At 36.1% G+C, this 72,089-nt stretch overlaps 2 protein-coding genes across 2 annotated transcripts; both read left to right on the plus strand.

The window, feature by feature from the left end:
• Window positions 1–33,317: 33,317 nt before the first annotated feature.
• Window positions 33,318–46,406, plus strand: LOC141673572 (uncharacterized). Its single transcript, XM_074480324.1, has 6 exons — window positions 33,318–33,551; window positions 34,095–34,146; window positions 34,245–34,334; window positions 34,386–34,564; window positions 45,676–46,048; window positions 46,122–46,406. The coding sequence occupies exons 1-6, from the start codon at window positions 33,318–33,320 to the stop codon at window positions 46,382–46,384; spliced, it is 1,191 nt and encodes a 396-aa protein (XP_074336425.1). The 3' UTR covers window positions 46,385–46,406.
• A 2,278-nt stretch (window positions 46,407–48,684) lies between these two features.
• On the plus strand, window positions 48,685–51,924 carry LOC141670552 (terpene synthase 10-like). Its single transcript, XM_074476454.1, has 7 exons — window positions 48,685–49,095; window positions 49,200–49,461; window positions 49,612–49,984; window positions 50,151–50,369; window positions 50,752–50,890; window positions 50,991–51,239; window positions 51,355–51,924. Exons 1-7 carry the CDS (start codon window positions 48,880–48,882, stop codon window positions 51,658–51,660), a joined length of 1,764 nt encoding a protein of 587 aa, XP_074332555.1. The 5' UTR covers window positions 48,685–48,879; the 3' UTR covers window positions 51,661–51,924.
• The last annotated feature ends 20,165 nt before the right edge of the window (window positions 51,925–72,089 follow it).

Raw genomic sequence — 72,089 nt, forward strand, 5'->3', positions numbered from 1 at the left:
ATCCGTCGAGTAGTGATTGTATCCCGACGGATAAGCCTAACAGCAGTTATCCGTCGGATAGCAAAACCACTCACTCGATGGATATCTGTCATCCATCGAGTATCTCTGCAGAGCTTCAAACTTCAATTATTTCAAGTGCAGAAGATTTAGTAGTTGTACAGTCACTCTTAGGATTGAGATAGCAGAGTATTTTGAGTGAGAGTCTGGGTTGCTCCCAGGAAAAAGGAGAGGAAATGAGTGAAAATTTGCAATCCATTTTTTTCAGGATTGGCAAAAGGGAGTGAGAGGAGTCCCACCTTAGTAGGTGAAGGTGAGGGTGTGAGGGTGGGGAGCCAGGGTGAGACCCTGATGCAGCAAAAGAGACAACATGAGATAAAAGTAGGTAGAGGGGGTATAAGGGTAGATCCAGCCATTGCTCATTAGTCAATGATTGTGGATGATGCTGAAAAGGAAAGATAATTTTAGCACCATTACAAGGCTGTAATTGATAACATTTCCTTGGATGCTGACACTTTTACTCATCCTGTGTCAGCCTATCAACTGTTGGCTACTCAGGGCAATGAGGAGGCAGAAAAGACTTTAAATCTAGTACATACTTCAGAATCTCTACAAAAGGATAAAGCTGTTGTCAATTTGATGCCTCCTACAGCTGGTGAGCCATCTGAAGAATTTGGAGTAAATTCTAATGATGATGACTCTGTTTCATTTGATGGAAGCATGAACTTAGGGGGAGATGAAGGCCCAAGTTCTATTCCAGATTTACTAGAATGGGCATTGACAAAGGAGTCTATACCAGGATAATTCAATGTATCCTTAGTCAAACAAATTATGTCTATCCAAAAGGCCATTCAGAACATCTCAAATGCTGGAACCAAGGCTATTCTTCAAGCCCACCTAGATTCTCTACATCTCTTGAAGCTACAGCAATTAAGATAGAATCTGAGTGTGGATGAACTCAAAAAAGATATAGCTGACTTGAAGACCTACAATTCTGAGAAGCTGGATTCAATCATGCCCTATGGTACCATGCAGGATCTGCTACTGAGACTGAGAAGAGAATCAGATGCTGAAAAAAAGCTGGCCAAATTGGAGGACAGAGTTCAAGTTATTGAAAACTCTATGGTCACCATTCTTTAAAATCAACAGTCTCAGACCAATCTTCTAATGCAACTGGCTAAAGCACAAGGCTTGACTCCTCAACTTGATGATAACAAAAAGGGGGAGAAAGGACCAAGTGAGGGGGAGAAGCTACAGATACAAATCAGTAAAGTAATTGTGCCTTCAATTACTGTCTCAAAGCCACCAGTTGCAGATGGTATAGATCTGATTCAAGCAGCAGCAGCTAACTTGAAAGTTGTTGAGAAGGAAAAGTTGAGTTTGGTCAACTGGGAGAAGATTGATGAGGAGATATAGAAAAAGTTTGAACTTGTCAAGGAGCCAGTTAAGTCAGCCATCCATCACTCTCAAGTCAAGCAAATTAATGTGCATGAGATGAGCATGAACTATCTGGAAAGAGGACAATCTTCCTGCATCAAGTCTCGAAAGGCTGAAATGATTCTTAAACCAAGGGCAAACTACTCAAAATCATCTTTGAAGAACCCCTTGGACACTGTGTATGAGACACCCAAGCCTGATAAAAAGAAGCTTCTGTCAAGATCAATTGTCTTCTATAAAGATCCAGCTGATTCAGTATCTAAAAGAAGGATTGCTAAAATTATCAGAAATGGGAAAGAAATTTGTGTGGTGGCTGGACACCCTCAATTTGCTCAAGCAAAGAGAGAAGAAAAAGCTAATTTGAAGCAGGAAAAGAAGCAGGCTGCTCTAGATGCTAAAAAGGCTAAACAAAAGAGAGAGAGAGCAGATTGCTATCTTGGCCAAGCTACATGCTGTAAACACATCACAACAAATTCCCTCTCAACCATCTGAAGCTACTGAATCAAGGAAGCAAGTTGAAGAACAGAAGAAATCTCCAAGAAAGAAAGAATTGGCTAAAAGAACTAAAAGGAAACTGGATATTGTTGACAAGGAATTGGAAGATCAATTTCCTAAGAAATCCACACCAATTATAACTCAAGCAATAAAGCCTTCTGTGGTATTTGAAGACATAAAGGTGGTGGATCCCTACAGGAATATTCATGGTGAACCTATTGTGCCCAAGGATGAACCAATAGAATGGGAGAACATACCAATTTCAGAATTCAATCTACCAATCCTTAGCAAGCTAAAAAGGACAAAGTCAAGAGCAGTCAAGAAAGTGAAGTTGTCACCTCTCAAATCTAAGTCCGTAGTTAAAGCTCAGCCCAAAGTCAATAAGGGAGACTACTTGTACTTATGTGACATCAAAGAATTTTCTGATCTAAACCTCTATCTGGATGAACTAGATGAGGTGAGAGGAATTGATGCATATAGAAACCTACCTGAAAGGTTAGTGTTCAAGTACAAAGGAGGAAAGGAGATTCAGTGGCCACTTCATAGGATTCTTCAAGAGAGCCAAACTGTAATGATTAAAGTTTATTCATCCTTTAAGAAGAACTTTGGGTTCAATATCACTGCAAGAAGACTAGTATTGAAGAAGATTGAAGAACTAAGGAGTGTTAGAGCTAAAGATGCACTCCCAAAGACTCTAATCATCCCATACACAGGGAGAAGAGTGCATCTAAGGCCCTACTGGCTGATGGAGTTCATAGATGACAAAGGTGTAAGAAGATTCTTCAGACTAGAAGACCAATTGAGTATCTCCAGTAATGAGACTCTCTTGGAAATGCAAGGAAAGCTAAATCTCTCAGAATCTGATGAATTGGAATTTCACAGGCAGCTCCAAAATCAGATTGATGAAAACAACAGAAAGCTTGGAAGAAGATCCAGACCTTCAAGAAACTAGAAAACTCTGCTCAGGCTAGAGGAGCATCTTGAAAATGACTGTAAGCTAAAATTTGTACATTTTGTTATTTGAAGAACTTTTCAGTATTATCTACTTTTCTTTAAAGCTGTATGTTTAGGGTGTTTTGTTATCATCAAGTATCTCTTAATTTATGGCTACAATTCCAGTAGACATAAATTGGGGGAGATTGTTGTGCATATGTTGTGTATTTGATGATTACATAAACAAAACACCTAAGTAGATTTTACTTAGTGAAATAATGTAGCACTCGACGGATAAGAATTATAGTCCCGACGGATAACTCATTATAGTCCCGACGGATGATGACTTATTATCCATCGAGTGAGTAGCTTATGTAATAATGAGTCTGTAGCACATTTCTGCATACACCTTTGTATAAATTCTATAGTAGCATATAAGTCATGTTGACTTTAACTAGATATGCAGAATAGGTTGATTAATTGTACATAGATGATGTCTTGTAATTCTGCATAAATGAATTGAAGTCAAGTGCCAAAATAGCTACCGACGGATGATTAACAAAGCCATCGACGGATGATCAAATAGCTATCAACGGATGTTCAATATAGCAGTCGACGAATGATCAATGAAGCCATCAACGGATGATCATAAAGTCGACGGATGATCATGTACTCAATGGATAAAGAATTCAAATATCAGTTAACAGTGACAACTGGTCACATGCGTCGAAGTGTATGCAAATGGAATGAAGAAGCTTATTAAATGGGTAATAGAGAACAAAGTAGTAAAGTATTAGACCCGATAGTTTTTATGATGATCCTGTCTTTTAACTTTGTAATCTTGGTAATATATAAACCAAGAAGTAGCAAATAGAAACATAGATCTGAGATACAAAAAGTGAGAAACATTTGTAAGCAGAATTATTAACATTTCTCTGTATTCTAAGTAGTTCATATTTGTAAGCAGCTGTGAGCATTCTTGCACACAGAGTTCTCTCGATATAATATATATCTCTGGTGGAATTGTTTAAATCCACCAGAAAGTTTTTAAAGACTCTTGTTTTTAATTACTTGTGTTTTGGTTCACTTAAGTTTTTATTCCGCATTGTGCTAATCAATACACTTATATTTATATTCGAGTTTGAACATTTTTATTTTGAGAAAAAGGTTCAAGAATTCCATTCAACCCCCCTTCTGTAATTCTTGCTATATTGTTAAGGGACTAACAGCAGCAGCCAACATAATGTTGGATTTTAATCGCAGCGGAGGCATGGCAAAACACTTTTACACATACAAATCCAAATAAAAGCATATAAATCGTGGTAAAAACATAGGGATCGATTACTAACCTTTAATATGCGATCCAAAAGCAACGATCGGAGATCCTTAGCAGTTGCTCCTCAAACGTGAAGCACTCCACCGGTATCCACCAAGAAAACAACCTTAAGGAGGAGGAGGAGGTGGAGAGAATTAGGTTTTCTAAAACTTTTGGGTTTTTGGGTTCCAATAAAAATAGGGTCTATAATAGTATATTTATAGGCAAAATTTTTAGCTGAAATTTTCCCATAAATATTATTATTATTATCCCATTTATTATTCTCATTAATAATTAAAACACCTTTTAATTATTAATCCTTTTTCTAAACACTTTAGAAATAATTCTCTCTCTTGATTTAATTTCCAAAAATTAAATCCTTAATTAATAATATTAAGAACCTTTCTTAATTAATTTATAATCAATTAAATCTCATTTAATCAATTATTAAATTTGCCAATTAATTATTTATTTCATAAATAAATAATTATTAGCCATTATTAATTAATTCCTCCACCATTAAATCATTCTCTTTTTATGGTGTGACCCTGTAGGTTCAATATTAAGCCGGTAGTAGAAATAAATAATAATAAAACTATTTTATCATTATATATATAAATTCTCTAATTTATTGAATATGACTAATTAATTAATCACATTTATTCTACATCGTGAGGGATATCTCTCAGCATATCGCGACTATCCGGATAATATGAATTCACTTCTTAGAATACCAAGAACCTATTCAGTGAATAGTTACCATACAATAAACTCCTTCTACCCTACAATGTCCCGATTAAATACAAGGCATGGATCTCGTGTCAAGCCTATCTAATTTAATCACTTGCTTACCATTTACTATGCTTAGTTCTATGCAAATTAGAAACTCCTTTCTTATTTCATTCACTCTAGCCAGAGATTCCTGAACTAGCATAAGTGGATCAGCCTTGAACATTCGCTTCCTTCACTGGAAGGGGTAGATCCTTTATTGATCATACACTATCTTCGTGTACAAATTCCTATATCCAGTAGAGCCCTAATAATTGTCCCTGGAGACTAAGAACTAAACCAAAGCATAGTTCAGTGTACACAAGATGACTATGATGACCTCAAGTCTAAGGATACTTGTACAACTATCACTATGTGAACAACTGCTGACACGTGAGTGAACTCCATCAGTTGTTCAGCTGGGCGAGTCATGTTCAGTGAACTTATTCTATAATAAGCACCTACATACTAGCTATAGTGTCACCACACAAATGTCTATGAGAACAGACATCCTTCATAATGAAGCAAGTATAGTATGTACCGATCTTTACGGATTATTAATTACCAGTTAGTAATCCTACGACCAGGAACTATTTAAGTTTAGAGTTATCATCTTTTAGGTCTCACTATTATGATCTCATCATAATCCATAATAAGCTTTACTCTAAACTATGGTATATCTTATTTAAACACTTAAATAGATAAAGCCCGTAATAAAAACAAAACAAGTCTTTTATTAATATCAATGAAATCAAAACAGATTACATAAAAGTTATTCCTAAATCCTCATACATGATTGGACTTAGGACATATTCCTTTCAATCTCCCACTTGTACTAAAGCCAATCACTCTGGTATCTAATACCCATCTTATCTTTATGACGATCAAAGTGACTTTCATAAAGTAGCTTTGTGAGTGGGTCTGCTATGTTGTTATGTGTGTCAACTCTAATTCAATACAATATAAGAAATGTTACCGCGCTCCCACTAACCCTTTTGTAGACGCATGGTTCATCTACGTTTTTGATAAAATCAAACTCTTTGATTGTCTCATCAAAACGGATGTTCCATCTACGAGAAGCTTGCTTTAAACCACATATGGTTCGCAGTATCTTACACACTAGGTTTTCATTTCCCTTGGAAAGAAAACCATCTGGCTATATGCCAGATCTCATAGTCGTAGTAAGCAGCAATCGCAAGCAAAATCCGAACTGATTTTAACAGGGCTACAGGTAAAAGGTTTCATCAAAGTCAATCCATTGCCTTTGTTTGAATCCTTTTGCCACAAGCCTGGCCTTATAGGTCTCCACCTGGCCATCTGCTATAATCTATCTTTTGTATACCGTATACATAGATTCCATTCTGGATTTCATGGCACTATGCCATTTCTCTGAGTCAACACTACTCATAGCCTCATTATAGGTCACAGGGTCGTCATCATCAATGATCGACAACTCATTGTCATTCTCAATGACAAGGCCATATTACCTCTCAGGTTGGCGAGACACTCTCCCTGATCTATGAATGGGCTGTTCCACAAAAGGTTGTTCAGTCAGAACATGTGTTTCCACTTAATCCGTAGTAGTTTATGCTTCTTGAACTTCATCAAGTTCAATTTTGCTCCCATTGTTTCCTTCAAGGATAAACTCCTTTTCCAAGAAGGTAGCATGTCTGGAGACAAACACCCGATGATCGGTATAAAAGTAATACCCTAAAGTCTCTTTAGGATATCCCACAAAACTATATTTTACGGATCGAGATTCCAGCTTATCTGGGTCAACTTACTTGACATAAGCTGGACATCACCAAATCTTAACGTGTTTAAGACTCGGTTTCCTTTCTTTCCATATCTCATACGGAGTTTGAGGAACAGATTTTGGAAGGCACCATATTCAGTAAATATGCTGAGGTTTCCAATGCATAACCCCATAGGAATACTGGAAGATTTGCATAGCTCATCATGGACCGAACTATGTCTAACAAAGTTCGATTTCTCCTTTCAGATACCAATCTGGAGGAGTCCACTGGGAGACTATACCATTTACTTTGAGATAATCTAGAAACACTCCATTAAAGTATTCACCACCTCGATCTAATCGAAGAGTTATAATACTATGTTTGGTTGTTTCTCCACTTCATACTTATATTCTTTGAACTTTTCAAAGGCCTCAGACTTGTGTTTCATCAAACACATATCCGAATCCAGATCTATCATCTATGAAAGTAATGAAGTATGAAAATCCACCCATGGCTTGCGTAGACATTGGTCCACATACATCTGTGTGTACCATTCCTAGTAAATTTGCAGCCCTCTCTCCATGTCTACTAAATGGAGACTGCAGTGCCACAATGAAGTGAGATTTTCATCATCCCTTTTCTTTTATTAGTTTGTTCAATCTGAAGTAAATTATGTCACATTTATACAGACCATTATTTAAAGTACCACGTCCATATAGAATATTATCTCTAAGAATAGAACATTCATTATTCTCAATAATAAATGAAAATCCAGCCAAGTCTAACATGGGAATAATATTCCTCACAATCGAGGGAACAAAATAACAATTATTTAAAACAATAGTCTTGCCCATTGGCATATGTAAATGAAATGATTCTACATCTTCAGCAGCAACTCTTGCTCCATTACCCATCAGTAGAATCACCTCCTCTTCCTCAAGAGTCCTACTTCTCCTTGGTCCCTGCAACAAATTGCAGATATGAGAACCACAGGCGGTATCTAATACCCAAGTAGAAATTTGATTTAATGACATATTCACTTCTATCATGAACATACCTGAATCAGAAGTGGTAGTCTCACTACCCTTCTTCTTCTTCAATTCTGCAAGGTAAACCTTGCAGTTCCTCTTCCAGTGCCCCACCATATTACAGTGAAAGCAAACAACTTTGCTCTTGGGGTCTTCAGCTTTTGGTGGAACCGGCGTTTTCTCACCTACTTTCTTCTTCTTGGAAGAGTTCCTCTTCCTTTTCTTAGGATTGGAACCTTCACCAATTAGAAGAACAGAACTCTTCTTAGGGGGAAAATTCGATTTCGCGGTCTTCAACATGTTGTGGAGTTAAGGCAGGCTGACATCCAACTTATTCATGTGAAAGTTCACAACAAACTACGAGAACGAACTCGGAAGCGATTGTAAGACCAGGTCTTGGCTCAGCTCCCCGTTCATGGCAAAACCAAGTTTTCCAAGACGTTCAATCAAATTGATCATCTTAAGTACATGGTCATTCATAGATGATCCCTCAGACATCCTACAACCGAACAACTCCTTCGATATCTCATATCGAGCTGTCCTCCCCGCCACATCATACAACTCTTATAGATGCATGAGGATAGTGTGAGCATCCATATGCTCATGTTGCTTCTGTAGCTCAATGTTCATGGAAGCTAGCATGATGCATTGAGCAACATTTGCATCATCTATCCACTTACGATATGTGCATCACTAGCAGGTTCAGTAAGTTTCGAAGCCAGTCAGCATAATTAGGACCAGTCAATTTGTGAGCATCTAGTATGCTCCTTAGTGATAGTGCAGAAGACATAACGTACAAAGTAATTCTGTAAATGATAAACACATAACAACACTTAGCAAATATTCGATTTCATTTCAAAACACTATATGAATCGGGTCTTTATTCATAAGTGGCTCCCACTAGTTTATCTAATTTATTCAACCCCCTACGTGAAAAATTAAGCATTCATAATGCTAGTGGGAATAGGGATCCTACATTCCATTATACAACCCCGGCTGTGGCACGAAACGCCATGTAATATTTAATAGGCAGACAACTCTTGTCAATTACATCTTATGTTATTCCCTAATCAAACTTTAGCCTCTTGAATAATTGAGTCTCGGCTGTGGCACGACAAACTCAATATTCAAAGTCAAGTCTAACCCAACATTCCGTACAGTTGAATCAGTCCCCAAAGGCCCACGGCTGTGGCACGTACCGACCTTTAGATTCTTATTCAATGTACACATCTCTATGTAATAGACAAGTATTTCTTATTTCGAAATCAAAGCCCTCGGCTGTAGCACGAACCGACAATGATTCAAAAATAAGAACTACTTTCTATCATGTTGGAAGGCTATGACCGACACAAGCCCGTTGTATCATTGGCCAATTACTACTTGATATTATTTAATTTTAGAGGGATTATATTACGTTACAATCATAATCATATTATAAAGAGATTCTTCCTTTTAAATTAAATATTTCAAATCAATAATCAATAATCAGATGATTCCCAGATCGGGTGGAGCATTGTCAAGAGGCGTCACTTAATAACCCTTTCTTACAGATAGAAATCTGTTGTTGACAGAATCATCCTTTCTCTCATATCGAAAATTCATATTCAATTATGTGTTTCATAAACACAAGAATCTCATGATTGTATTCATAATATTATTCTTAAGGTTATGAAATAATTTCACTATACTAGGTTGTCTAACAAACGCCTTATGTTCATTTAAGTTCACCTAAATCTATCATCGCATGATAAACTAAGCATATATCACATATATAAACATGAATAAACATCAAGGTAGGCATGTTACATCATCTAGCATATTGGTCTAAGCATTATACATCTCTATGTATCACATGAAGCATTTAAAAGCAATTAAAAACAGTTAGAAACAGCTTTAAAACACTTTCGGAAATATAAACAATTCAAAACTTTTATATAAACTAAAATTGATCACTCCATTAGATCCGTCTCGGAAAAACCAATCCAACGGTATATTGCACGCCTAAAACGGAGTTACGAAACTCCCAGAAAATCAATTTTAATGTAAACAGTCGGGCTGTAACGCATTACAGGAACACATTACAAGCCCTGTAACGCATTCCGGTGATGCGTTACAACCCTTTTAACCAATTAAAAGGTGTAACGTATTCCGTGAATGCGCCACAGGGTGTAACGCATTCCCGGAATGCGCGACACCCTTTTTTCAGCGTTTCTACTGCAGCAGCCGACACAGCCGCCTGACTTTCATTCTCGATCTCCGTGCAGCAACAGACTTTTGTGTCTTTTCTTGTTTCAACATGCATCACAGACAGCAGACAAGCAGATATATTGCAGAAATATATATACAACTTAATATACATATATATATACTTATTTAATTACGAATTTAATTACAAGAACTTCAAAAAATTCATAATAAAAAATCTATACATCATAAAATTATGAAAAAAATACCCAGATGATCTACAACACTTGTAGAACCCAGATCAACATTCAAAATTATTCTGAGAAATGATTTCTCATCAGACAAAATTAATCCATGATATAACTTGTAAAAAACATAATTAATTCATACAAGCACATAAAATTCTGAAATTTTTACCACAGGTCTATATGCATACAACCTATGCTCTGATACCAATGTTGGATTTTAATCGTAGCGGAGGCATGGCAAAACACTTTTACACATACAAATCCAAATAAAAGCATATAAATCGTGGTAAAAACATAGGGATCGATTACTAACCTTTAATATGCGATCCAAAAGCAACAATCGGAGATCCTTAGCAGCTGCTCCTCAAACGTGAAGCACTCCACCGGTATCCACCAAGAAAACAACGTTAAGGAGGAGGAGGAGGTGGAGAGAATTAGGTTTTCTAAAACTTTTGGGTTTTTGGGTTCCAATAAAAATAGGGTCTATAATAGTATATTTATAGGCAAAATTTTCAACTGAAATTTTCCCATAAATATTATTATTATTATCCCATTTATTATTCTCATTAATAATTAAAACACCTTTTAATTATTAATCCTTTTTCTAAACACTTTAGAAATAATTCTCTCTCTTGATTTAATTTCCAAAAATTAAATCCTTAATTAATAATATTAAGAACTTTTCTTAATTAATTTATAATCAATTAAATCTCATTTAATCAATTATTAAATTTGCCAATTAATTATTTATTTCACAAATAAATAATTATTAGCCATTATTAATTAATTCCTCCACCATTAAATCATTCTCTTTTTATGGTGTGACCCTGTAGGTTCAATATTAAACCGGTAGTAGAAATAAATAATAATAAAACTATTTTATCATTATTTATATAAATTCTCTAATTTATTAAATATGATTAATTAATTAATCACATTTATTCTACATCGTGAGGGATACTTCTCAGCATATCGTGACTATCCGGATAATATGAATTCACTGCTTAGAATACCAAGAACCTATTCAGTGAATAGTTACCGTACAATAAACTCCTTCTACCCTACAATGTCCCGATTAAATACAAGGCATGGATCTCGGGTCAAGCCTATCTAATTTAATCACTTGCTTACCATTTACTATGCTTAGTTCTATGCAAATTAGAAACTCCTTTCTAATTTCATTCACTCTGGCCAGAGATTCCTGAACTAGCATAAGTGGATCAGCCTTGAACATTCACTTCCTTCACTGGAAGGGGTAGATCCTTTATTGATCATACACTATCTTCGTGTACAAATTCCTATACCTAGTAGAGCCCTAATAATTGTCCCTGGAGACTAAGAACTAAACCAAAGCATAGTTCAGTGTACACAAGATGACTATGATGACCTCAAGTCTAAGGATACTTGTACAACTATCACTATGTGAACAACTGCTGACACGTGAGTGAACTCCATCAGTTGTTCAGCTGGGCGAGTCATGTTTAGTGAACTTATTCTATAATAAGCACCTACATACTAGCTATAGTGTCACCACACAAATGTCTATGAGAACAGACATCCTTCATAATGAAGCAAACATAGTATGTACCGATCTTTGCGGATTATTAATTACCAGTTAGTAATCCTATGACCAGGAACTATTTAAGTTTAGAGTTATCATCTTTTAGGTCTCACTATTATGATCTCATCATAATCCATAAAAAGCTTTACTCTAAACTATGGTATATCTTATTTAAACACTTAAATAGATAAAGCCCGTAATAAAAACAAAACAAGTCTTTTATTAATATCAATGAAATCAAAACAGATTACATAAAAGTTATTCCTAAATCCTCATACATGATTGGACTTAGGACATATTCCTTTCACATAAGAGCAACTGATAAGGAGAAGTTGAGTTTAGTCAACTGGGAGAAGATTGATGTGGAAATACAAAAGAAGTTTGAACTTGTCAAGGAGCCAGTTAAGTCAGCCATCCATCACTCTCAAGTCAAGCAAATTAGTGTGAATGAGATGAGCATGAACTATCTAGAAAGAGGACAGCCTTCCTGCATCAAATCTCCAAAGGCTGAAATAATTCTTAAACTAAGGGTGAACTACTCAAAATCATCATTGAAGAACCCCTTGGATACTGTGTATGAGACACCCAAGCCTGATGAAAAGAAGCTTCTGTCAAGATCAATTGCTTTCTACAAAGATCCAGCTGATTCAGCTTCTAAAAGGAGAATTTCCAAGATTTTCAGGAATAGGAAAGAAATTTTTGTGGTGGCTGGACATCCTCAATTTGCTCAAGAAAAGAGAGAAGAAAAGGCAAGATTGAAGCAGGAAAAGAAGCAAACTGCTCTAGATGCTAAAAAGGCTAAACAGAATAAAGAGCAAATTGCTATCTTAGCCAAGCTACTTGTTGTAAATTCATCACAACAAATTCCTGTTCAGCAATCTGAAATTACTGAATCAAAGAAGCAAGTTGAACAACAGAAGAAATCTCCAAGAATCAAGGAATTCTCTAAAAGAACTAAAAGGAAACCGGATATTGTTGCTAAAGAATTGGAAGATCAATTTCCTAAGGAATCCACACCATCTACAACTTAAGCATCAAATCCCTCTCTGGTTTTTGAAGATATCAGGGTGGTGGATCCCTACAGGAATATTCATGGTGAACCTATTGTGCCCAAGGATGAGCTAATAGAATGGGAGAACATACCAATTCCTGACTTCAATCTATCAATCCTTAGCAAGCCAAGAAGAACAAAGTCAAGAGCAGTCAAGAAAGTGAAGCTGTCACCTCTCAAATCCAAATTTGTAGTCAAAGCTCTGTCCAAAGTCAATAGGGGAGATTACATGTACTTGTGTGACATCAAAGAATTTTCTGATCTAAACCTCTATTTAGATGAACCAGATGAAGTGAGAGGAATTGATGCATATAGAAACCTACCTGAAAGGTTAGTGTTCAAATACAAAGAAGGAAAGGAGATTCAGTGACCACTTCACAGGATCCTTCAAGAAAGCCAAGTTGTACTGATTAAAGTTTATTCATCCTTCAATAAGAACTTTGGGTTCAACATTATTGCAAGAAGATTGGTACTGAAGAAGATTGAAGAGCTAAGGAGTGTTAGAGCTAAAGATGCACTTCCAAAGACTCTAATTATCCCTTACACGGGGAGAAGAGTGCATCTAAGGCCCTACTGGCTGATGGAGTTCATGGATGACAAAGGCGTGAGAAGATTTTTCATATTAGAAGACCAATTGAGCATCTCCAGCAATGAGACTCTTTTGGAAATGCAAAGAAAGCTAAATCTCTCAGAATCTGATGAACTGGAATTCCACAAGCAACTCTAAAATCAGATTGAAGAAAACAAGAGAAAGCTTGGAAAAAGATCTAGACCTTCAAGGAACTAGATAAATCTGCTCAGGCTAGAGGAGCATCTTAAAAATGACTGTGAGCAAAACTTTGTACATTTTGTTATTTGAAGCACTTTTCAGTAATATCTACTTTCTTTTTAAAGTTGTATTTTTAGGGTGTTTTGTTATCATCAAGTATCTCTTAATTTATGGCTACAATTCCAGTAGACATAAATTGGGGGAGATTGTTATGTATATGTTGTGTACTTGATGATTATAGTCCCGACGGATGATGACTTATTATCCATCGAGTGAGTAGCTTATGTAACAATAAGTCTGTAGCACATTTCTGCATACACCATTGTATAGATTCTGTAAGTAGTATCCAAGTCATGTTGACTTTAACTAGATATGTAGAATAGGTTGATTAATTGTACATAGATGATATCTTGTGATTCTGCATAAATAAAATGAAGTCAAGTGCTAGATTGCTACCCGACGGATAAACTACAATGAAGTCGACGGATGATCAACTAGACAACCCGACGGATGATCAATAACTCGACGGATGATCATGAACCCGGCGGATAAAGAATTCAAATATCTATTGACAGTGACAACACAGTCACATGCGTCGAGTGGATGCAAATGGAATGTGGTAGCCTATTCAACTGGGTTTTTTAGAACAAAGAAGCATTGTCATTTCCATGCTATTATGAAGATATTCAAAGATGCTGGAATAGAGTAATGAAGTAGCATTGTAATAGACTAGATAGTTTTTATTTTATTATCCTGTCTCATTACTTTATAATCTTGGTGATATATAAACCAAGAAGTAGCAACTAAGGAACTATCGATCTAAGCAATAAAGCAGAGAAACATTTGTAAGCAGAATTCTTAGCATTTCTCTGTACTCTTAGTTGTTCAATTATTGTAAGCAGCTGTGAGTATTTTGCACACAGGGTTCCCTCGATATATAATATATATCTATGGTGGAATCATTCAAATCCACCAGAAAGTTTTTAAAGACTCTTATTTTTAATTACTTGTGATTTGATTCATTTAAGTAACTATTCCGCATTTTGCTAATCAATTCACAATTATATATATATTCGATTTAGAACACTTTTATTTCAAGAAAAAGTTTCAAGAATTCCATTCAACCCCCCTTCTGTAATTCTTGTCATATTGTTAAGGCACTAACATTCTAAAAGGATCCAACTGATTCAGTGCTTAAAAGGAGGATTCCTAAAATTTACAGAAATGGTAAGGAAATTTGTGTTGTGGTTGGACACCCACTGTTTGTGGAAGCTAAGAAGGAAGAGAAAGAAAGAATCAGGCTAGAAAAGAAGCAAGCTGCTTTGGATGCTAAGAAGCAAAAGCAAAAGCAAAAGAAAGAACAAGCTGCTATCTTGGCCAAACTTCAAGATGTAAAATCCATAACAGAACTTCCTGTACAGCCAACTGTAATTACTGAACCTAAGGATCTGTAAATGCAAGAAGAACCACAGCAGAAAAGAAGATTTAGATACAAACTCCATTCCAAGAGGAAAGTGAACTTTAATGATGAGGAATTGGAAGACCAATTTCCCAAAAAGCCTACAACTACAACTCAGACATCAAAACCCTCAGTGGTATTTGAAGAATTCAAAGTGGTTAATCCAACAAGGAATATTCATGGTGAACCAATTGTTCCTAAGGATGAGCCAGTAGACTGGGATAGTTTACCAATTCCTGAGCTAAATTTACCCAACTTCAAGACAAAGAAGACAAAGACTAGAGCTAGCAAGAAAGTGAAGCCTGTATCTCTCAGATCCAAAGCTCTAACCAAATTCTAACCCACAGTCAACAAGAGAGATCTCATGTATATTTGTGATATCAAGGAATTTTCAGACTTGAATCTATACTTGGATGAAGTGGAAGAAGTAAGAGGAATTGATGCTTATAAACACCTTCCTGAAGGACTGGTATTTAAATACAAGGGAGGGAAAGAGATAACATGGCCTCTTCACATGATTCTCCAAGAAAGCCAATCAGTTCTGATTAAAGTCTATTCATCCTTCAAAAAGAACTTTGGATACAATGTGACTGCAAGAAGAATAGTTCTAAAGAGGATTGAGGAACTAAGGAGTACTAGAGCCAAAAATGCACTTCCAAAAACTCTATCTATTCCCTTTACAGGAAAAAGAGTGCATCTAAGGCCCTATTGGCTGATGGAATTCATGAATGATAAAGGTGTTAGAAGATTCTTCAGATTGGAGGACCAATTGAGTATCTCTAGCAATGAGACTCTTTTGGAAATGCAAGAAATGCTAAATCTCTCAGAAGCTGATGAACTTGAATTCCACAGATAACTTCATAATCAAATTGAAGAAAATAACAGAAGGCTTGGGAAGAAATCCAGATAATCAAGGAAATAGATCTATTTGCTCAGACTAGAGGAGCATCTTGATAACAATTATGAGCAATTTCTTTGTGTACTTTGCATTGTTCAACTTTCAGCAATTTTGTAGCACTTATCAGTTTTATCTACTATTTTTCAAACTTTATCTTTAGGATGTTTTGTTATCATTAAGTTTCTCTTAATTTATGGCTACAATTCCAGTAGACATAAATTGGGGGAGATTGTTAGGAATATGTTGTGTACTTGATGATAAGCTAAACAAAACACCTTAGTAGATTTAACTTAGTGAATTTTGTAGCACCCGACGGATGATCAATTATAGTCCCGATGGATAATCAATTATAGTCCCGACGGATGACTAATTGATATCCACCGGGTGAGTAACTTATGTAACAATAAGTACTGTAGTACATTTCTGCAAACAACTTTGTATAGATTCTGTAGTAGCTTATGAATCATGTAGACTGCTAGTAGATGTGCAGAATAGGTTGATTAAATGTAAATATAAGATGTTTTGTAATTCTGCACAAATGAAATGGAGTCAAGTGATAAAATGGCTACCCGACGGATGATCAACAAAGCTACCCGACGGATGATCAACAAGGCTACCCGACGGATAACAAACATGTACCCGACGGATGATCAATTCAAATATCTGTTGATAGTGACAACACAGTCACATGCGTCGAGTGTTTATAAAAGGAACGTGGCAGCCTGTTTAGCAGGAAAATGAGAACAAAGAAGCATTACCAATTCCATGCTATTATGAAGATATTCAAAGATGCTGGAATAAAGTAGTGAAGCGTCATGAAATTAGACTTGATAGGTTTTGTTTTATTATCCTGTCTTATTATCATATGAACTTGGTGATATATAAACCAAGTGTAGCTAGTAGAACAAACTAACTAAGCAAACACATTTTAGTAGAGAAACATTTATAAGCTGTATTCTGTAGAATTTCTCTGTAGTTTGTTTGTTCACTTGTAAAGCAGCTATGAGCTATTCAAGCTTCACAGGGTTCTCTCGATATATATATATATATATATATATATATATATATATATATATGTGTGTGTGTGTGTGTGTGTGGTCGATACATTCAAATCCACCAGAAAGTTTTGAAGACCTGAGTTTTTAGTACTTTATGTTTGATTTACTTAACTCTGTAATCCGCACTTTGCAAATCAAATAGTTAGATATAAATTGAGTTAGAACCATTTTCATAAATCTCAAAAAGAAGCCAGAATTACATTCGACCCCCTTCTGTAATTCTTATTGTATTGTTAGGGAATAACACAAGACCCAAACCAAATTTCAACTACAGTCAACAAGGGAGATCTCGTATATATCTGTGACATCAAGGAGTTTTCTGAAATAAACCTCTACTTGGATGAATTGGAAGAAGTAAGAGGAATTGATGCTCATAGACATCTTCCTGAAAGGCTGGTGTTCAAGTACAAGGGAGGTAAAGAAATCACATGGTCACTTCACAGGATTCTTCAAGAAAGCCAATCTGTACTGATAAAGGCCTACTAATCCTTTCAGAAGAACTTTGGATTCAATGTGACTGCAAGGAGATTAGTCCTAAAGAAAATAGAAGATCTAAGGAGCATTAGAGCCAAAGATGCACTCCCAAAGACTCTATCAATTCCCTTCACAGGAAAAAAGTGCATTTGAGGCCTTTTTGGTTGATGGAATTCATGGATGATAAAGGAGTTAGAAGATTCTTCAGACTGGATGACCAATTGAGTATCTCTAGCAATGAGACTCTATTGGAAATGCAAGAAAAGTTGGATCTATCTGAAGCTGATGAACTTTAATTCCACAAACAACTCCAGAATCAAATAGAAGAAAACAACAGGAAGCTTAGGAAGAAATTCAGACAATCAAGAAAATAGAATCATCTTCTCAGACTAGAGGAGCACCTTGATAATGATTGTGAGAACTCTTTGTACACTTTACTTTGTTCAATTTTCAATAAATATTGTAGCACTTATCAGTTTTATCTACTACTTTTTAATCTGCATTTTTAGGATGTTTTGTTATCATCAAGTTTCTCTTAATTTATGGCTACAATTCCAGTAGACATAAATTGGGGGAGATTGTTAGGAATATGTTGTGAACTTCATGATAAGTTAAAAAAACACCTTAGTAGTAACTTAGTGAAATTTGTAGCTCTCGACGGATGATCTAATATAGTCCCGATGGATGAACTTTATAGTCCCGACGGATGACAATTTGACATCCATCGAGAGTGTAGCTTATGTAACAAATAAGTATTGTAACACATTTTTGCAAACAACATATTTTAGTCTGATAGGTTGTGTAGGGTTCTCTAAGTCATGTTGACTACTAGATTGATATGCAGAATAGGTTGACTAATTGTAAATATGAGATGTCTTGTAATTCTGTATAAATGAAATAGAGTCAAGTGGCAACTAGACTCCCGACGGATGATCTACAAGACTCCCGACGGATGATCAACAAAGCTCCCTACGGATAATCATCAAGACTCCCGACGGATGACAAACATAGTCCCGACGGATGATCAAATTCAAAATAGCTGTTGACAGTGACAATACAGTCACATGCGTTGGGTGTTTGTAAAAGGAATGTGGTAGCCTGTTAAGCAGGATTTTGAAAACAAAGAAGCATTACAATTTCCATGCAATTATGAAGATATTCAAAGATACTGAAATAGAGTAGTAAAGTAGCATGGAGGTAGACTATATATATTTTGTTTTATTATCTTATCTTACTATCATGTAAACTTGGTGATATATAAACCAAGTGTAACAAGTAAAACAAAAACTAAGCAAGATTATTTTTCAGAGAAACATATCAAGCTGTATCATGCAAGAATTTCTCTGTAGTTTATTTTTTCAACTTGTAAACAGTTGTAAGTTATTTAAAGCTTCATATATATCTCTGGTGGATACATTCAAATCCACCAGAAAGTTTTAAAGCCTTGTTTTTATTACTTAGTATTTTGATTTCAATTATCTTTCTATTCCACACTTAAGCAAATCAAACACTGTTATATGTATTAGGTTAGAATATTTTTAAAATCAAGAAAAGGAGCCAAAATTACATTCAACCCCCCTTCTGTAATTCTTGTTGTATTGTTAGGGAATAACAATCTCGGAACCTCTTTGGGAACTAGCTGGACGTTGAAAGATGTAAGGTACATTCCTTGACTGAAGAAGATGTTGTTATCTGTGGGTTAGTTAGATAAGGAAGGGTATCAAGTTACTTTCGGAGATGGACAGTGGAAGGTTATAAAGGGGAATCTAGTTATTGCTCGTGGAGAAAAAAATGGGACTTTATACATTGTTGAACAATCTAGCTATGAAGCAAATGCAGTTGCTGATGAGATTGGGTCTTCAATTTTGTGGCACCAAAGGCTTGGTCATATGAGTGAAAAAGGTATGAAGCTATTAACTTCAAAGGGGAAGATTCCAGAGTTGAAGAATGTGGAAGTTGGATTATGTGATCCATGTGTTCTTGGAAAGCAAAAATGTGTTACTTTTGCAAAATCGGGGAGGACCCCCAAGGCTAATAAGTTACGAGTTAGTTCATACAGATGTATATGTTCCAACAATAGTTGCGTCGTTGGGTGGATCTCGCTACTATGTCACTTTCATTAATGATTCCACTAGAAAGGTATGGGCTTATTTTTTGAAGAATAAATCAGATGTGTTTTGTACTTTCAAAAAGTAGAAGACTGAAATAGAAAATTAGACGGGTTTAGAGGTGTTGAGTTTGATATCAGATAATGGAGGTGAATATAGTAGTGATGAGTTTAAAAGCTATTGCGCGAAATTTGGGATTAGAATGATTACAACTATTCCAGAGATACCACAACAGAATGGTGTTGCAGATCGCATGAATAGAACCTTGAATGAGAGGGCCAAGAGTATGAGATTACATGCAGGGTTGCTAAAGATGTTTTAGGCTGATGTAGTTAGCACAGCTGCGTATCTCATAAATAGAGGACCTTCAAGTCCTTTGGGGTTCAAGATTCCTGAAGAAGAGTAGCAAGAAAAAGAGGTAAATCTTTCACACTTTCGAGATTTTGGTTGTGTTTCTTATATGCGTGTTAAAGATTCCGACAGGGACAAGCTTGATCCGAAAGCAAAGAAGTTGTTAGATATATTTGATAATGTCATGTATAATAAGATTTGTGTTTAGTTTTCAGATCTTACTTAAACGGGATAAAATAGTACTTAACTGGAAATCAGTACTCATACTGAAGTCAGAACTTAAGTGGTCAAAACTTAAGTTATCAGGAGATATTTATCAGGAGATAATATCAGGACTTAAAGGAGACTTTCAGATAAGGAAGGCGACTGATTGAAAGGAAAGAAGATCAACACAAATGCAAGAAGAGATATGCATGAAGAAGGAATTCTATGAAGAATAGAATACTTGGAAGAAAAGATACCTGATTGATATATTTTAGGAAGCAGAATTATATTCCATATCAATTAGCGATTATCTTGTAACTGTGTAGTATATAAACACATACATAGGGTTTACACTATAAGTGTTATCATTATCGAGAATAATATTGATTGTAACCCTAGAAGCTCTCGTGCTATTTATTCATCACTGAGAGAGGACAGTTCCATATTGTAACAGAGTTTATTATATTGAATAAAGTCTGTTTTCTGTTACTTGAGTTCTTTAATTCGATTTGATTGTGATAAACACTGTATTCAACCCCCTTCTATAGTGTGTGTGACCTAACAAGTGGTATCAGAGCAGATCTGTTAACACACAAACAGTTTAAGATCCAAAAACAATCATGTCTGAAGAAGAAACTCTAACCAAGCCCACCAAAACTGAAGAACCTCCAAAGACTCAAATCCATAGTCGATATGAGACTATTAGAGTTCCCATTCTGAAACCATCTGAATATTCTATATGGAAGGTGATGATGTCTATGTTTCTGGAAGCTACTGATCCAGAATATCTTGACAGAATCAATGAAGGACCACACAAGCCAACCAAACTCGCTGTTGTAGTTGCAGGTCAACCAGCAAAGTCTGTACCAAAGGAGAAGAGTGATTACACTGCTGAAGATATCTCTTCAATTGCTAAGGATGCTAAGGTACGACACTTGCTGTATAATGCTATTGATAATGTAATGTCAAAAAGGGTAATTAACTGCAAGACTGCAAAGGAGATATGGGATACTTTGGAGACAAGATGCCAGGGAACCGAATTAGTTAAGAAGAACAGGAAGACAATACTCACTCAAGAGTATGAATACTTTGACTCAAAGCTTGATGAGTCATTAACTGGTTTATATGACAGATTTGTCAAACTCTTGAATGATTTGCCACTAGTTGACAAGGAGTATGATCTTGAGGATTCAAATCTTAAATTCCTGTTAGCACTTCCTAAAAGATGGGATTTGAAGGCCACCACTATACGAGACAACTATAATCTTGAAGAAACAACTCTTAATGAAATTTATGGAATGCTCACGACTCATGAACTTGAAATGGAACAAAGAAGCAAGAGGAAAGGAGGAAAGTCAAGGATAGTTGCTCTTAAGGCTGATAAGGAATCTCCCAAAGCAGCTACCTCAAGGAAAGGGAAGGGAAAAGCTCTCATCACAAAGTCTGATACTGAGTCATCAAGTTCTGATAGTGATGATGACACAGAAACTGAAAGCTTGCCTGAGATGGATGTTGATGAAGAGATGATTAAGCTGTATGCTCTTATGGTGAAAGGAATCACAAGAATTGTATATAGAAAATTCAGGAAGGGAAAGAAATTTTCCAGGAAAGGTGCAAGTTCTGATAAGAAGAGTTTCAGAAAATCTGAAGGCAAAGGAGGGAAGTCTGACAGAGGAGATTACACAAATGTCAAATGCTATAACTATGGTGAGAAATGCCACATATCTCCTGATTGCAAGAAAGTGAAGAGTGACAAATGCAAGGCTCTTGTCACAAAGAAGAAAAGCTGGACAGACACTTCAGATTCTAAAAGTGAGGAGAACTATGCCTTGATGGCAAATGTTGATAGCAGTTCTGATGCTGCTGAGTTAAAGGTACCTCAAACTACTTATGCCTTTCATACTGATGATATTAATGAGTTGAGAAGATATCTTAAAACCATGTTCATTAGTTATAGAGATCAAACTTTAACATGTGAAAGATTAACTTCTGAAAATTTTGCTTGTAAAAAGAGGAATGATTATTTAGAAAAAGAGTTAGTCATGTTCCATCAAACTCAGAAAGATAGAGATGATGCTTTTTATGTTAGGGATGAAGTACTTAAAATGAATGAATCTCTAAAAATGAGTTAGAAAAGGAAAGAGAGATTATCAGAACTTGGACTAACTCTGGCAAACAACTCGGAATTTGTTAAGTAGTGGAAACTGGAAAGAGGGCTTAGGTTATGGAGATGATAAGAATGATAAAGGAACTGTAGAAATTGAGCCTATAGTTGTCAAATAAAAGCCAAAGTTGAAATCTGTTAAGTTTGTAGCTGTAAAGTCTGATACTGATAAATCAGAAGTTAAAGAGGAATTAACTTCTGACAAACTAAAACAGGAAAAGCCAACTGAAGTTAACGTAGGCTTAATGACAAAGAAGCAGCTTAAACATAAGCTGAAAGATGTTAAGAATGTAAACAAGTTAAAGTCACCTAGGAAAAATAGGAATGAAAAGGAGGGTGTGAATAAAAGTAATGATTACAAGCCTGTTCCTAATGCTCCTAGAAAAACATGTTATAACTGTGGAAATTCTAACCATCTGCCTTCTTTTTGCAGGAAAATTAAGAACATAAACTCCTTATCTTTAAAGTCAGGAGTTAAGAGTCAGTCTGTTAGATATAGGCCACAAAATCCTTGTTTTCATTGTGGTAGTTTATGGCATTCCATTTATACTTGTAAAGAATATCATAGTTTGTACTATGATTATTATCAAATAAAACCTTCTTTAAAGAAAGTTACCATTGTTCCTTCTAGTGTAAGTTCTGATACAAAGTCTGATAGTGTAAATGCTGATAAGAAAAATGTTAACATAAACTCTGATGCTAAATCCACTGCAAATGTTAACAAACTTAATAAGGCCAAAGGATCCAAGGAAGTCTGGGTCTTTAAAACTAATCATTAATGGTCTTTTGTGATTGCAGGGCAACAGGAAAAACATCCTAGTTCTGGACAGTGGATGTTCAGGACATATGACTGGAAATAAAGCCTTGCTATCAGACTTTGTGGAGAAAGCTGGCCCAAGTGTTTCTTATGGAGATGGAAATATTAGAAAAACCTTGGGATATGGCAATATCAATCTGGGGAATGTCATCATTGAAAAAGTAGCTCTAGTCTCAGGACTTAAACACAATCTGCTGAGTGTTAGTCAAATATGTGACAGAGGTTATCATGTGGATTTCTTTGAAGAACACTGTGAAGTTGTAAGCAAATCTACAGGCAAAGTTGTTCTGAAAGGATACATGCATGGTAACATTTATGAAGCCAAGCTTTCAACAAGTACTAATGGTTCTGCAATCTGTCTGTTAAGTAGAGCATCAATTGAAGAAAGCTGGAATTGGCACAGGAAACTCTCTCATTTAAATTTCAACAATATAAATGAACTAGTCAAGAAAGATCTTGTGAGAGGACTGCCAAAATCAGTATTTGCTCCTGATGGCCTTTGTGATTCATGTCAGAAGGCTAAACAAAGAAAATCTTCATTCAAGAACAAGACTGAATCATCAATTATTGAGCCTTATCACCTACTACATGCTGATCTATTTGGTCCAGTGAATGTCATGTTTATTGCAAAGAAGAAATATGATATGGTCATAGTGGATGAGTTCACCAGATACACATGGGCGTATTTCTTGTACACAAAAAGTGAAACTGCATCTATCTTGATTGATCATGTCAAGCAACTGGATAAATTGGTCAAAGATTCTGTGAAGATCATAAGAAGTGATAATGGCACTGAGTTCAAGAATTTGATCATGGAAGAGTTTTGCAAAGACCATGGAATTAAGCATGAATTTTCTGCTCCTAGAACTCCACAACAAAATGGAGTTGTTGAAAGAAAGAATAAAACTCTTATTGAAGTTGCATGAACTATGCTTGATGAAGCAAAGCTGCCAACTTATTTTTGGGCTGAAGCTGTGCAGACTGCTTGTTTCACTCAGAATGCAACACTCATTAACAAGCATGGAAAGACACCATATGAGATGGTGAAGAAAAAGAAGCCAAATTTAAAGTATTTTCATGTATTTGGATGCAAGTGTTTTGTTCTTAAGACTCATCCTGAACAGCTATCCAAATTTGATCTAAAAGATGATGAAGGAATATTTATTGGATATCCACTTTCCACAAAAGCCTTCAGAGTCTACAATTTAAGAACAAGGGTTGTCATGGAATCTATCAATGTCTCTTTTGATGATAAGAAGATTACTGGACTTGAAGATTTCAATGATCAAGATCAGCTGAGATTTGAAAATGAAGATTTAATTTCTAATACTGTAAATCCTGACAGTCTAAATCCTGATACTGCAAACTCTGATGGTTTAAACTCTGATGTTATTGAAACTGTTGTGACTACGCCAAAGGAAGATGCACCTGTGCAGGGGGAGCATACTGAAGATACAATCACATCTCAAAAAGCATCAGAACCTACAACTGGCTCTTCAAGTTCCGATTCATCATGTTCTGATGAGCCAAGTTCTGATAAGTCTGGAAATCAAATTCTGAAGGATCCAACTCAGAGAGCATAATTTTAGGGGGAGCATCAGAAAATGTTGATGAAGACAGCATGGATCATGGGGGAGCATCCAGTTCTAGAGAAAACCTTCCATCTGCAAGAAAGTGGACTAAATCACATACACCTGACTTAATTATTGGAAATCCTGATGCAGGTGTCAGAACTAGAACTACATCAAATGAATGTCTTTATAATTCTTTTCTTTCTCAGACTGAACCAAAGAAAGTGGAAGAAGCTCTTCAAGATGCTGATTGGGTGCAAGCAATGCAGGAAGAGTTAAATGAATTTGAAAGAAACAAAGTTTGGACCCTAGTGCCAAGACCAAAGAACAGATCTGTGGTTGGTACAAAGTGGGTGTTCAGAAACAAAACTGATAGTGATTGCATAATTACAAGGAATAAAGCAAGGCTGGTTACAAAAGGATATTCTCAACAGGAGGGAATTGATTATGATGAAACATTTGCACCAGTTGCTAGATTGGAAGCCATAAGGATATTTTTGGCTTATGCTGCTCACAAAAAGTTTACTGTCTTTCAAATGGATGTGAAAAGTGCTTTTCTCAATGGAGAATTAGAAGAGGAAGTATATGTTAAATAACCTCCAGGCTTTGTAGATTCAAAACTTCCAAATTATGTCTACAGGCTTGATAAGGCACTTTATGGCCTTAAGCAAGCTCCAAGAGCATGGTATGAGACTTTAGCTCAGTTTCTTTTGGAAAGTGGATTTAACAGAGGAACTATTGACAAAACACTGTTCTACCTCAACCATGGAAAGGACTTACTTTTGGTGCAAATATATGTTGATGATATCATTTTTGGTTCTACAAATGACAGACTTTGCAAGAAGTTTGCCAAACTGATACAGTCAAGATATCAAATTAGTATGATGGGGGAACTTAGCTATTTTCTGGGCCTTCAAGTCAAGCAGAATGAAGAAGGCACTTTTATTTGTCAATCCAAGTACACCAAAAATTTGCTGAAGAAATTTGGAATGCAAGATTGTTCAAGTGCATCCACTCCCATGGCCACTGCAACAAAATTGGATAAGGATACTGGTACATCAGTAGATATTACTGATTACAGAGGTATGATTGGCTCCTTACTCTATCTAACTGCAAGTAGACCTGATATCATCTGTGCTACCTGTCTTTGTGCAAGATTTCAAGCAGATCCAAGAGAACCTCACTTAAGAGTTGTGAAAAGAATTTTCAAGTACCTTAAGGTTACAGCTGATCTGGGATTGTGGTATCCTAGAGAATCAGATTTTAAGCTAATAGGTTACTCAGATGCAGATTTTGCAGGATGCAAAATTGACAGGAAAAGCACAAGTGGAAGCTGCCAATTTCTTGGAGGCAGATTAGTTTCTTGGTTTAGCAAGAAACAAAAGTCAATTTCCATATCAACTACAGAAGCAGAGTACATTGCTGCAGGAAGCTGTTGTGCACAGATTCTTTGGATGAAGAATCAGTTAATGGATTATGGGTTAAAATACTTTAAAATCCCTATTTATTGTGATAATCAAAGTGCTATTGCTATGACAGGTAATCCAGTTCAACACTCAATCACAAAGCACATCAGCATTAGGTACCACTTCATAAGGGAACATGTGGATGAAGGTACAGTGGAATTGTACTTTGTTCCAACAGATCAACAACTAGCAGATATCTTCACAAAACCACTGTGTGAAGCTACTTTTACAAGATTGGTAAATGAACTTGGAATGGTTTCAGGCTCTTTCTCTAAATCTGCTTCGTTTATGTTCTGATACATCAGATTTTATGATCAGTATTTACATATATTACTATCTTTGTGTATTATGTGCTTAAATTGGAATTTGTTTAAGTGCTGATTGTTGTCTAATGTGAAATTATAAACTCTGATAGTGATATGAATGTCTCTGTGACTATTCAACCCAATGAGGATAACTGTGCCAGATGCTGACCTAGTAGTCTTTAAAATACTAAAGGTCCCATATATGGAGTAAATATTTATGTGGAAATCTTTTAACACAAGCAAATTCTGATATTGAGCTTAGTTAAGTTTACTTTGTGTATCTTATTACTATGTCAAAAACTAGAATGGTGCTTCTTATCTGTTAAGTTCGAATGTTAGTAAATCTGATGGATGTACTAAGTGCTGATAAACCTCACTTATTAAAAGAAAAAGGAAAAGAAAAAGGGAATAAAAATCAGGTACTCCTTTGAGATCTAGAGTAAAAATATGGAAGGGAAGACCCAGGTGCATTGCTGGTATTAAGTAATATGCATCAGAAAAGCAAAATAAATATTTTCCTGGTAACTTTTCACACTCTATGATTACTGGAGAAATACTCTGATAATAGCACAAATTCTGATAAGCAGTCGTGACTCACTTACATTGAGAAGCCACTGTAAAATGGAATTTCAAAAGATGCATAAAATGTGCACAAAACAGTTGAGGTAGACTCATGCATGAACTCATTCTAAAGTAGACTTCAGAATCATGACAGATTTTGAGCAAAGTTCTTAGTTATGCCTTATTTCTAAGATATACCGAAGTGAATCAGACTTTAATCTTTATCTGATATTTAACTTACTGCACACACATACACTCCATATGAATGATGAAAATTACTGTGGTGATCAATATTCTTTTAGATGAACAGTTTAAGTGTCAGTTGCATAAATTATGAAGACAAGTTATGATGAAAGTTCTGATGATTAAATTCTGAAGAAACGAAATCAGAATTTGTGTGAAGAATTACAGAAATAGACATTCATCTTTCGAGTTAAGGAATCATGTTCTGATGACTGTTAAGTTCTGATATAAGTCTAAGTTCTGATATTAAATCCTGATTCTTTACTTGACTTATTTGTGGTTCAATCTGAAACAGTCATTTCTAAAATCAGAATATGTTTGGGTGAGATATAAAAAGTCAACATAATTTGGGTTAGTGGTACTCATATATGCACAGTAATTTTTAATTGTTTCGTGTGCGCATTAACTCCTATTTTAAGCTTCCAATGGTTGTCCTTATTACTCATCAATCTAGGGAGTCGAGGGGTCATCATTTATACTTGGAATTGTTGCCCAGTCCTCCCATCCCTTGGTATTCCATTGGCTATTTAAACCAACACTTCATTCTAGCCAAAACATTCTTCACCTTCTCACAAACTCACTCTCATTTTATTCATATCACCAAAAATGGTTCGTTTCAACATATTCTTGAATTATGAAACTTTCACTATTGAGTTGAGTTGTGCTTACTGGCAGCAGGAGTGGCATGTCACTGCCATTCCTGCTGAACTCTGGGATTCGGTTCTACAAGAGGTTCACACCGAACTCTTGTTTTTATCAATGGAGTATCATCTCCATCTTGATAGATTGAAAGAAGAAAGGAGAGAAGCTCTCCGTCAGCAAGAACGGATTATCCGTCTTGCAGTGCTCTTCATCAGCAACAGAAGGAGTTAGTCGTTAGGCTTCTTAGCTTAGGACTAAAGCTGTTGATGTTAGACATTTTAGACTAGGACAATCTTGTAATTTTATGCATGTAATTTAAGTTTCATGAAATGTATTTGCTTAATATATTAATGAAATTTTATCTTTTTGCAAGATTTCGTCTCTGAGTCGTTTCATATTCTGATGACATTTTAAATCCTGATACTAACCATATTTAGATGACCTTTTTGCACTGATACAAATCAAGTTCTGATTCTGACGTGGAAGTATTTATTTACTTGGTTTATTTATGGTCATTCTCTCATTAGTCATATTGTTACAGAATATTGGTAAAGCAGTAATAATAATTTATTTAGTGGGAACAGTTTTAAAATTTAAAATAAAACTGAACGTCCTTGATTAATGGGATTACTTGGTAAGTGGAACGGTTTTTCTCCTTGAAAAACTGCATGTGATAAGTAATGATTACTGAATACCCGTGCCCATTAATTATCTTTTACTACTGCATGTCTGAAAGGTGTCTCAACGGTTATTTTTTTGTGTATAAGTAAAAGAGAGAAAAGATTGTAAAATCTTTTATTTACCTTCATATTTTATCTCTCTCTTTTTACTTTTATTCTCTCTCACATCTACTGACGATTTTTCATCTAGACATTTTATCAAACACCTTACAGGCAATTTTCTCTCTCATAGCACCCAAGGACATAATTTTTGATGGAGCTACGTTTGTTCCTAATAACTTCTCCGCTATTCTTAGCAAGTCAGAAGCCCCATCTGAACTTCACTTTATTCAGGACTTTCTTGCTAGTTCTGATATTCGGTATGCTCTGACCGAACCTGAAGCAGTCTCTGGTACTCAAGTACTGGAGTTCTGGAGAAGCGGTGTATATGATGATGGTGGTGCTCAAGGGTCCCCAAGTATTATTTTTTCATCAGGGGAAGATGAGTATGTTGTGACATTGTCTACGGTTCGACAAGCACTGCAGCTACCTGAGAACTGTGTTTATTCTACTGTTGAAGAGCCAGTTCTTCAAAACATGATGGCCAGTCTGGGATATGAGAAGACATTGGCAAAGCTGGGCCAGTTGAAGAGATATTTCATAAGGAGGGAATGGAGTTTCTTCTTTGACTGCATAACCAAGGCTTTTGCAAACAAATGTTCCAATTTCGATGCAATTCCCATATTCAGCCAACAAATCGGGTATGCTCTCATAAATCAAACTGATTTTGACTATGCAAGTGCTGTCTTAGGTTTTATTGGGGATAGAATGACAGAAGATAGAACTACTGTTTATTTTGCTAGATTCTGTCAGCTTATCTATAGTTTCTGTTGTGATAATAAGCCCCAATCTGCTAGTGAATTAATTTCATCATTCAGACTAGCTAAAAGAGCTTTTAATGACTTATTATCTACTAATAATAAGAAGGCTGTGTTCAGACCCCTCCTAATTCCTTTATCTGTCAAACAAGCCTTAATAAACTACGATCCAGTTAAATACACTGAACTATATCCTGATGTTCAACCATCCGAACCTCATCCATCAGCACCTACCACCTCTACTCAACCACCTCAAACTTCTCAACCTCAACCTTCAGATCCTACAGTGCAGCCTTCATCTTCCAAACCTAAGAGGACCAAGAAAGTACCTCAGACACAACAGAAGAGAAGAAGATTCATTCTGCGAGATGAATCAGATGCTGAGGAACAGGTTCCAGTATCAGAACCTGTTGTTTTAGAAGCTGAGAAGGTCTCTTCTCAGAAGGATGTTGATATTGGGAGTTCCAGGCCCCTAAAAAGGCTTAGAAAGCGTAATTCTGATGATACAGCTCCTAAAGACTCCTCAAAAGCTAAAAGATTCAAATCATTGGCAAAAAGGCCTGAAGATTCTGGTAAAGGAATGGAAGCAGCAGCTAAGGATGGGGGTCAGGAATCTCTGATCTCACAAGACCTTGTTGAAGCTCACAATTCTCCTAGTATTGATCCAGACCTTCATGCAACTCATCAATCTCCAGTACATGCTGATAACCAGGGGCCAAGTGATGAAATTGACATCCATAACTTGGAAGTGCCTCAGGATTTACATCTAGAAGCTCCACCAGCTCCAATCACTCCACCACCAACACCACTTCTTGATGCTGATTTTAATCCAGAATTAACTACAACACCTTCTCTGCATCTAGATACTGAAGATCAGATTTTAGGTGAGCATCAGAGTATGGCTGTTGATCAGAATTTAGTTGGAGATCAGCACTTAGAGGATGATGTTGAAGCCTCCATAGCCTCTCATACTATTCTTTTATCAGAGGATGCTGTTGATGCTGATTCTACAAGTTCTGATGCTGCTAATGATGAAGTTACCGGTGAAGCTGCTGCTATAAATGTAGATGCTGATGCAGCTGCTCCATCAGGACATGCACCTCAACAAACTGTTCATAAAGCTGAGATAGTCAAGTAGTTTGTTACAGGGGAAGCACCGGTACCTTGGAGTGAAACTCCTAGAGGACAGGATTGGACTAAGGAGTGGAATACAGTTACCTTTGTTCCTTCTGAAAAGATTCTTGTTGAGCATCTTGCAAAAGCTGATGAAAAGCTGATCAATGATGATTTCAAGACACAACTGAGAGTTACTGCATTGAGTACAAGGCACCTTCAAGGTCAACACTCAATAACTCATGACAAGGTGAATAAAATTCAAGAAAACTTAATCCAGCAAGATATGAATCTGAAACTTGAAAAGAAAAGGTTTTTCCAACCTACCTTTGACAGAATTGCCTACATTAAGAAAACCCAAGAGAAGCAACAGTCTCAGATTGATGAAATTTTGAAGAATCAAGCTTCTCATCAAAATCAACTCAATGAGATCCAATCCTCAGTGGAATTGCTTGTCTCTCTTTTATTACCTGCTGATGCCAAAAAGGGGGAGAAAGTAATTAAGTCCAAATGCAAACCTATTAAGACACTGAAGGGAAAGGATGATGGAAAAGATGATCCGGGAAACTCTGGAATGGGTGAAGGTCATGGTCAAGGTAAAGGTCTTTCATCAAGTAGAACTGGAACTATAAGTCAAAGAACACATTCTGATACTGGGAGAAGAATAACTTCTGATACTGGTAAAAGGATAAGTTTTGATGAACATCTGGAACTTGATGAGGAGATTTCAAGACAGTTATTTCTGAAAGAAAATCCGGGAATGGACTTTGAAAGTCTAAAGGAAGAAGAAGCTAGACTTAAGTTAGAAAAAGTCAACTCCAAATCTGAAGCTTCTGTTGTTGAAAAGAAAATTCCTAAGGCTAAAGGCATTGTGATAAAAGAAAGGGTAAATCCTGAGGCAACCAAGGCCAAATCACAAATGCAGATAGATCCAAGGTCCAAGGGCAAAAAAAAAAGTTGGTGAACCTGTAAAGGTTTATGTGCCTCCTATGGATGAAGAAATATCTGTTGAAGATGCTAATCTTACTCTAGTTTCAAAGAAGATTTCTCAAACAACCTCTGATATGGCTCAAGTTGTTCAGAGTCAAGATATAGTAAGTTCTGATATAACACTGAAGCAAGCAACCTCTGACATAGCTCAAGTTAGCTTGATATCAGAAGATAAGTTAAAGGAAACCTCTGACATTGCTCATGTTAAATCCTCAAAGCTACTCCTACCAGGATTCACTAAAGCTAAACAAACTCAACCTTTGAAGACTGCAGCAAGTGGTTTTGAAACAAGAGTTGTTACAGGAAAGGAAGCAAGAGATAAATCTGGATTGGGTAGTTGATGAAAGAAGAGTGCAGAACACAACCAATGATCCAACTTCCTTAAGTGAACCAGGTGTTGGAGCAACTTCTGAAAGATTGAATCAGCTTGAATCTGTACATATGGTTTACCATACCTTCTTGAAAGAACACATCTTGTTATATTTAATGACAGATGGAAGGGTTTACCACATAAGGGAAAATGTTATACCACTGATGTATTTTGAGGAATTAGAACATGTTTTATTTTTACTTCAAGTGAAGAACAGATTAACAGAAAGTGCTGCAAATTATTTGAAGACTCAAATTCAGAGACAGAAGAAGCTTTATTCTGTAAAGTCTGACAGCACATACTGTCCCAAGTACAAATATCACAATGGTGATATTGTCGAGATGAAGCCTAACTCTGCTAAGATTATAACTACCTTTCTGGGTTATAAGGCTGTAGAATTCAATCTTGAGTCTGACAAGGCATATTTGATCATACTAGATCAGGATATAAGGAAAGCTAAAATAAATGATCTCAGGGCTGCTATCTTTCAAATTGGTGAAGATACAGTTGAATTGAAGAATGCTAAAAGGAGGATGATTGATGAACTTAAATATGCTGAGAGATGTTTGTTAAAGAACTATCTTAGAACAACTCCTGACATCAAAGAGATCAGTAATTGAAGCCAAGTCAAGATCTACAACTGCTCAAATTCTGATGTGTATATAGACTGAAGCTGTTATCGCAAGTTAAAGTTGGTAAAACTTTAAGGACTGTAAGTTGTAGTTATATAGTCAAATTCTCATGCATTTGTACTTAATGTTTTTGACATCATCAAATATCTGTTAAACTTGTATATTATACTAATTTACAAGTTGGGGGAGATTGTTAGATATATTTGATAATGTCATGTCTAATAAGATTTGTGTTTAATTTTCAGATCTTACTTAAACAGGACAAATCAGTACTTAACTGGAAATCAGTACTTATACTGAAGTCAGAACTTAAGTGATCAGAACTTAAGTTATCAGGAGATATTTATCAGGAGATAATATTAGGACTTAAAGGAGACTTTCAGATAAGGAAGGCGACTGATTGAAAGGAAAGAAGATCAAGACAAACGCAAGAAGAGATATGCATGAAGAAGGAATACTATGAAGAATAGAATACTTGGAAGAAAAGATATCTGATTGATATATTTTAGGAAGCAGAATTATATTCCATATCAATTAGCGATTATCTTATAACTGTGTAGTATATAAACACAGACATACGGTTTACACTATAAGTGTTATCATTATCGAGAATAATATTGATTGTAACCCTAGCAGCTCTCGTGATATTTGTTCATCACTGAGAGAGGACAGTTCCATATTGTAACAGAGTTTATTATATTGAATAAAGTCTGTTTTCTGTTTCTTGAGCTCTTTAATTCGATTTGATTGTGATAAACACTGTATTCAACCCCTTTCTACAGTGTGTGTGACCTAACAGAAGTGTATCTTCATTGGTTATGGCTCAGATGATATGGTTTACCGTTTCTGGGATGAACTGACTAAGAGGGTCATTAGAAGTAGAGATGTTACTTTTATTGAGAATGCAGGATATAAGAATAAGCTTGTAGTCAATTATGAGTTTATAAAGGAACAACCTGAGAAAGAGAGAGCAGTGCTTGAAGATATTACAGAAACAGATCTTGCAGATAATAGAGAGAGTTCGGAGAATGTTGATGACGGAGTTCCAGTAACTCCACAAAATGAGGTAAGAAAATCTAGCCGAAGTGTGAGGCCACCACAAAAATATTCTCCTTCATCATATCATATTTTATTGACCGAGGACGGGGAGCCTCAGTGTTATTCAAAGGCAGTACAAGTGGATGATTCAGTTTAGTGGAAATCATCCATGGATGAGGAGATGAGTTCTCTTGAGTAGAATGAGACTTGGTCTTTAACAGAGTTACCAACATGAAAGAAGGCTTTACAGAATAAGTGGGTGTTCAGGATCAAAGAAGAACATGATGGCAGCAAGATATACAAGGAAAGATTAGTAGTCAAGGGTTATCAACAGAAAAAGGGTATTGACTATACCGATATATTTTCTCCCATTATTAAGATGACTACAGTTAGAATTGTGCTAAGTATTGTGGCTGCAGAGGAGTTACATTTAGAGCAACTAGATGTTAAGACCGGGTTTCTACATGATGATCTTGAGGAAAACATCTACATGGTTCAGTCAGAGGGATTTTAGGTAGCTGGGAAAGAAAGCCTTGTTTGCAAGCTTATTAAAAGCTTGTATGGTTTAAAGCAAGCACCGAGACAATGGTACTTGAAGTTTGACAGCTTTATGATGAGAATGGGTATACGAGGAGTGTTATGGATCATTGTTGTTACTTTAAACAAGTTGATTCATCTTATATCATATTGTTGTTGTATGTTGATGACATGTTAATAGCAGGATCAAACGTGAGGGAAATCAACAGGTTAAAGAGACAGATGTCTGAGGAGTTTGAGATGAAGGATATGGGTGCAGCAAAACAAATACTTGGTATGAGCATCATAAGGGATAGAGCTGAAGATACTCTAAAATTATCTTAAGAGAAGTATGTTAAGAAATTGTTGCAGAAATTCAGTGTCCCGGATGCGAAGACCAGAAGTACACCGGTGGCGAGTCACTTTAATGTCACAAAGAAACGATCACCTAAAACAGATGAAGGCAAGAAAGATATGGTTAAAGTTCCTTATGCATCTGCAGTTGGTAATTTAATGTATGATATGGTGTGTACAAGGCCAGACATTGCTCATGCAGTGGGAGTTGTTAGCAGATTTATGTCTAATCCAGGAAGAGAGCATTGGGAAGCAGTCAAGTAGTTGTTACGCTACTTGAAAGGTGAAAGTGTTTGTCCTAAATCCAATCATGTATGATGAGTTAGGAAGAACTTTCTTGTATTCCTATTTGATTTCATTGAAATTAATAAAAGACTTGTTTTGGTTTTATTATGGGCTTTATCTATTTTAAGTGTTTTAAATAAGATGCTCCATAGTTTAGAGTAAAGCTTCTAGAATTATAATGAGATTATAATAGTGAGATCTAGAAGATGATAATTCTAGACTTAAACAGTTCCTGATCATAGGATAACTAGTCGGATATTAGTGGATCCGCAGAGATTGGTACATACTATGCTTGCTCCCTTCAGGAGGATGTCTGTTCTCAAAGGCATTTGTGTGGTGACACTATAGCTAGTATGTAGGTGCTTATTAGGGAATAAGTTCACTGAACATGACTCGATAAATTGAACAACTAATGGAGATTACCCATGTGTCAATAGTTATTCACTGAGTGATAGTTGTACAAGTGTCCTTAGACTTGAGATCATTAAAGTTATCTTGTATATAATGAATTGTGCTTTGGTTTAGTCTTTAGTCTCAAGGACATCCATTAGGTCTATTCTGGGCATAGGGATTTGTGTATAGAGATAGTTAACGTCAATACAGGATCTACCCCTTCCAGTATAGGAAGAGAATATCCTATGTTATTATTTGTATGCGAGTTCTGGAATCTTTGGCCAGAGTGTATGAAATTAGAAAGGAGTTTCTAATTTGCATTAATATGAACTTTGCATTATGAATAAGAAATCATATGATTAAATTTGATAGGCCTAACACGAGATTCATGCCTTGTATTTAATCGGGATATTGTAAGGGTAGAAGGAATTCATTGTACGGTAACTAGTCACTTACAGGTTCTTGGTATTCTAAGCAGTGAATTCATATTATCCGGATAGTCGCGATATGTTGAGAAGCATCACTCACGATATAGAATAAATATATTTAATCAGTTAATTATATTTAGTAAATTTTAGTATTCATGTAAATAATTAATAAAAGTTTATTATTATTATTTCTACTACCGGCATAATATTGAACCTACAGGGTCACACCATAAAAGAATATTTTCTTTGATGAAATAATGAGAGATAGAATTATTTTCTAAATAGTTTAGAAAAAGAAATAATGATTAAAATAGTTTTAATTATTATTAAAGCATTTTATAAAGATAAAATATGGGGCTAATATATATATATAGATATATTATAAAAACCCTAAGAGAGCCTTATAAATAGAATGAGATGGCTCATTCTAAAGGTACACTTGTTTTTGTGAAAAACCAAAGAAGAAGCTAGCCTCCATCTTCTTCCTCTCTCTCTCTCTCCCCCAAAACTCCATTTTTATAAAAGCTTGGTTTTATAAAAGCTTCATCGAAGAGGATTATTCTTGGTGGATACCGGTAGAGTGCTTCACACACTGAGAAGCAACTGCGAGCAACCATTTTATAAAACTTCGATTTTTAAGGTATGGTTACGATTCCTCCGCTCCTTTTGATATATACGTTTTTCTATATGTGTGATACATGGTTTTTACGGAATAATTGTTATATCATGCTTCCGCTCATCCGTAAATTCCTTCATTGGCATCAGAGCTAGGTTCTGCATATAGAGATTCATATAAAAAAATCAGATTTTTTTTATGCATGTATGGATTTGTTATGATTTTTGCAAGTTTATTTAGATTTAATTATGAATTAATTCGAAATAATTTTTGCATTAGATCTTGACTACTGATCTGGGTTCTACAAGTGTTGTAAATCATCTAGGTATTTTCTTCATAATTTTGTGATGTGTAGATTATTTGTTATGAATTTTTAAAATTTGTTTTAAATAAAATTCATGAAATAATTATGCATGTGAATAAATATGATTAAAATTTGCACAAGGACCCCTGGCTGATCTGATAATTTTCTGCTACTGCCTGATTTAAGAAATTATATTATTTTGATTTTTATTAATTTATTAATTAAATGTTAATTAATTTATTAATAGTAAAATTAAAATGATGACAATATTAATAAGAGTTATTAATTAAGGGAGTAAAGGAAAGGGGGTCAGCCTGTTTTTAACGGCAGGAAAGAAGAAAAAAAATTACAACGGTCGGCTGCTGTGCTGGGCGCGTGAAGCGCAAAAGCCGGGGGGGGGTGTCGCACATTTCGAAAATGCGTTACACTCTTGTTGCGCATTTACCGAATGCGTTACACCCGTTAATGGCTTAACAATGTTGTAACGCATTACCGGAATGCGTTACAGCCCTTGTAACGCATTCCTGTAATGCGTTACAGCCCGTCTGTCCACATTAAATTTAATTTTTTGGGAGTTTCGTAACTCCTTTTTGGGCGTGCAATATATCGTTGGATTCGTTTTTCCGAGACGGATCTAATGGAGTGGTCAAATATTTTTTATATAAAATATAAGAACAGTTTATATTCCCGAAAGTGTTTTAAAGCATGTTTTAATTGTTTTAATTGCGTTTAAATGCTATAATAAATCCATACATCATTATATCAATATGTGACATGATATCACTTGCATGCTTACTTGTTTATTTATTTTTATATATGAGATATATGCCTATGTTTACCATGCGATGATAGATTTAGGTGAACTTAAATCAAAATAAGGCGTGCTCTAGAAAATCTAGAATAGGAATCGTTTCTTGCCTTAACAATAATATTATGAATACAATCATGAGATTCTTGTGTTTATGGAACACATAGTTAAATATGAATTTTCAATATTGAGAGAAATGATGATTCTGTCAAAAGTGGATGTCGATCTGTAAGAAAGGGGTATTAAGTGACGCGTCTTGACAATGCTCCCCCCGATCTGGGAATCATCTGATTATCGATTATTGATTTGAAATATTTAATTTAAAGGGAAGAATCTCTTTATAATATGATTATGATTGTAACATAATATAATCCCTCAAAAATTAAATAATATCAAGTAGTAATTGGCCAATGACACAACGAGCTTGTGTCGGTCATAGCCTTCCAACATGGTAGAAAGTAGTTCTTATTTTTAAATCATTATCGTTTCGTGCTACAGCCGAGGGCTTTGATTTCGAAATAAGAAATACTTGTCTATTACATAGAGATCTGTATATTGAATTAGAATCTAAAGGTGGTTATGTGCTGCAACCGTGGGTCGTTGGAGACTGATTCGATCGTACGAAATGTTGGGTTAGACTTGACTTATAATATTGGGTCTGTCGTGCTAAAGTCGTGACTCAATTATTCAAGAGGCCAAAGTTTTATTAGGGAATAACATAAGATGTAATTGACAAGAGTTGTCTGCCTATTGAACATCATATGACGTTTCGTGCTACAGCCGAGGTTGTGTGATGGAATGTAGGATCCCTATTCCCACTAGCATTATGAATGCTTAATTTTTCACTTAGGGGGTTGTATAAATTAGATAAACTAGTGGGAGCCACTTATGAATAAAGACCCGATTCATATAGTGTTTTGAAATGAAACTGAATATTTTCTAAGTGTTGTTATGTGTTCATCATTTACAGATTTACTATATACGTTATGTCTTCTGCACTATCACTCCGGAATATACTAGATGCTCACAAGTTGACTGGTCCTAATTTTGCTGACTGGCTTCGAAACTTGAGAATTATTCTCAGGGTTGAGAAGCTGGAATATGTGCTTGACTCACCTAAGCCTGATGAACCTGCTGACGATGCACATAATGATGAACATGTTGTGTATCGTAAGTGGATAGATGATGCAAATGTTGCTCAATGTATCATGCTAGATTCCATGAACATTGAGTTACAGAAGCAGCATGAGCATATGGATGCTCACACTATCCTTACGCATCTACAAGAGTTGTATGATGTGGCAGGGAGGACAGCTCGATATGAGATATCAAAGGAGTTGTTCGGTTGTAGGATGTATGAGGGATCATCTGTGAATGACCATGTACTTAAAATGATCAATTTGATTGAACGTCTTGGACAACTTGGTTTTAACATGGATGGGGAACTGACTCAAGACTTGGTCTTGTAATCACTTTCGGGTTCATTTTCGCAGTTTGTTGTAAACTTTCACATGAATAAGCTGGATTTCAGACTGGATGAACTCTATAACATGTTGAAGACTGCGGAATTGAATTTTCCCTCTAAGAAGAGCTCTATTCTTCTAATTGGTGAAGGTTTCAATCCTAAGAAAAGGAAGAAGAACCCTTCCAAGAAGAAGAAAGTAGGTGAGAAAAAGCCGGTTCCACCAAAAGCTGAAAACCCCAAGAGCAAAGCTTTTTGCTTCCACTGTAACAAGGTGGGGCACTGGAAAAGGAACTGTAAGGTTTACCTTGCAGAATTGAAGAAGAAGAAGGGTAGTGAGACTACCGCTTCTGTTTCAGGTATGTTCATGATTGAAGTGAATATCTCATTAAATCAAATTTCTACTTGGGTATTAGATACCGCCTGTGGTTCTCACATTTGCAATTCGTTGCAGGGACTAAGGAGAAGTAGGACTCTTGAGGAAGAGGAGGTGATTCTACGGATGGGAAATGGAGCAAGAGTTGCTGCTGAAGCTGTAGGATCATTTCATTTACATATGCCTACGGGCAAGACTATTGTTTTAAATAATTGTTATTTTGTTCCCTCGATTGTGAGGAATATTATTTCTATTCCCATGTTAAACTTGGCTGGATTTTCGTTTATTATTCAGAATAATAAATGTTCAATTCTTAGAGATAACGTTCTTTATAGAAGTGGTATTTTAAATAATGGTCTGTATGTATGTTATGTAGAGCATAATTTACTACAAATTGAACATACTAAGAAAAGAAAAAGGGATGATGAAAGTCTCACTTTTTTGTGGCACTGCAGACTTGGTCATATTAGTGAAAATAGACTGCGGACATTGCATAAGGAAGGGTTACTTGACCCCTTTGATTTTGAATCATATCCTATATGCGAGTCTTGTCTATTGGGAAACATGACCAAATCTTCATTTAGTGGACATGGAGAGAGGGCTGCAGATTTGCTAGGATTGGTACACACAGATGTATGTGGACCAATGTCTACGCAAGCCATGGGTGGATTTTCATACTTCATTACTTTCATAGATGATTGATCTAGATTCGGATACGTGTATTTGATGAAACACAAGTCTGAAGCCTTTGAAAAATTCAAAGAATATAAGAATGAAGTGGAGAAACAAACCAAACATAGTATTAAAACTCTTCGATCAGATCGAGGTGGTGAATACTTGAATGGAGAGTTTCTAGATTATCTCAAAGAAAATGGTATAGTCTCCCAGTGGACTCCTCCATATACTCCACAGTTGAATGGGGTATCTGAAAGGAGAAATTGAACTTTGTTAGACATGGTTCGGTCCATGATGAGCTATGCGGATCTTCCAGTATTCCTGTGGGGTTATGCATTGGAAATCTCAGCATATTTACTGAATAAGGTGCCTTCCAAATCTGTTCCTCAAACTCCATATGAGATATGGAAAGAAAGGAAACCGAGTCTTAAATACGTTAAAATTTGGGGATGTCCAGCTTATGTCAAGAAAGTTGACCTTGATAAGCTGGAATCTCGATCCGTAAAATGTAATTTTGTGGGATATCTTAAAGAGACTTTAGGGTATTACTTTTACACCGATCATAGGGTGTTTGTCTCCAGACATGCTACCTTCTTGGAAAAGCAGTTTATCCTTGAAGGAAACAGTGAGAGAAAAATTGAACTTGATGAAGTTCAAGAAGCACAAACTACTACGGTTCAAGTGGAAACACCTGTTCAGACTGAACAACCTTCTGTGGAACAACCCATTCGTAGGTCAGGGAGAGTGTCTCGCCAACCTGAGAGGTATTATGGCCTTGTCATTGAGAATGACAATGAGTTGTCAATCATTGATGATGACGACCCTATGACCTATAATGAGGCTATGAGTAGTGTTGACTCAGAGAAATGACAAAGTGCCATGAAATCCGAAATGGAATCTATGTATACCAACCAAGTATGGACTTTGGTTGAAGCACCTGAGGGTGTGAAGCCTATTGAGTGCAAATGGGTATACAAAAGAAAGATTGGAGCAGATGGCCAGGTGGAGACCTATAAGGCCAGGCTCGTGGCAAAAGGATTCAGACAAAGGCAAGGGATTGACTTTGATGAAACTTTTTCGCCTGTAGCCCTGTTAAAATCAATTCGGATTTTTCTTGCGATTGTTGCTTACTATGACAATGAGATCTGGAAAATGGATGTGAAAATGGCCTTCCTCAATGGGAAACTTGAAGAGGAAGTCTATATGACACAGCCAGAGGGTTTTCTTTCCAAGGGAAATGAACACCTAGTGTGTAAGCTGCTACGAACCATATATGGTTTAAAGCAAGCTTCTCGTAGATGGAACATCCGTTTTGATGAGACAATCAAAGAGTTTGGTTTTATCAAAAATATAGATGAACCATGTGTCTACAAGAAGGTTAGTGGGAGCGCGGTAACATTTCTTGTATTGTATGTAGATGACATACTTCTTATAGGAAATGATATACCGATGCTGCAATCAGTCAAAGTGTGGCTATCGAAGAACTTCACTATGAAGGACTTGGGAGAAGCATCCTACATTCTCGGTATGAAGATCTATAGAGATAGATCTAGAAGAATGATAGGTCTTACCCAGGGTACATACATCCAGAAAGTGCTTAAAAGGTTTAGCATGGAAAACTCCAAAAGAGGTCTCATACCTATTAGCCATGGAGTATCCCTTTCCGAAAAGATGTCTCCTAAGACACCTGAGAAAAGAGAGCGTATGAGTAAGATTCCTTATGCTTCAGCAATAGGATCTATCATGTACGCGATATTATGTACTAGGCCTGATGTTGCTTATTCAATTAGTGTGATGAGCAGATATCAGTCCGATCCAGGTGAAGACCACTGGAAAGCAGTGAAGAACATCCTTAAGTACTTGCGAAGGACTAAGGATATTTTTCTTGTTTTTGGTGGTGGATCTGAGTTGAAAATAGAGGGTTATACTGACTCTAGTTTTCAATCAGAAAGTGATGATAGCAAATCCATGTCAGGGTACGTGTTTACTCTGAATGGTGGTGCAATTAGTTGGAAGAGTTCCAAACAGTCTACAACGGCTGACTCCACAGCGGAAGCAGAATATATAGCTGCAAGTGAGGCTGCAAAAGAACCCGTTTGGATGAGGAAAATTGTTTCTGAGTTGGGAGTTGTTCCTAGCGTTGAGGAGCCTATTGTGTTGTATTGTGATAACAACGCAGTAATAGCAAGAGCCAAGGAACCTAGGTCTCATAAAAATTCTAAACATGTTTTCATTTGATTAGGGAAATCATTGAAAGAGGAGATGTCAAGATTGAGAGAGTTGACACACATAACAACGTAGCAGACCCACTCACAAAGTCATTGTCTCAGATTCACTTTGATCGTCATAAAGAGAAGATAAGTATTAGATACCAGGGTGATTGGCTTTAGTTCAAGTGGGAGATTGAAAGTGTTTGTCCTCAATCCAATCATGTATGATGAGTTAGGAAGAACTTTCTTGTATTCCTATTTGATTTCATTGAAATTAATAAAAGACTTATTTTGATTTTATTATGGGCTTTATCTATTTTAAGTGTTTTAAATAAGATACTCCATAGTTTAGAGTAAAGCTTCTAGAATTATAATGAGATTATAATAGTGAGATCTAGAAGATGATAACCCTAGACTTAAACAGTTCCTGATCATAGGATAACTAATCGGATGTTAGTGGATCTGCAAAGATTGGTACATACTATGCTTGCTCCCTTCAGGAGGATGTCTATTCTCATAGGCATTTGTGTGGTAATACTGTAGCTAGTATGTAGGTGCTTATTAGGGAATAAGTTCACTGAACATGACTCGATAAATTGAACAGCTAATGGAGATTACTCATGTGTCAATAGTTATTCACTAAGTGATAGTTTTACAAGTGTCCTTAGACTTGAGATCGTTAAAGTTATCTTGTATATAATGAACTGTGATTTGGTTTAGTCCTTAGTCTCAAGGACATCCATTAGGTCTATTCTGGGCATAGGGATTTGTGTATAGAGATAGTTAACGTCAATAGAGGATCTACCCCTTCCAGTATATGAAGAGAATATCCTATGTTATTCTTAGTATGCGAGTTCTGGAATCTCTTGCTACAGTGTATGAAATTAGAAAGGAGTTTCTAATTTGCATTAATATGAACTTTGCATTATGAATAAGAAATCATATGATTAAATTTGATAGGCCTGACACGAGATCCATGCCTTGTATTTAATCGGGATATTGTAAGGGTAGAAGGAATTCATTATACGATAACTAGTCACTGACAGGGTCTTGATATTCTAAGCAGTGAATTCATATTATCCGGATAGTCGCGATATGTTGAGAAGCATCACTCACGATGTAGAATAAATATAATTAATCATTTAATTATATTTAGTGAATTTTAGTATTCATGTAAATAATTAATAAAAGTTTATTATTATTTATTTCTACTACCGGCATAATATTGAACCTACAGGGTCACACCATAAAAGAATATTTTCTTTGATGAAATAATGAGAGAGCGGATTATTTTCTAAATAGTTTAGAAAAAGAAATAATGATTAAAATAGTTTTAATTATTATTAAAGCATTTTATAAAGATAAAATGTGGGGCTAATATATATATATATATATATATATATATTATAAAAACCCTAGGAGAACCTTATAAATAGAATGAGATGGCTCATTCTAAAGGTACACTTGTTTTTATGAAAAACTTAAGAAGAAGCTAGCCTCCATCTTCTTCCTCTCTCTCTTTCTCTCCCAAAACTCCATTTTTATAAAAGCTTGGTTTTATAAAAGCTTCATCGAAGAGAATTATTCTTGGTGGATACCGGTAGAGTGCTTCACACACTGAGAAGCAACTGTTAGCAACCATTTTATAAAGCTTCAATTTTAAGGTATGGTTACGATTCCTCCGCTCCTTTTGATTTATACGTTTTTCTATATGTGCGATACATGGTTTTTACGAAATAATTGTTATATCACGCTTTCGCTCATCCGTAAATTCCTTCAAAAGGCACATCCAAGTTTGCACTATGTTTCAGTAAGAAAGATGTTATCTTGGAAGTGTTCTCTGATACAGATTTGGGTGGATGTTTGGATGCAAGAAAAAGTACAACGGGTTATATTTTCACTTTGGGTGGCACCGCAGTTAGTTGGATGTCTCGACTTCAAAAGAGTGTTGCTCTTTCAACCACAGAAGCAGAATATATGGTTATCTCTGAAGCTAGCAAAGAGATGATTTGGTTGAAGAATTTTCTTGAGGAGTTGGGCAAGAAAAAGGCGGACAGTCCTTTGTATAGCGATAGTTAGAGTGTTATTCATCTTGCGAAGAAGCCCGTGTTTCATGCTAGGACGAAGCATATTCAGATGCGATATCACTTTACAAGAGAGTTGATAAGCAATGGTACTTTGTACTTGAAGAAAATCCTTGATTCAAAAAATCTTGTAGATATGTTGACTAAGGTGGTTACGAATGAAAAGTTGAAGCTTTACTTAGCTTCAACTGGCCTTCAGAATTGATTGATGACAAGTCGCTGCACTAGTTAGAGTTATTGATTGAAGAATTGATTTTACTAGACTTACAAGAGTGAAGTGAAGATTGGCCAGACTGCAAGTGGAAGATTGTTGGGTTTGTGGAGTCTATTAATTAAGCCCATGAAAATAGACTATTCAGATCCAGATTAGTTTATGGATTAGTCTACTTTTCAGATTTGGACTATAATTTTGATTTAGGCCTACTTACTTCTCTTATAAATACTCGTGTAATTGTAAAATCATAACACAACAAATTGTGAGAGATCAATACAAAATTAGTGGTGCTTGTGGAGTAGGAATTTCCGAACCACGTAAATCTTTGTCTTGTGTGATTGTCGTTTATTTTCTTGTTCTTGTTTATTCGCTTTGGGTTTTGCTTTCGTTGTTGTATACTCAACAAGTGATATCAGAGATTCGGGTTATAAATGGTCCATAACAATCTCAGATGGGCTCCAGAAGTGACCTAGGAAGAGGCAGATGGGCTTGCCCCAGAATGGGCTCAAGGAAAAGACAGACGGGTCTTCCAGTATGGGCTTGGGGGTAGCAGATAGCCAGATGGACTTTCAGTATGGGTCGAGGGGGAGCCTGGTCACACTGAAGGAGGCCGAATCGACAAGTGTCGGGCCTGATGTGTGAAGGGGGAGATTGTTAGGAGTTGTCCCACATCGTTTGTGGGAGGGGCAGTTTTCTGGAATATTAGCAGCCAGACAACTCCAATTAGTATGAGGTCTTTTGAGAGGTGCCCAAAAATAAACCCGTGCGGGCTCGGCCCAAAGCGGACAATATCATACTAATGTGGAGTTAGGTCTGCTCAGCAAGCCCAACAAGTGTTAGAAGTTGTCCCACATCGTTTGTGGGAGGGGCAGTTTGCTGGAATATTAGCAACCAGACAACTCCAATTAGTATGAGGCCTTTGGGAGGTGCCCAAAAACAAACCCATGCAGGCTCGGCCCAAAGCGGAAAATATCATACTAATGTGAAGTTAGGCATACTCAGCAAGCCCAACAAGTGGTATCAGAGCTTCAGGTTGTAACGGTCTGAAACAATCTCAGTTGGGCATCCAGAATGGACCTAAGAGGAGGCAGATGGGCTACCTAGTATGAGCTCAAGGAAAAGGAAGGTGGACCTTCCAGTATGTGTCTAGGGGGAGCTAGAAAGCCAGAAAGATTCCAGTATGGGTCAAGGGGGAGCCATATCACACTATCAGAAGGCAGATCTGACAGGTGTTGAGCCCGATATGTGAAGGGGGAGATTGTTAGGAGTTGTCTCATATCGTTTGTTGGAAGGGCAGATTGCTAAAATATAAGCAGCCAGATAACTCCATTAGTATGAAGTCTTTTGGGAGTGACCCAAAAACAAACCCGTGCGGGCTCAGTCCAAAGCGGACAATATCATACTAATGTGGAGTTAGGCCTGCTTAGCAAGCCCAACAGTTCTTTGGGGTAGATGACATCTACCGTACTTTTTTGGGGAGTTTGGACAACTTGAGAAGCCTCAACAAACAGTATGGACTATCTACGTGTGGGAACGAGTCCATGTTTATAATCGAGGCTTACAGGACCCTCCGCGATAGGGGTCCGTTCCCTGCACATCAGGTTCTTAAGGGTTTTGAGGGGAGTTTTGAATTTGTGCTCTATGATACCCAGGCTAAAACTGTGTTTATTTCACTGAGTGCTGATGGGGGAGTCCAGCTCTTCTGCGGCATTGCTTCTGACGATTCTGTCATGATTTCCGATCATTTGGAGCTCATCAAAGCCAGTTGTGCTAAATCTTTCGCTCCCATCCCCACGGTCAGTAATCAAAAATTTGTATCTTTTGTTTCTGCTATCTGTATCTGCAAAATCACTGATTTGAAATGTTTGTTCAGGGTACATGTATCATAGTGAAGGAGGATTAATGAGTTTTGAGCATCCAACAAACAAACTGAAGGCAATGCCAAGGGTAGATAGTGAGGGGTACATGTGTGGATCAAACTTTAAAGTTGATTTTTACTCCAAGACCAAAGCCATACAAAGAGTTGGCAGTGAAGCCAATTGTTCAGCTGTTTGGGGACAAGAGGCCAAGCACATGGAGAATGCCCCCATATTATCATCTCTATTGCAGTCTGTTCTTTCAATTGTTTTTCTTTAAAAATTCTTGTTTCTGCCTTGCGTTTTCCCCATATTTCTTGCCTTCTGTAAATATTTTGATATTGACCATATATAATAGACCTCTGACGCTTATAAACCTCGCATGCTTACTTTCTTTGTATAAACTTGTTACTTTCTTGCTTAGACCCGTTGCATAACTATATATATACACGCATTTCTTACTGGAAAAACCTGAATAGACATTGGTGTTAGCCGATGTCTGAAATTTTTTTAAGCCGATGTCAAAAGGTTTGACTGATGTCATTGTAGGTGAGAAAATGGTCTGGCCAATTCTGTCTCAGTGGTTTTCGGACAGCATACAAGATGAAAAACTTAAATCTATTTAAACACTTGACTGACACGCAAGATACAAACATACATTTACATTGATATTTTACTAAAAACTGATATTTAACCAAATTTTAATAGCAAGAAGAAAAAGTAAGTGATGTTGAACACTTGGTCAGATGTCAATTTTCTCAGTGAGGACCATAATTAAGTTAACTATGGAGCCTAAACACGCAGCAGTAAGTGTCCGCAGTCTGTATGTGGCCAACACCTGGTTCCGCCACTGTATTTTTACTGGCAAAAGCTTCGCTCATTATTGTTGGCCTACTTATTTATTCTCGATTGATTCATCTCTCTTTCCTTGGAAGAAGCTTGTACAAATATTATCAAATGTTATAGTAATATTGCAACTTAAAATATAGCAGAGAGTTTCTGGAGATTCATGGGATATTGGAGCTTTAATAAAGATATTAAAAAAACATTTTTTGATTGTTTTTCAAAAAAATTATTTCAGTAGCGGAGGCCTGGTGATATCATAGTACATACCAGTCAACACCAAATACTTGAATAATGGACTCGTTTCTTTAGCATGTCGAATTGAAGAACTTGACTTCTGCATCTGTACTGAAGAATTGATTAAGAAAGATTAACATGTTCTTATTTTAAGTTCGGGATCAGAACAAATGTAATAATCACTATCAATTATTTTGGCCTAAAATAACTTTACACTGTATATGTAGTTGCTGTCTGTGGAAACTGAATTCCTTAATCAATAGGTTAATCTTGTACTTAACATAATTAAATAAAAAAAATAGACTTAATTAGCGTGGTTTATGCAAATTTTGTTTGTTATCGGAGAAATTTGGCAACGGATGCTAATTATACGAAATCAAAGATCCTGATACACAGTACACCGATCTTGAAGACATGAACTGAAAAATTAGTTTGAGTTTTTTACATTTTTGAATTATAACAAGGTTGATTATAATAGGATCGGATGTAGTGTTTATATCAAATATTTTATAATTTTTCCAATCTTTATATTAATCTATGACAATAAAAGAAAGAAAGTAAAAGTTTGTTTTTCTAAAATTTGAATTTTATTAGACTTTTATCTTTTAGAATTTTTATGTAATGCAACTCAGAAGCACTGTGGATTAGGGAATGATGAACTGCAGATGCATGATGTGGTTTATGATGTGGTGCGTCCCTGGGTTCAGCTGTCTATTTATCTTTGTGTGTTCTACAACGGGAGGGCTTCGGTTCATTTCTAATGCTTTTGGATGTTCAAAAAAAACACTACTATGGAGTTTGTAAATTGATCTTCAAATTAAAGTTATAATTAATCCTAGTTATCATTTGTGGAAAACATTACTTCAAAAAAATACTACTATGGAGTTTGTAAATTGATCTTCAAGTTAAAGTTATAACTAATTGTAGTTATCATTTGTGGAAACTTCTTACATTACCTAATACATTTTTTTATACTCCCTTTTTTCTTTTTAATAGTCAATTGACTTATCTGCACTTATTTTAAGTGCTTTGACGACATAATTAAAATAATATTTTTTAAAATTTTCTTTTTCTAAATAAAAATATATAACCTAAATTTTTATATTTAAAGAAAAATTTAAAAAATAATAATATTTACTATACAGTCAATGCATCTTGAGATGTGAATGTGTGCAACTTTCACGTAACCATGAGGAAGGACAATCTTAATTGGTATAGCTAGCATGTCCTTTTACGTGCCTGAGTTTAAGCACAATCTCTTGTCTGTTGGAAAGTTATTGGATCAGAATCATCTTGTGCCAAATTTCAACACAATTTTTGTGTTTTTCAAGACCTTACCACTGATAAGGTTCTTGCTTTTGGCCATAGGCACCATGGTCTCTACAAATGCAAGGGTGATGTTTTAAACACACAAAAGTCAAGAGACGGTTAAAATGAAATACAGGAAGTAGTTCTTAATAATTTGAACATGTACTTCTCGATATTAAAAAATATAAAAAAAACCGTAATTAGGATGTTGTTGGAGAAATTTGGAGTAAATTCTGGTTAAAAAATATCCTGGTACACCAATTTTGAAGACACGGCTGCCACGTATTATGCCGAACTTCGGTATTAATTCAGTTCATGCTAAAGTTTAGCAGCATCACTCACTTTACCCTCAGTGTTCAGAGTACATAACTTGCTTATTATAGTACAATGGCAGCTATATTTCCAGTTTCCCCTGTGATCAACTTCCGAAGATTCACACCATGCAAACCTATAGCTGTGACCGCCTGCAAGTCTGTTACCAAATCCGCCACTGGAATAACTAAGGTTGCTGTTAAACCGGAGCCTATCGTAAGGCGATCAGCAAACTACAAACCTTGCTTGTGGGACAACAATTTCTTGCAGTCTTTGAAAACTGAATACACGGTAATTTTTTGTTTTGTTATGTTGGTTTTAATCTATATAAAGTTAAGCATAAGTACATTATTCATGTCATTATGTACGGGATGAAAGTCACAAAATCTAAACAGGGTGAAGCAATCGATGCACGAGCTTCCGAGTTGAAGGAAGAGGTGAGGATGATATTTAATAACATGGTGGAGCCGTTAGATCAACTAGAGCTGATTGATCAGTTGCAAAGACTCGGGTTAGATTATCATTTTCATGATGAAATTAATCGTACCTTGAAGAACATCCACACTGGTCTGGAAAATGAGAGTTGGGAAAAGGACTTGCATGCTACTGCTCTTGAATTTAGGCTTCTTAGACAACATGGGCATTATATATCTCCTGGTAATATCTTTTACGCAAATTTATATAGTTCCACTTAAAAGTAATGTTAAATAAGTGAGCATTTAACCTTTGCTAAAAGTAACAGTTTGCCACCCAGAAGTCTCGCCAAAATTATGATTTCTACTAATGTTTTAACTTTTGTGTTGGCAGAGGGTTTCAAGAGATTTACAGAGAATGGGAGCTTTCATAAAGGTGTCACTGCAGATGTCCAGGGACTGTTAAGTTTATATGAAGCATCGTACTTTTCTATTGAAGGAGAGTCCCTTATGGAGGAGGCTTGGTCGTTTACAAGTAACTTACTTAAGGAGTGCCTCGAATATATTAGTGATCTGGATCTTCAGATGCAAGTGAGAAATGCTTTGGAGCTTCCACTACAGTGGAGGATCCCAAGATTTGACGCAAAATGGTACATAAATTTATATCAAAGAAGTAGTGACATGATCCCAGCAGTTCTGGAATTTGCAAAGTTGGACTTCAACATTAGGCAAGCGTCGAACCAGGAAGAGCTTAAGGATTTATCAAGGTTTATATAATTAAAGCTTTTAACTTTGTTAGAATAATGATATAAGATCCTGGCAAGGGTCTTCATAGAGTAATTGGTTCCTTGACAAACATAAATCTAAGAATGTACATAGAGAGTAAAACCACATGTATGATACTTCATTGATTCTAACTCATTTTTTACATAGGTGGTGGAGTAGACTAGACGTGGGAGTGAAACTTCCTTTTGCAAGAGATAGGCTGGTGACCTCTTTTTTCTGGAGTTTGGGGATTACAGGCGAGCCTCATCACAGATATTGCAGAGAAGTTTTAACTAAAATTATAGAGCTTACTTGTGTATATGATGATGTTTATGATATATATGGTACACCGGATGAACTTGAACTCTTTACAGATGTGGTGGAAAGGTTTGAGCCTCTCAATCTCTCTGTTTTGCTAATATATATCTGCCGGGACATGGCCTGTTTTACCTTTGGAATTGACGTCCCCTATAAACTAAGTAAATAAGTAACTATTCGTACTCCCAAATAAGTTGTTTTTCCCTCACTAAAAGACCATTCCATCCAAGTTGGAATTCCTAGATATTCATGTCAGTCAAATATGCACTTGTTCTAAAATTTTGGTTGGAACACAGTATTTCAGTAGTCGAGTATCTCGGCTTCTTCTTTTTTATATCTTTCAAGCCTCAAGATGAATACATATTAGCCCTCACACGTTTCCAGTAATACACAAAACAGATATCCACTAAACAGGCAAGTGTCATTATTCTAATCATTTTGTAAATTTCAGGTGGGATCTAAATGCAGTGAAAGAGCTCCCGGAGTACATGAAGTTGTGCTTCCTGTCATTGATCAACGTGGTCAATGAAACGACTTACGAGATCCTCAAGGACCATAACATCGATACATTTCCACACCAAAAAAAATGGGTATATTCCCTTTATTTGTCATCATACATAAATTGCTCATGGAAATTACTTTGGTTTTCCAGATTCTTAAACACCTTAAATTGTCACTCTTATGTTGTAGTTCAATGACTTATTCGAGCGTTACATAGTGGAAGCCAGGTGGTATAACAGTGGATACCAGCCAACACTTGAAGAATACTTGAAAAATGGATTTGTGTCAATAGCAGGCCCCATTGTCGTGCTTTACTCTTACATCTGTACTACGGACCCAATCAAGAAAGAAGATCTCGAGTTTATTGAGGGCCTCCCTGATATAGTACGATTGGCATGTGAAATTTTTCGATTAACTGATGATTATGGAACATCCTCGGTACTGAATTTAAATACTTGCAAATTTAAGATTTACCTGTAGATACTAATCATGCATGCTTTGTACATAAATAGTTGCAATTGTATGTTGTTTATAATACAAGATCTGGTTGCAGGCTGAGTTAAAGAGAGGAGATGTTCCATCATCAATACAATGCTACATGTCAGATACTGGTGTTACGGAAGAAGTTTCCCGTAACCACATGATGAATTTGATCAGGAAGAAGTGGGCGCAAATTAACAAACTCAGATTTTCGAAGGAGGATAATAATCCTTTATCTTGGCCATTTGTTGACATTATGCTCAATCTTATCAGGGCAGCCCATTGTTTTTATAATTCTGGCGAAGATGGCTATGGTGTTGAAGATGTTGTAGCCAAAGCTACATTCGTTTCGCTTCTTGTTGAGCCCATCCCTCTCTAAGAAATTAGCGGAAATGGACTCCAAGACAGGAGAACTTACTATTATCTACAATTTTATGTTGCATGTTTTTACTTTCCGTATTTAAAAAGGTGTGCCTCAGAGGAAACACCATGAATAAGTTTGCTCGAATAATGACATATGTGTAAGGCTCAGCAAAAAAGTCAAAACGATCTAAATAATCCGGACCAAAGCGACGAAACCGTGTTTTTCGGCGGTTCGAGTTGGTTAAGTTTGGTATAAATAAAAACTGTTATTTTACGGTTCGACCTGGTTTTCATCTCCAAACCGGACTGCTAAGGTTAAACCAGACCGTTTCAATATATATTAATATATTTATAATAATACCATTTTATGGTATATACATATCAATTAGTTACATATGTTTATTTTATACTTTATATGTTTATTTTATAATTTAATATCTTCAAAATAGTATTTTATGTGTAATAGTTGTATTCCAATTTCAGAAAATAATAATATTTAACATTTATATGTTTAGTTAGATTTCAAACCGTTACTTACCGGACCGAGCCTTTAAGATGTGGTCTAGTCTGGTCTGGTCACCAATTTCAAACGGTCTGGTCCGGTTTGATACCCAATAAAACAGTTATATTTGGTCTGACCTGATTTGATTATTAAAACCCGACCAAACTGACCGTTACACACCCTTACATATGTGTGTTGTAGAGTTAGATTGAATTTTCTATTTTCACGCAAGTTGTTTGATATTTTTGTCCAATAAAATAAATCAAAGTTTTGATGGTTTTGTGTTTTTGTTTCGGCTTGACCCTTTAGCGCTTAAACCATATACCGTTATGACCATCTGCCTAAATAAAGGAACACATATCATTTAATCCCTAAGGTATAGAGTTTCGTATCCTTTGATCTATCGGAAGGGAAGGATAAAAAAGATATTATCTCTCCAGTTTGTATTGTTATAAGGGTCGATAAATATATTTGGTGTAAATTTTAAGGGCTAAAAGGTAGACGGCAAGCTGAAAGAAAACCTCTAATTTTAATACAATTTGATATACTAACAAACTGTATTCGCATTGTTTAAAACCATGATGGTAGTACCCCCATAGTTTATAATTTACCACAGTTACGCGCATGTACTAACAAACAGATTATTATTGTTATCAAGGACTACAATATTGAACATTTTGGCTAATGTACTCTGCTAACCACCTTGTGGAGCTACACATGTAGTTGAACCCTGATTATTTTTTAGATTGTAAAGCAGTCCCTAAAATTGTTAATATTATGTTGTAGTTCAATGGTTTATTCAAGTCTCACTTAACGGAGGCCCGGTGGTATGACAGTGGACACCAACCAACACTAGAGGAGTAGTTGAACAATGGATTGATGTCGATAACAGGTCCAATTGGAAAACTTTACTCCTACATCTTTACAGCAAATCCGATCAAGAAAGAAGAATTAGAATTTATAGAGGACCTTCTTGATATTGTACACCTGGCATGTGAAATTCTTCGATTAATTGATGATTATGGAACCTCATCGGTAGTGAAAATGATTACCAGCAATTTAATCTGTTTGCTATAAATATTTCATTCAATTGGTTGCAGGCTGAGTTAAAGATAGGAGATGTTCCATCATCAATACAGTGTTACATGTCCGATACCGGTTTTTCTCAAGAATTTTCACGTGAGCACATGAATTTGATGAGGAAGAAATGGGCACAAATAAATAAACTTAGATTTTTGGATGGTGTTAAATCTCTGTCATGGCCATTTGTCGATATAATGCTAAATCCTATCAGGGCAGCTCATTGGCTGCATAATGATGGAAACGATAGCTATGGTGCTGAGGATATTGGCTATGGTGATGAGGATATTGGCTATGGTACTGAGGATATTGTACCCAAAGCTACATTGGTTTCCCTTCTTGTTGAGCCCATCCCTCTCCAAGAAATTAAGTGAACTAAAGATGATATGAGCAAAGATACAGGAATAAAAATAATGTTGAATTTTCCAATCTTTTCACCCAAGTTTGTCTGAATGACCTTTGTAAAGTTCTAAGGGAAAGCTACACCTTACAGCTCTTTCTAATGGTCGGGTTACTTGGTTGTGTTTGATTTTATTTGTACCGGACTTGGTCTGCACACTTGTTTAATGTTGCGCATCATAAGTTATTATTTATTTTCTAAGAGAATAATAGTCCGTTTGGGATGTCTTATAACTTATGAGTAAAAAAATGTATGTAATTTTGTACTTAAAAGAGATGACAAACTAATTATGAAGGGAGATTATTGGCAAAGTAACTAATAACAAATAAATTAAAACATTTCAAGAAGGAAATGTGTCTCTGAACTGACGGAGAAGAAATCAAATCAAACGTTATCCAATTAACATGCATTCATGACTAATTCGTCAGAATTTTGATTTTTTATGCGTATTGTCTTGTCTTTTGTGATGGTGTGAGTGTTATAAACGTACTCTATTATTGAGTTTGTTTTAAGTTGTGTTTCATTATCGTATAGTTTGTATGGCGGGTCATAATCGAATATTAGGTGAAATGGAAGAGAGTTTTGCGGCTGTGCGGATAGAGGATGAAGAAGAGGGTGGACTAAATTATACAGGGACTGTTGATGAGACTATACCAGAAGTTGATGTACGTTGGTGCTTAGTTGGCAAATTTCATACTGATTCTCCAATCGATTTTCAAGCGATGCAACACAAAATGGCTTCTCTTTGGAAACCAGGAAGAAGAGTATATGTTAAAGAAATGGAGAGCAATAGGTTCATCTTCCAATTTTATCTTGAGGTCCATATTAAAAGGGTGATAGGTGGTAGCCCATGGACGTTTGGTAGGTTACAATTAGTTTTTGCAAGATTGAAGGAGGCGGATGATCCTCGTTCATTACCTATTACTCCCTCCGTCCTTTTGATTTGTTATCAAAAGGATTGGGCACGGAGATTAAGAAATATGTATAAATTAGTGAAAAGGAGAAAGAAAAGTGAGTGAAGTGGAGGGACCCATTAATTTTTAATGTATAAAAAGGAGATAGTGGGGGTAAAAATAGTGTGAAAAAAGAGGAAAAATGGGGAAATGGAGGGACCCATTGACTATTTTTGGTAAATTTTGAAATGTAAAGAAATGAATGGGACATCCCAAAAAGGAAACTATAAAGAAATGAAAAGGACGGAGGGAGTAATAAACTTGATTTATGGGTTCAGCTGCATGGGATGAACCCTGGATTTATGTATCAACGAGTGGTCCAGGGTAAAGGGAACTATATTGGTGATTACGTTGAATCAGACGCTAACAACTTTGCTGGAGTTTGGCGTGAATACCTACGAAGTGTTCGTGTGTCAATTCCTCTGGACAAGCCACTTAAGAGAAGGATGAAATTGTGAAAGAACGAAGATATTTGGTGCTGGGTGAATTTTAAATATGAGGGAGTTCCTACTTTCTGCTTCACTTGTGGAATGATAGGTCATAATGAGAAATTTTGTGAATGTTTATTTGATACACCGATGGAGAGTATTGAAAGACCATATGGGATCTGGATGAAGGCAGAACCAAGAAGAATAAACCATACCATTGGGTCTAAGTGGTTACGGCAGGGGAGCTCAACTCCGGGGAATTTTACGGTGCCTGAGACGGAAGGGAGGACGGAGAAGGTGGTTACCATGATAGGCGCAAACAGTAAGCAAAATCCCGAAATTGCAGGAAAGGAGATAGATATGGGTAAGATCAGTAGCGAACAAAGTGGGGGAGAGAATATTGGAGATAATGGTGCAAGGATTATGGCACCTAAAAATCAGACACGAGGCCAAAATTCAAATATGCTGGAGGGGAAAAATATATTGGACCATGGGCTTTTTAGCGTAGACGAATGGAAGAGGCAACTATTGATGGTCCAGACCATGAAAATAGCTCAACGAATATCACAATGACAGAACTACAAGTATTAGAGACACAGAACAAAAAAAAACGAACTAAAGGATGGTGCTGCAGTGCAGGCCCACCTAGGATTATGAATGTTATCAGTTGGAACTGTCGAGGTATAGGTCTTTCCTCGAATTTTCAGTTCCTTAAAGACGTTGTACGTCAAGAAAGACCATTATTTATTTTTCTGAATGAAATTATAGACAACAAAGGCAAGATGGAGTCAGTTCGAAGAAGCCTAGGGTATGAAGGTCTTATCTCGGTTGATGCTGTGGGTAGGAGTGGAGGGTTGGCGTTGCTATAGAGGTATAAGGAGCAAGTTAATCTCAAGAGTATGTCTCGTAATCATATCAATGTGGAGATTAGTATTGATGGTAAGGACAAGTGGAGGCTTACTGGTGTATATGGTGAACCTGATCGTAATTAAAGGAGGAAGACCTGGGACCTTCTTCTAAATTTGTCAAGGGATTCAAATTTTCCGTGGTGTGCAATAGGTGACTTGAATAATGCTTTATTTCAGCAAGATAAAAATGGGGGAGCGGTGTGTAATACCCTCCAAATCCGGGGTATAGAGCTGGCGTGTTACTGCCACTCATTACATTATTAAACCTGTACAATAATAATAATATACATATAATAACCCCTTGATAACTCAGGATCTTTTATGGTTAAAGTATGAAAACAAGAACAACTCGCTATTTTTATTACAAACCCAAATTTAAAACCTTACAACATCTCTTTATTACAACTCAGTTAACTACACAAGTTTTAAACTAAGTTTCTTTTATTCAAACAACATCTACATCTGTCACTGCTACACCTGCTCAAACATTTCAAAACTCTCCTCTGGAATTGGAATTAGCACCCTTGGTGCCAGAGAGTCCCGCCGTCTGACCCGCATCTTGACTACCGGAGTACGGATGAGTTTCATTCTCGGACATAACTGAAAAATAAGGTGAATAACAATAATAGGGGTGAGCCATAATTGTTCAACAACCTTGCAACAATTATATAAATAAAGTAAGGAAAGAAGGTTAAGTGAACCGGTAATCTGGTTGTTCGTGCAACCACATATTTCTGTAGGGAATAATGAAAGCCACTATCGGCGAGTACCAAATAATTAGACTAGACACCAAAAACCAACATATGCACTATAACCTGCTGATCAATTAGGATATAGCACGGATCTATACCCAACTACATAGATCCACCAACATATAGGGTACCCAGGCATTATGGCCTAATAATCAAGGGTCTGGTTTATACCCGGCCCGCAGCGTAAGCATCCAGTCCATAGCTCAGCATCTGGAACAATCGGTATGCTTTTGATGTATCCTAATATCGGAATATATCAGAGTATATATATATATATAATTATTGGAATATGAATAGAGGATTTAATGAATTGGGAGAAATCAGGAATCGAAATAAAATACGAATAAAGGAACAACAGTTGTGTATCAGTGTTTATGAACAAGAATTATCAGGGGATAGTTGTCATGGTAATTTGAAAATAATTCACTAATCTGAACTTAGAATAGGGGAAAATTTGCCTGGTATACGCACTGCTTCAGGTATATCACAACTCTCTATTTCCGGCTTGATCCACCTTGTTGGTGTTGTTTCCATCAAAGAAATATATTCATTCAGTTGATTTTCATCGCAATCGCATCTCAGTCTGAGACCACGTAGCCCTTATTGTCTACCCCTACAATTTTGTCTGATTCGTATATAAATTATTTAGCATTTAGGACCCAAGTACGCACATAAATCATATAGCACATAAGGCACAAAACTGGTTTAGACTCACAAATATTTTTAGATTCGAAATCGGTTCTATATTCGCATTAACAAACAATATCTGACCCATTTCCTAATTTTCTGGGATTTATTGGACTCACATTTATAAATACAAAGGTCTGTAATCAAATAAATATCGTAAGCCGACTCGCTTCCGAAAGAAATTAAGATTTATAATTATTTTTAATGGATTCGGGTCATTTTTATATGTCTAAGGGCTTTCGTTTCGATTGAATCGGATCAATGGTTCAATTATTACACAATAAACAAGAATAATCAATTATGAATCAATTATAATTAATTATTTAAAAATAATTGAACCTCAATTATATATTTAAATAATTATCCAGGAAAAATCAAATTTAAAAATTAATTTGGATTTATTACAAATTATTCAGATAAATTGATTAATTATAAAATAATTAATCAATTTTAATAAATATTCAATAAATAGGATATAACTAAATAAATAAATAAATAAATAAATTTTTGAATTTCTAAAAGAAAAAAAATAATTTATAATTATTTAAAAAATAAATCAGATAATTATTGATTTGATTTACTAAATAATAAAAACTGATTTTCTGATTTTTTATAAATTAAAAATAAATTAGAAAATTAGAAACAGGTTTTTAGAAATCAAATTAGGGGAATTAGGATCAAAACCGGGTCGACTCCGGGTTCTTCAAGAACACCGTCGGCCACCGTCCATGGAGCGACACATTTCGGCGACAACGAAACAGGGCCCAAGGAGCGTGATTCCATCCAGTTTTCGTCCCATTTTCAACCCAAATCCCACGAGCAAGCTACCATCGTCAACAATAACCAGAAACAACCAAAGCTTCGCCATCTCCAGCCGAAGACCCGACCCACTCCGGTGGGTTGATCGGAAAGACGTCCCTCTTTTCTCAATTCAAAACTTCACAAAACATACACCAAATCGAAGCTACAGACCTCCACAGTCCTTTTTAATCACTCAATCATACTCACAATAAACCACCAATCCAGAAATTATTATTAAAAAAATTCAAAATTTAAAAACTCAATCACTACTATTTATGAATCGTTTGATGCAAGTAAGGGTTCAATTCGATTGTAATCAACAATACTATGTTATTTCAATCATTAATAACATTCAATAGTCCCTGAAACCAAAATCCCTAATTCACAGCATGAACCCTAAATTTAAAAATTAAATCGACGAGATTAAACTTGAAATTGATACTACTAACAGAAAGTAAAGATTACCGGCTTTGATTTGGTTACTTACATGATTGATTTGGTGAACAGAAACACGATGAAATTGCAGATTGATTCCAAGAACTCCAAACCCTAATTACAGAGAAATTGGGGAATTTCTTGATTTTTCTAATATTTTTTTAAAATTTTAATTAATCAATTATTAAAAAATCAATTATTTATATTTGTAATAAAAATACCCCTAATGAAAGTTAAGACCCTAATTATACATCTAATAAAATTAATTGGCCCTAAAATTTATAATTTTTGGGTATTAGTTTTGCATTTTTAAATATCCAATAAATACAAAATGTATGTCAAAAATTTCCAAAAATTGTGAATAATACAAAAATGCAAAGAAAAATGATAATTGATATTTTCATGATCTATGAAAATAAAAATATGATTTTTGTGGGGCTTTTGACACCTGAAGGGGCCCGGAAAAGTCATTTTTCACGAAACGGGAAAATTTGTAACACGACTGGATGTTCAGAATATCGCTATGGTATAGGTTATACTAGACAAAATAGGGCCAAATGAGCCCGCAAGGGTTGGCTCAGTTGGTTAAAGAGGGGATAACTATCCTCTTGGTCACAGGTTCGAATCCCACGGGAGGAGAATTTATGATTATGCCTCCTAAGCCAGAGCCTGTCGCTTAAATGCGGTTTACCTTGGTTCACGTGGTTTGCAGGCTATCGTGTGAGCCCATAAGATTTACCCAGTACGCACTCGAAGGGTAGCGGCTGCGGTTTACCTACGTTAAAGAAAATAGGGCCAATGATTTTGTATGAAATATCAGCTATTAAAATACTGTTTGAGCCGTATAATTTTTGACATAAAAATATTTAACCTAGAATAAAACATCTGATAATTACCCAAAATACTTTCTGGCCGAAACCGCATACACATAGCACACAACAGCTAGGGTTTTATAACTCAACACACTTAATAACATAATAAAACACATAAATCATCTTTATTAAGATATAATACAAACGTAATTTCTCAGGCGTTACATCCCCCTATTAGGATTCTGTCCTCAGAATCTCGCTAGGAAAATAACTGGGGATACTTTTGTAACATTTCACTTTCAAGTTCCCAGGTTGACTCTTCAACCATAGGATTTCTCCACAAGACTCTCACTAGTGGTACAGATTTATTCCTCAACACTCTCTCTTGTCGATCTAAAATTCTTATTGGTTTTCCATAAAAGACAAATCAGCCTGAAGTTCTATCGGCTCATATTCTATTACATGCCTCGTATCATGATTATATATCTTAAGCATTGACACATGGAACACATTATGGATATGCTACATATGGTGCGGTAAGGGTATTTCGTATGCAACCTTTTCGACTCTCTTCAAAACTTCAAATGGACCAACATATCGTGGCTTTAGTTTGCCTTTATTACCAAATCAAGTCAATCCTTTCCATGGTGATATCTTCGGTAATACATGTTCTCCTTCTTGATAATCCACATCATTCCTGGTTTGATCTGCGTATTTGCGTTGTCGATTTCGTGCTGCTTCGAGTTATTTTTGGATAAGTTCTACTTTTTCCTTGGTCTGTTGAATCAGTCCTGGACCTAGAATTTTGTGTTCTCTAAATTCATCCCAACATGTAGGTGATCTACACTTCCTTCCATAAAAGGCTTCATAAGGTGGCATTCCAATGCTAGCATGTTAGTTGTTGTAGTAAGAGAATTCCACTAGCGGTAAATGTTCATCCCAACTGCCTTCAAAATCTATTGCACATATACGTAGCATATCTTCAATTGTTTGAATCATTCTTTCGCTTTGCTTATCCGTATGTGGATGATAAGCGGTACTAATATTTAGTTTAGTACCAAGGCATTCCTGAAACTGTCTCCAGAATCTCGAATTAAAACGTGGATCTCGATCAGACACAATGGATACAGGGACTCCATGTCACATTACTATTTCCTGAAGATATAAATGCGCTAGCTTTTCAAGTGAGACCCTCCCGTTGATTGGAAGAAAATGTGCTGACTTTGTTAATCTGTCAATAATAACCCAAATCACATCATAGTTTGCTCCGGTTCTCAGAAGTCCTACTATGAAATCCATTGCTAGGTGTCACTACTAGAAATAGTAGATACGACATCGGTCCTTAGACATCGGCATGTAATGCACCCGATGTTAAAATGCAGTTTAACATCGGTTTTGTAAAAAGCGATGTTGAATACGCATATTGACATCGGTTTCACTTAGTAGCCGTTGTCTATCTTCAGAAATTAAAAGGCCGCAAATATGTTTTTAACTTTGACATCGGTTCATTTTGTTAACCGTTGTCTATGGCCTTTTAAAAAAAAATTAAAAATTACTTAACTCCCTCCCCCTGCTTTTCAGTACACTTCCCCCTTTAATTTTAACAAAAAATTCACTTTAACATATTTTCCCCCCTTTTCCAAAAAACCTCCCGCGAGCCTCTCATCTCTCCCCGACCCTCGCCTCTCTCGTCTCTCTCGTCTCTCCCCTCCTTCTCTCTTAGTCTTCTTACCTTTCTTCTCTCTTCTTACCTTAGTCTCTGTTAACCGTTTCTTCTCTCTTTTCTCCGAAACCCTAATTTTCGCCCCAATTCTAATTCAAGATTTGGAGCTTCAAATTAGAGCAAATTAAACTTGGAATTGAGCTAGTATCTGGAGGTTGGAGCTAGTATCTGGAGGTTGGAGCTAGTATCTGGAGGTTGGAGCACTGAGGTTTTAGAACATTGGGGTTTCGGAACATTGAAAGCATCCGGAGGTATATTCTTCTTTACTTCTTTACTGTTTATCTCCCTCATTTTTATGTTTAATATCTTCTTTGTGCATGTAAATGTTTTATGTTTATCTTCTTTTCTTCTTTACTGTTTTTCTTCTTTGTACATGTAAATGTTTTATGTTTTTGGGGGTTTTATGTTTGTTTCTTTTTGGGGGTTTTATGTCCTGTTTTTGGGAGTTTTATGTCGTGTTAAATATTTTAGGTACACTGATGTAAATCAATGTTTTAGGTACATTGATGTAAATGTAAATGTTTCTGTTCTGTTTTTAAATATGTGTTTTCTGGGGGTTGTTCATACATATTAGTGTGTTTTGGGGGGGTTTTGGGGGCTGCATTTGAACAGGTATCAGATATGAACAAGTCTCTGCATTTCTTGTTTTGTATGATAGTCATTTCTCTGTTATGAACAAGTCTCTGCATTCCTGATATGAACTATCTGTTACTTGTGTTGTATTATAGTAATTGTTTTGTATAATTATCATTCTCACAGATACAAGTAACAGATAATTTTAATTTATTTATTTATGGGCTGAATTTGTTTCAATACTCAAGTTCTCACTGAGTTTTATTTATGTGAAGGAAATTTAACAATTGTCTGGGCTGTGAATGTTGGAATTATTGGTTTTTAATTATGTGATATTTTCAAATATCTTGGTTTAATTTGTTTTAATTATCTTGGTTTAATTTAGTCTAGTTTATAAATTTAGTCTAGTTTTGTAATTAATTGGGTATATGTATAAGATCTTAGAGTAATGAATTAGTACTATAAATTATTAGGATATCAAGGTATTTACTCCTTTCTAAGTTTATATAATTAATCCCTACAGTAACCAACACAAATTTGATATGCCTTTTATTAAATAATTATAAATATGTATGTGTTGGATTTTTAATATTTATAGTGGCTATCAGGTAGGGAAATTTGATGGATAAGACATGGATTTTGCAAGATAGGGATTCTTTAGCATTTGAAATGGGGGTGGAAAACTTCTTGATATATGCTGAAGAAAATTCTGAAGATCGTAACAAAATTCCTTGCCCTTGTGGACGATGCGCCAATTTTAAAAAATTCTCTATAAAAACAATCAGGGGCCATGTAAGTCATATGTCATAGCCTATTTGTATATTCGAGGATTCAACTCAACTCAAATAAGAATGTAATAAGTAAATAGTGGATCGACCGTCAGAGAGATCTCGCAAAGTAATATCTGTCAAAGGATTCAGAGACAATGTTCATCTACAGACTTGAGGAGTTAATTCACTGGAAGAAGTTCAAGAAGTTGATCATGCCTCAGTGATATAAATCAAGATCGTGGATTTAATCAAGTGACAGAGATCTCGTCAGAGTATCATTAATTACAAGGATTTAATTTGAAGAAAATCAAAGTATCAAAGTCAAGACATGAAGAAACGTCACGGAAGTTAGTCACTCATGAACCAGACAGTACATCGAGTGTCAACGTTGAAGTGATGGAATTGATTCATAATTTTCAGTGATTTTCAGAAGATTTGCAGAAGAATGGTCGCTGCTCAAGACTAGAATTAATTCTCTATTAATTAATTAAGTCATCTAATTTAATTAAGAAAATAAATTATATCTGCGAAGAATAATTTATTTATTAATTGAATTAATTGATTAATTAATTCTGAATTAATTCTAGGAATTTTAGGAATTTTCAGAAGCTTAATTGGATTAAATTCAAGCATTAAATCAGCAAGACAATTGAAAATGAACTAGCATGACAATCAGGATTGTCATACCGATTGTCATGCTAGGCCATTTTCCATTGTCATACCGAAAGTTACTCTAGGAGGATGATTGTCTTGCTAGTTCATTCTGATTGTCATGCTAGTTCATTCAGATTGTCTTGCTAGTTCATTCAATTGTCTCACCGAAAGTCTTGCCAGCTATAGGATTGTCATGCCAAGTCAATTCTATTCGTTTGTTGATTTAAAAAGAAGCAGAGAAGCAGCAACTTATTATTAAGAACACAGAAGTCAAGAAACAAGGCAGAAAAGAAAATCAAGAAGAAATATTTCATCTTTTCATCTGCATACTTCAAGATTAAATTTCTAGATTGTAAAGTTAAATCCAATCCACTAGAAATCATTCTCTTGCTCTTGTGTATCAATCTAGCGGATTAAAATCCCTAGAACTTAATCTCAAATCGCGTTTAGCATTTGATTCTAATTATTGCAAAAATAGAAAAAGTTCATGTCGAATTTATTCTAGATTTGTGATAATTGATTTGAGATTAATACCTTGTAATCGATACAGTTGTTGTAACACCTTTCAAGTTTAATAATATTTTTATTTAACTTGAATTTTGTTTCACATTTTTTATTCCGCATTTAATTCGATTATTCGGTACTGTTTGTATTCAACCCCCCCCTTCTACAAACACATTGGGACCCAACAATTGGTATCAGAGCCTTCTGATTAACGAACAAATCAAGATCCTAGACTTTTGTGATTTTTCAACTCCTTGAATTTTTATTTATTCAAAAATTCATAATGACTTCACATAAAGTTGGAACCGTTAAAATTCCACAATTTGATAAAGAGAATTATATCATGTGGAAGAAGAAGATGCTATTATTTTTACAAGTTGCAAATCCCAAATATTCAAACTTGTTAAAGAAGGGTATAAAAACTCCGATGGTTATTGAACCGGAGGTAATAATAGATGGTGTGGTGACTACTGAAGCTAGAACCTATCCAAAAAAGCCTGAAGATTTTACTCCTGCTGAGAAGGAAGAAGCCTCCTTGGATGCCAGCCTTCAATTAATATTAATTGATTCCCTTGATCCCTTGATGAACAGACATGTGATGAACTGTAAAAATTCCAAACACATGTGGGAAACTATTGAGGTGATTAATGAAGGCACAGAGGAAGTTAGGGAGAACAAGTTGGAAATCCTAACCTCTGAATATGAACATTTCAAATCAAATCCAGGAGAAGGAATTACTGAAGTGTTTGAGAGGTACAATGCGTTGATCAACAACCTGAACATCAATGGAAAGTATTATTCAATCAGGGAGGTCAACAAAAAGTTCCTTTTAACACTGCCAGCTCATCTTGAACATAGAATCACTGCCATTAGAGAAGCTAGAGATCTGAGTGAGATTTCTTTGGACAGGCTCTATGGAGTGTTAAAAACCTATGAGTTGGAGCAGATTCAACAGAAGGAAGTCTACGGGAAGGATAGAATGGTCAGCACATCTACTGCACTTGTAGCTGAAGGTCAACAACAACAACAATCTCAACAGTTAGAAAGAATGGTACAGTTTTCCAAGGGTGAGGAAAATGAGTTAGTAGCAGAATATGATCCTCCTACTACAAATCAATCAAGTGATGATTTTTATTCCTTGGAAGAGCTAGAGCAATTGGAAGATGAATCAATGGCCCAAATTGTCAAGAGATTCTCCCATGTCAGATTCAGGAGGAATCCCAAGCTTAAGTACAAGTCCAACTACAACAAATTCCAGAAAGGTGGATCTTCATCCTCTAACACCAGCAGTGGTGGGTACAAAACAGGGATGGTTGATCGAAGCACCATTAGATGCTATAACTGCAATGAGTTGGGACACTTTGCCACAGAATGTAGGAAGCCAAAGCAAGTAAGAAAGAACTCTGAAAGGGCTTATCTGGCAAAGGGAAGAAGCTGGGATGATACTGACAGTGAAGATGAAGATGAAGGAAATCTTGCTCTTATGGCTATTGATGGAAAAGCTTCATCGTCAAGAATAGAGGTAAAACTTTCTGATGCTGAAATGGTTTATCATCTAAGAGGTAACTTAGATTGTGCACGTCGTGATAATGAACTGTTAAGTTTACAGATCACAGACCTTGAGAAAGAGGTCAATGAATTAAGACTTGTGCACATTAATCAAGACAAATTAAAAGAACAGGTATCTTTTCTAGAGAATAGAGTTGACTGTTATAGAAAACTCGAAACTATTCTCAAAGACAAGATCACCGGTCTTGAGACTAAGGTTAGAGCCTACTTCAATTCTTGTTCGAAGGCTAAAGAGTTCTACAGTAAGCAAGCTGTTAATCAAACATCTGGAATAGGTTATGATTACAATGCTGCTATTGGAGAATTAGGCATAAACTCCCCTCCTCATGTCTGTGCTAAAGGGAGGGAAGTACCACATGTGCTTAAGGGTGTTGATGAACCCCTCTATAAAGCATCAATTGCTGAACCATTTGATGCGACCTCTTCTGTTATTCAAGAAGAAATACGTGCTGAGGATCATGCTTATGAGAAGATTGTTTCCAAGTCAAGTGAGTCGAAAGTTCCAGTCAAAGTTGTGAAAGCAACTGAGACTAACTCAGACACACATGAGTTGGATAACAATAATGCCATGTCTACCATGCATAAATTACCTGCTGTTAATCACTCTCATAAAGCATGTAGTGTTGCTAATTGTATGTCTTGTGCTTTTAATATGATGTATGCTTATTTTAATGGTAAGCATGTGTCTAATGATAAGAGTACTACTCGTCAGCATGTGAATAACAAGAAGCATGATAGGTCTAAGACTGCTAGTCCTTCTAAGGCTAGAAAGGAGACATTTGTGCCTAAGCTTAAACAGAAATTTGTTAAGGCTGTTTACAAGGTCAAATGTTCAGTCATTGAGGATGTTGAGATCGTTAAAATTAAAAATGTTGTTTTGCCTGACAAAGGACAATTCTACAAGTATGCCGGGCCCAACCAAGTTTGGGTTCCGAAGAAGGTCTAATCCATTTGAAGTGCAGGGCAGTATACAGGTGTAACCGGTAGTGTGGATTCTTGACAGTGGATCATCAAGACATATGACCGGAGATAGAGCCCTGCTATCAAATGAGGATTGAGAAAGCTGGCCCCCTGATTACCTTTGGAGATAACAGCAAAGGTTTATCTGAGGGATATGGCTGTTTGCAAGCTGGGAATGTTATCATTATAATTTTGTATATTGTGCTAGGTTATTATCAGGAAGCATCATCTAACATATAGCACCAGTGACGAGACTTGAGAATATTACGATATATCAGACACCTGCTGCACATTACACTTGGAATTGTACTCTAGTAAGATGTGTACAAGTGTACTCCTGATTGGTAAGTCAAAAGAGGAAGTCAATGCACCACAGTTCATGGACTTTGCAGCTGCAGATCTATTGGACTATGCAATTTCTTCTTCACAATCTCACTTCAGGTTGGTATGAACTAGTATACTGCTCAAGCAATCGTCAAGGACATGGTATGGCACTCTAACAGAAATTGTAATTTTATATGAACTAGTAGAGTCGTCATAGTAATGCAACATAACAATTAGTATCTAAAGTACTTGACAAGTATCGGTCAATGATATGTTGTTAACATTATGTTGCAGATATTTGTAAGCTTTTGACATGAATGAGAATTACTTAGACTTTACCCTAAGTGATCAATGTTTTATCAAAAACTCATTCATATTGAAAAACAAAATTAAACTTCTTTCTACATTAGTGATTTCTTATTTCATGTAAAATCTTTTAAAATCACTATTGTAAATCATTTTCTCTCTATTACCATATGTTCTGTGTTACAGGTTCAGTCACCAATGACTTTCTTTCATTGACAGTCATGAGGTTGAAAACCCACAACATCTATCCCAGACTGTAAAGACAAACACAGAAACAGAACCAACCAACACTCTCTTACCACTAAATGTAGTATGAATGAGCGTGAGGGAGATAGTGCCTTAGTGCACCACATAAGGAAGGTTCTGTAGTCAACCCAGTAGCTCTGTCTCCTACATAGATGAGTAGTATTTAAACCGAGACAACTGCTAGCCCCCATACATCTTCTCAAAACGATGTAATGGCTGAAAAGGCACAAAAACAGTTACTAGATTCATTCTCTCAACAGGGTGAGTCTATTGAATTTTGCCTGTCGGCCAAGGTATCCGATGTAGTGTCACCACTTCAAACATAAACAATTCTTGATGCACAAGGAGAGGTTACACACTCAAAGGATGAGTTGACGGAAACAAGAGTTTCGACCATTTTAAGGTCAGATTCGATTGTTCAAGGTTCGTTAGTGGACCAATTGCCTTTACAGGTGTTAGGAGAGGATACTGATCCAAAAGCCATATGTCAGTGGTCAGTGTCTACCTCCCCAGGCTTAAATCCCCTGGATGCATCTGCGGATAGTGGATCTGACATAGGTGCAGATCGGCAACTTGTTGACAATGATTCAGATATTACCTGATGAGTCACAAGGAAGTGTCTTCACAGACATTAGAAGGGAACTTTGATCTTTATGCTAAAATCGTTGGATCATTGTTTACCTTCCCAGAATTCAAATCTGGAACCCTAAAAGGGAAACTAGCAACTTGTAGATTATGACTCAGATTTATCTGACGAGTTTAACAAGGATGGGGATTTGTGAACTCCCATTGCACCACCTGTGACCTCCTTAAAGGATGGCTAAGGTGATTTTCCTTGCAGGTACAGCTGGATTATGGAGCTATGAGAGAAGAGTGATACACTTGTGAGATTGAGTGTAAACACGAGTGGAGAGAAGAGTGAAACACATGTGAGTTACACTAAAACACAATCACACACTCACAGTGAGGAAGAAAAAGAAACTACTTGTTATTTTTTTTCCAACCAAGTGAAATATGAGAACTCCTTCAGACGACGGCATACATTCCTTCTTTAAGGGGGAGATAAAAGCTTAAGTAATAGTTTGGAGGATTCCTCAACTAAGGGGGAGAAATAGCAGGGAGGAAGAAAAAGATCCTAAAAATGTACACTACACCACACCATTGTTATTTTTAACTACGGATCCTATTGTACGGGAGAGGTGGTAAACACAAGGTGATTTTCTGATAAGGGAAGAAGCTGTTAGAGGAGAACCATTGGTTTTTATCTGCGGATCCTATTGTACGGGAGAGGTGGTAAAATGAAGGTGATCTTCTTTAATCAGTTGATTCTCATAGGGGGAGAAGCAAGAGATATGGGCTTCTCAACAGGAAATGTGGTTGTACAAATGAAGATGGAACTACTTGAAGATATGTTCAGTCTAGAGGAACATCTACTTGGAATCTGGAAAATGTTAAATCTCATCCAGAACTTTTCTGCTATTTACTTTGCATGTATGTTTATATCTTTTTCTTATTTGTTAGTTGAGTTATCCTCTAGGTATTTGTGTGTTATTGTCTAACAAACAAATAGGGGGAGATTGTAAGTCATATGTCATAGCCTATTTGTATATTCGAGGATTCAACTCAACTCAAATAGGAATGTAATAAGTAAATAGTGGATCGACCGTCAGAGAGATCTCGCAAAGTAATATCTGTCAAAGGATTCAGAGACAATGTTCATCTACAGACTTGAGGAGTTAATTCACTGGAAGAAGTTCAAGAAGTTGATCATGCCTCAGTGATATAAATCAAGATCGTGGATTTAATCAAGTGACAGAGATCTCGTCAGAGTATCATTAATTACAAGGATTTAATTTGAAGAAAATCAAAGTATCAAAGTCAAGACATGAAGAAACGTCACGGAAGTTAGTCACTCATGAACCAGACAGTACATCGAGTGTCAACGTTGAAGTGATGGAATTGATTCATAATTTTCAGTGATTTTCAGAAGATTTGCAGAAGAATGGTCGCTGCTCAAGACTAGAATTAATTCTCTATTAATTAATTAAGTCATCTAATTTAATTAAGAAAATAAATTATATCTGCGAAGAATAATTTATTTATTAATTGAATTAATTGATTAATTAATTCTGAATTAATTCTAGGAATTTTAGGAATTTTCAGAAGCTTAATTGGATTAAATTCAAGCATTAAATCAGCAAGACAATTGAAAATGAACTAGCATGACAATCAGGATTGTCATACCGATTGTCATGCTAGGCCATTTTCCATTGTCATACCGAAAGTTACTCTAGGAGGATGATTGTCTTGCTAGTTCATTCTGATTGTCATGCTAGTTCATTCAGATTGTCTTGCTAGTTCATTCAATTGTCTCACCGAAAGTCTTGCCAGCTATAGGATTGTCATGCCAAGTCAATTCTATTCGTTTGTTGATTTAAAAAGAAGCAGAGAAGCAGCAACTTATTATTAAGAACACAGAAGTCAAGAAACAAGGCAGAAAAGAAAATCAAGAAGAAATATTTCATCTTTTCATCTGCATACTTCAAGATTAAATTTCTAGATTGTAAAGTTAAATCCAATCCACTAGAAATCATTCTCTTGCTCTTGTGTATCAATCTAGCGGATTAAAATCCCTAGAACTTAATCTCAAATCGCGTTTAGCATTTGATTCTAATTATTGCAAAAATAGAAAAAGTTCATGTCGAATTTATTCTAGATTTGTGATAATTGATTTAAGATTAATACCTTGTAATCGATACAGTTGTTGTAACACCTTTCAAGTTTAATAATATTTTTATTTAACTTGAATTTTGTTTCACATTTTTTATTCCGCATTTAATTCGATTATTCGGTACTGTTTGTATTCAACCCCCCCTTCTACAAACACATTGGGACCCAACAGGCCATATCTATGACAATGGCTTTTGTCTAGGTTATGTGCATTGGGTTTGGCACGGGGAGACTGCTTCTACGGTTCCTAAATCTTCAAGTGCTAGTTGTCCACCTGAAGAGCAAGCTCCAGACCCACCTCCTGAGCAAGCCTCTGATGAAGCGTCAGAGCAAGATCAGGAGCATGTCGCTGCTTCGGAAACTGTTGATGTTTGTGAAGCGGCATATAACTCGGGTCAATATGATAATGATTCATATCAATTTAGGAGGTTCGTAGCCGATGCTGAGCAACCTCTATATGAGGGTAGTGACTGTACTAAGTTAGAGTCAATGTTGAAGTTGCATAACTGGAAATCTAGGTTTGGTATTACCGATAGTGCCTTCACTGACCTCCTTTCTTCTGTTGGGTCTCTACTTCCCAAAGATAATGTGTTACCTAGTAATGCATATGAAGCAAAAAAAACCCTCTCCAATTTAGGTCTAGAGTATATAAAGTTCCATTCATGTCCGAATGACTGTGTACTGTACAGGGGTGTACATGCTGATACAACCAAGTGTCCTAAGTGTCGACTTTCTCGGTGGAAGTTGACAAAGAAAGGTGAAGAGAGGGTTAATCTTCCAGCCAAAGTCATGTGGTATTTTCCAATAATTCCTAACTTTAAACGTATGTTTAAATCTCCTTCCACCGCTGAACTAATGTGTTGGCATGCGCAACAGCGGACACAAGATGGTAAAATGCGACATCCAGCTGACTCTCCATCTTGGAAAAATATAGATTATAGGTGGCCATCCTTTGGTAGTGACCGAGAAACCTTCGCTTGGCTTTATCGGCGGATGGTGTAAACCCGCACAATAATGGCCTATCTAATAGATATAGTTGCTGGCCAATCATATTGATGACTTACAATCTTCCTCCCTGGTTATGTATGAAAAGAAAATTTATGATGTTGTCGATATTGGTCCCTGGCCCGGATGAGCCTGGTAATAACATTGACATCTACTTACAACCGATGATTGATGATTTAAAAAAGCTTTGGAAGGAAGGGGAACCAAATGTGTATGACGCGTATAACAAATCATTTTTCACTTTAAAAGCAGTTTTAATGTGGACGATAAATGACTTTCTTGCTTACGGAAATTTATCTGGCTGCGTTAATAAGGGTTATAAGTGTTGTCCAGTTTGTGGAGATGACACCGTAGATAAATATTTGACTCATAGTAGGAAAATGTGCTACCAAGGGCATCGTCGATATTTGCCTCTACATCATCCTTATAGAAGGCAGAAGGCTGCTTTTAATGGACAACAAGAGTTTGGTTAGCCGCGTCGAACCCTATCCGGAGAAGAAGTGTTAGCAGAGCAAGAACAAATCAAATTTGAATTTGGGAAGAAAATGAAGAAGGCAAAGAAGGTTGAAAGTCCATGGAAGAAAAAGTCAGTATTTTTCGAGTTAGAATACTGGAAATTTCACCATGTTAGGCACTGTATTGATGTCATGCATGTCGAGAAGAATGTATGTGATAGTCTGATTGGCACATTACTAAATATGCACCATAAGACAAAGGATAGTGCGGCAGCCCGTCGTGATATGATGGAAATGGGCGTTAGATCTGATTTGGCTCCCCAAGTAGGAGTAAAGAAAACCTATTTGCCTCCTTCTCCCTTTACTTTGTCAAAGGCAGAAAAAAGGACTTTCTTGTCATCATTAATGTCGATGAAACTTCCATACGGACATGCATCGAACATAAAAAATTGTGTTTCCATGCCTGATTTAAATATTTACGGGCTGAAATCACATGATTGCCACATTCTTCTCCAACAATTACTCCCGGTTGCAATACGCTCCATTCTTCGGAAGCATATTAGGGTCACAATTATTAGATTGTGTTTCTTTTTTAGTGCTTTGTGCAACAAAGTAGTAGATGTGTCAAAACTGGATAAGCTGCAGTCAGATGTTATACTAACCTTGTGCGATCTAGAAAAGGTTTTCCATGCGTCATTTTTTGATGTAATGGTACATATAGTAGTCCACTTGGTCCAGGAACTACGCTTATGTGGACCAGTATTTTATAGGTGGATGTATGCGTTTGAACGGTTTAATAAAGTACTAAAGAGTTATGTTCGAAATCGTTATTATCCCGAAGGTTGTATGGCAGAGAGTTAACTTGGAG

This window comes from Apium graveolens, chromosome 7 (assembly GCF_009905375.1).
Source record: "Apium graveolens cultivar Ventura chromosome 7, ASM990537v1, whole genome shotgun sequence".
In the NCBI taxonomy this organism is placed as follows: domain Eukaryota; kingdom Viridiplantae; phylum Streptophyta; class Magnoliopsida; order Apiales; family Apiaceae; genus Apium; species Apium graveolens.

Excerpts from the sequence above, each read along its gene's own strand:
- LOC141670552 (XM_074476454.1), top strand. The coding sequence starts at position 48,880 with ATGGCAGCTATATTTCCAGTTTCCCCTGTGATCAACTTCCGAAGATTC. Across the intron at positions 50,370-50,751 it reads TTTACAGATGTGGTGGAAAG|GTGGGATCTAAATGCAGTGA; the intron begins GTTTGAGCCTCT and ends TGTAAATTTCAG. Across the intron at positions 50,891-50,990 it reads TTCCACACCAAAAAAAATGG|TTCAATGACTTATTCGAGCG; the intron begins GTATATTCCCTT and ends CTTATGTTGTAG.
- LOC141673572 (XM_074480324.1), top strand. The coding sequence starts at position 33,318 with ATGGTTTACCGTTTCTGGGATGAACTGACTAAGAGGGTCATTAGAAGT. Across the intron at positions 34,335-34,385 it reads TGCAGCAAAACAAATACTTG|AGAAGTATGTTAAGAAATTG; the intron begins GTATGAGCATCA and ends AATTATCTTAAG. Across the intron at positions 34,565-45,675 it reads GTAATTTAATGTATGATATG|CAAGCCCAACAGTTCTTTGG; the intron begins GTGTGTACAAGG and ends AGGCCTGCTTAG.